The 72,089-nt window shown below is 40.2% G+C and overlaps 1 protein-coding gene across 1 annotated transcript; it reads left to right on the forward strand.

Annotated features, from left to right (window-relative positions):
- Nucleotides 1-19,390: 19,390 nt before the first annotated feature.
- On the forward strand, nt 19,391-40,486 carry LOC122015350 (oligopeptide transporter 7-like). Its single transcript, XM_042572196.1, has 6 exons — nt 19,391-19,646; nt 19,724-20,235; nt 20,321-20,418; nt 38,571-39,140; nt 39,214-39,469; nt 39,550-40,486. Exons 1-6 carry the CDS (start codon nt 19,583-19,585, stop codon nt 40,348-40,350), a joined length of 2,301 nt encoding a protein of 766 aa, XP_042428130.1. The 5' UTR covers nt 19,391-19,582; the 3' UTR covers nt 40,351-40,486.
- The last annotated feature ends 31,603 nt before the right edge of the window (nt 40,487-72,089 follow it).

Genomic DNA, 72,089 nt, shown 5'->3' on the forward strand with positions numbered 1-72,089 from the left:
AACGAGAGCAATCGGAGGTGTACAAGGAGGTAACGAGAATTTTGCATAATTTACTACCTTCTAATATTTTGTTGAGTGTAGGTGAAATCACAAATGCAAGTGATATTTGGAAAAAGATCATTACCTATCATGAAGACCCTACAAAAATCCAAGGAGTGGAAGAACCCAAGGAGAAGGGCTCATTGGTGCAAGAAGAGAAGAACCAATCCGATGTTGACAAGAGGTCAATATTCGAGGAGGAAAAGGAAGAGGAGGAAGAGAAAGAGAAGGAAGAGGTGGAAGAGGAGAGATCTTCCACATCCTCAAGAGATGAAGAAGTGGAAGAGTCCACATATTCAAGTGAAGAGAAAGAAGAGAAATCCGAGGAAGAGGAGATCTTGGAAGCTCAATCCTCTACCTCAACTACCAAGAAGAGCACAAAGGACCACATCAAATGTTTTGAGTGTGGTAAGATGGGGCACTATAAGAGTAGGTGTCCTTCGCTCAAGAAGGTAAAGGAGGTAAACCCTAAACTCACTAAAGTTAATTTAGAAACTAATGTGAGTTGTAGGAAGAAGAATAAGGAGAAGAAGCACATTAGGTGCTTTACATGTGGTGAGTGGGGTCACTACCACACAAAGTGTCCCAAATTGACTAAGAAGAAGAGTCAAATGATACTAAAGGCTAAGGAGAAGCCTAAAGTGGTTGGTCCCACGGAACACAAGAGCAAGGAGCATATTGTGTGCTTCTCATGCAATCAAAGAGGACATTATAGAAGTCAATGCCCTAAAGGGAAGAAGCCAACTAAAGTCAAAGGAGGAAGCACAAGTTTAGGGGGAGCTTCCAAGGTAAAAATCAAGGTATCATTCAATGAACATATTCCTTTGACATATGATAAAAAGCATGCTAGAAATAATTCTTATCATTTTAATGCTAATTATCATGAAAGTAGGAAGCATGATGGCACTAAGGGTAAATATATTCCTCCTCATGCTAGATTTATCACACCTAAGGTTAGGAAGGTAGATAACAATTTAGACAATAACTCTAAGGATTATAGATATATGTCTAGATATGGAAATGCTTATAGGGGTCAAGAAAAATCCAAGTCTATGGATTTAATGACGGAAAATCAAGTCTTGAGGTCAAGACTTGATAATTTAGAAAGAACCCTAGCAAGAATGGAAAATATTCTTAGGGGTCAAAATGAGCATAACCTAGGAAAAGCTAGACAAGAGCCATCCAATGGCTATAGAGGTTTGGGATACAAACCTAAAGCCAAGAAGGATGTGACTTTCTTTCATAGGGTTCCATATAGTTATGAGACTAACCCTAGGTTTAGAGGTCAAGTCAAAAATATTAGGGAAGGAATCCCTAAAAGTACTTTTGGCAAGACCAATGTGACTAAGACTTCTAAGAAGTCTAACAAAGTCACAAAGAAGGTCACACGGGAAGTTATTCCTAGAAGTGACCTAGTAGAAGTGACCAATGATTCTAAGAAGCCTAGAAAGGTCCTTAGGAAGGTATCTAGGGAAGTCATCCCTAGTGAGTACCTAGAGCATCCAAGGAGCACCAATAGGTTTTGGGTTCCTAGGAGCATATTCTCTACACCCTAGATAGGTTTAGAGAGTGTCAACTCAAATTGGAAGGGTAGTTAACCCAACCTTGTTAAAGTTGACACTTGAGAACATTTTCAAGATTATTGTTAACCTTTGAAAATGAAAAAGATTATTGTGTTACTCTTTGAAAGAGTAATATATGTGCCAAAATTTGAAGAGTTGAATTAATCCAAGTTGGCATACTTAAGAAAAGTATAAGAAAAATTAAGTTAGAATTTTGATACTTTCTTAAGGAATTAAGAGAACACTCATACTTTAATCAAATGTGATTAAGCCTTGAAGAGCAAAAAAGGTGCCAAGTTTTGAGGATTTGAAATTAGGTTAAATTGGCACACTTGGGAAAGCAAAAGAAATGTCAAGTTAGGACTTAGATAACTTCTTTAAGAGTTAAGAGCAAATCTAAGTCTTAAATCTAAGAAGATTACTCCTTGAGAGAGTAACATGTGCCAAACAAAATTTGAGGATTTAATTTTTAATTTCAATTGACACAAATAGGAAAGGGTAAAAGACATGCCAAGTTGGGTTGTAGCATTTCTTCAATAGGCAATCTAGGATTAGAATTTAAAGGCTTAGTTAAGGGATTAAGGATACTTAGATAGTCTATCTAGGTATATTTTATATATGCTAAAGTGCCATGATTGATTGCTTATCACATGTCATGACATCATGTGTTGCATTCATTTTTAGTATGAAAAACATAAAAATATCATGCCATGTCATACATACATCATGTAGCTATAGCATTTTTTTTAAAAGATTGCTCATTTTGATATATGCCATGTAACATCATGCATTATGTTAATCTCCTTGTAATTAAGGACAAAAGACATTTATTATGAATGGTAAAGAGCCCAATAAGTGAGATTATGCCAAATGACATCCTAGGTGGATGATCATAAGTCTCATAATGCCTAGATAGTTATGCATGATCCCTTAGTTTAGGGCAAAAACAAATATACATCTCACAAAGAATCATAAGGTGACTTGTATGTGTTTTAGTACACATTAGATACAAGTGGTATGTTAGGATGGTGAACAAAACTCAAGATGTTGATTTAGTGCATCTTGTTGAGTTTTAGGTTCATCAAAACACATAGTTATGTGTCTTCCAATCATTGGGAAAGCTAATGTACAAGTCATGTGCATTAAGCCCAAAGAACGTGGTTGGATATTGGTTTTGAAAATGATTTCAAAATTCTTTTGAAAAACCTTGGTGAAGACTATCTTTTGATAGTAATCATCATTGGAAAGTTAGACACAAACTAGGAGAAAACATTGAAGTTTTCAAATTTGTATCAATCTTTGAAAATAGGAAGTATTTTCATAGAAAACTATTTTTCCCTGATAAAGTATACCCTAAATAATGTCTACATGAGTTTTCATGATGAAAACAAGTATGGATTGGTTAAGAAAAACCAAAGTGAAGTTTCGGTTGAGGTTTAGTTTTATTATTGAATTTTGAACCTCAAAACTTCGAGTTTTGGTTTTCCTAATTATTTAAGAACCCCAAGTCATTGTTGGTGCAATGATAGAAGTTTGACCATGTTTTTAGGGGGAGTTACTCTTTGAAAACATAAAAATCTTTTCCAAGACCAAAAGGAGGTCAAGTGTTAAGGTAGCACATGACATTGGTATGGGAGGTGTGACCAAGGACAAGGGAGAGTCATCCAAGGACAATAAGAAGAAATATGTTAGGGTGACATATAATTATGGCAAGGATGAGGTGCCCAAGGTGAAGGACAAGAAGAAACTAACCAAAGACAATGTGTCTAAGGTTAAGAAGGCGAGTTTAGTAGGTCAAGTGTCACCCGAGGTGCACCGAAGTGGCCTAGCCATAGTGGATGAGTCACCAAGGGAGGTGACTAAGGTTAAGATTTCTAAGGATAGGAAGAGCTTTTGGGACCCATGATATATGGGTTATCAAATGTGCCAAGTGATTAGGAGACGGACTTAAGTCTCTAACCTAGTGGGTTGGCACAATTGGGATGTGTTTCATGCATGAAAATATGATATTGGGGGTCATATTGCATAAAAATTAGTTTTTGATGTATAGATGTCATATAAACCCATGCTAGGGAAGTATTGTGGTTTAGTATGGGCTGATACATCAAGAGGAAGCCAAAACTAGGACTTTAGGTCAATGTTCAATTGAACTATTTAGCTAGTTTTAAATTTTTGTATCAATATTGGGATCTATGATAAATATATTTATATATATATTTTTCTCAAGTAGACATGGATAAAATAGACCTCTCCACAAAATTTAGGATTTTTTGGATGTCTGTAGAATTTTTGGCGCATTTATGAAAGTAAGTAAAAAAGGTTGATTTTTGCCCAAAAAGAGTACCAGTCAACTGGTAATAGTATTTTTGAGCACAGAATGTCTCTGTAAGCTCATTTTGATGAGGGCAGTCGACTGGTTCTGATACCAGTCGACTGGTAACAGTATATTTCGAACACAGAAGGTTCTGTGAGTGGAAATCGAAGGGGTCAGTCGACTGGTACCTAGTTCAGTCGACTGATACTAGCCTAAAAGTGTTTTTCAATGTTGTTCTTGATCGTGTCAACTCGTTTAAATGTATGAGATCTATGGGGGATAAATACATGAGTTTAGGGTCAATTTGGATGATAAATTTTTAACAATTGGGATATTGTTGGAGCTCTTTTTGTTGTATGGCAAAGGGGAAGAAGTTTAGGTTTAAGTGGGAAACCTATACACCTTTGCAAGAAATCCTGGCTCAAGGGGGAGCTTAGGTGAAGGGGGAGCGATTATTTAGGCAAAGGGGGAGAAGTTTACCTTTGCGGGAAATCCTAACTCAAGGGGGAGCTTGGTGAAGGGGGAGCCTAGGGATTTAGGTTCCATTATTTATGCATGAGTTGATTTGCATATTTATTTGCATGTGTATTGCATTTATGTTTCCCTAACTTAAACAGGTTGCCAAACATCAAAAAGGGAGAGATTGTTGGAGCAATCTAGGTGCCCTCGGTTTTGATATTTGGGCAAAGGTTTAAGTTAGGTTTATTGTTGTATTTGATATGCATTGTTAGTGTGCAGGATACAGGTACAACAAGGAAAGTCCAAGTGTGATATTGGCAAAGGAGGAAAGTCCAAGGATGAGTCTTGGCAGTGTAAGTCCAAGCATGTAGTCTTGGCAACGTAAGTCCAAGTATGACTTGGCAATGGATGAAGTCCCGGAGGTGAGGAGCCTCTTGGCAAAGGAAGACCCGATAATATGGACAAGGCCGAAGGAAGCTCTAGAAGGCAAGACGTGAAGGATGGGGAGACATCCGAGGGACGCGAGGTTGATGGAGGAGGCTAGAAGGCTAGGTCTAGGTTGGTCGGGCGAGGACGAGTGTTGAGTGATTGTGCTCAGGGCAAAATTCTATGTGTTTTTTAGGATTCACTGTAGCAGTACTATTGTGGCACTATAGCAGTCGACTAGTACACTGTAGCAATCGACTAGTACTCTGTAGCAGTCGACTGGTAGTCGACCGTTGGGTAAAGGTCAACTTCACTTAAAGGACCAGTCAACTGGTGCATACACCAGTCGATTGGTAGCGGGAAAACAGTTTAGTGTTTTCCTCTCGAGCTCTATTTAATAGAGCTCGGGGTGCTTGGGCATGGTTGATGAAATAGACTTTGTTAAAGCCTATTAGAGTCTCCCAAGCCTTCATGTGATCGGTGTGCTTGTATTCAAGTATTTGTGGCGAGGTTTCTCCACCGACAAAGAGCTTGAGATAGCTGGAGGTTTTCCAGAGAGTCATCCACCGACGGATCGGGATCGTCCACCTTACGGACAGCCGTGGAGTAGGAGCTTTATCTCCGAACCACGTTAAATCTGTTGGTGCAACCTTAGGTCAAGGTTGACCTGGTTGACCCAACTCGAGTTGACGTGACTCGAGTTGTATTTTGATGTTTGACTTGGGAAGATTGTCGGTGCAACCTTAGGTCAAGGTTGATCTAGTTGTGTTGCATGTTGATGTTTGACACTCGTGAGAGAGTTCTATTCTTGATGTGGGACAAGAATAGATGTTTGGGAGATTATTGGTGCAACCGTAGGTCAAGGTTGACCTGGTTGACCTGATTCGGGAAAAGTCCAAGTATGGAGACTTGGCACGGAAAAGTCCAAGCAGGGAGCTTGGCACTGGAAAAGTCCAAGTATGGAGACTTGGCACGGAAAAGTCCAAGCAGGGAGCTTGGCACGCGAAAAGTCCAAGTATGGAGACTTGGCACTGGAAAAGTCCAAGTATGGAGACTTGGCACTGGGAAAGTCCTAACTGGGATGTTAGGCAGTTGGAAAGTCCTGGTGAGTGAAGCCAGGCAGTAGAAAGTCCTAACTGGGATGTTAGGCAGTGTGGAAAGTCCTGGTAAGTGAAGGCAGGCAGTGGGAAAGTCCTGGTGAGTGAAGCCAGGCAGTGAGAAAGTCCTAACTGGGATGTTAGGCAGTGTGGAAATCCTGGTGAGTGAAGCCAGGTGAAAGTCCCGTGAGTGAAGCTGCAAGGAAAATCCATATGGATCAGGGATGATCGGACTTGGTGTTGGAAAGTCCAAGTAGGTCAAAGGGATTGACCGGACACTTGGCAGGAGTTCTAGCAGGTCAAGGGAGTGACCAGATGCTAGGGATGAAGTACCAATAGGTCAAGGTTGACCGGATATTGGTTTGAAGTCTTGGGACTTGGTTTGGGCAAAAAGCTCGGATCGGTCACCGACCGATCGGTGATCTGTTGCTCGATCGGTCGGTGACCGATCGAATGAAGCTCTCGATTCTTGATCGACGGTGACCGATCAGATATTCTGATCGATGCGCGGACCGATCGACAACAATCGAGGCGCAGAAGTTCGGGAGAGAAGCGATCGGTCACGAACCGATCGGAGGTTCCCGATCGATGCGTGGACCGATCAGAGCTTCGATCGGTCCATGGACCGATCGACCGAACAGGGAGGGAATGGATCGGTCTGTGGACCGATCCACATGGAGCTTGATCGATCCACAGACCGATCCAGGCACTAGCCGTTGCGACACAACGGCTAGATTTCTTCTGTGTTTTCTTCGCTTTCTTCGCAGGTTATAAAAGGAGGGCTGCTGCTGCGAGCCTCACTTCTTTTTCTTCTTCTTCTTCCTCCTTCCTGTTGCTAAGTGCTGCTGTGCTTGAGCTTTGTTGAGCTCGTCCAAAGCTTCGCGTGAGCTTCCGGCTGGATCACCTGCTGTTGTAGGCGCTTGGAGCTGTTGCTTCATCCAGTCGACAAGAAGGCAAGCTAGGGTTATTACATTCTTGTATTGTACTTAGTTTCTTGCTGTATTCTTGTACTTCTGTTTATCTTGCTGTTGCAAGACATTGTGGCGAGGTTTCTCCACCCAGAAGGAGTTTGATTTAGCCGGTTTTCCGGGGACTCATCCACCGACGGATTGATAGGCTTCGTCCACCTTACGGACACGCCGAGGAGTAGGAGTTTCATCTCCGAACCTCGTTACATCGACGAGTTTGAGGTTTGATCTTTCCGCTTTCGTTTCTTTGTTTTATTTTCCGCTGCGCTAACCCTTATTGTAGAAAGAAACGACGATTTGGGGTCGGCTATTCACACCCCCCTCTCTAGCCGAGTACAAAGGATCCTAACAAGTGGTATCAGAGCGAGGCCGCTCTTCATCGGATCAACACCCGTGGGAGCAAAGCTAGAGATGGATCTCTATGGAGAAGACATCACCATTCCACCCTTCTACGAATGCGGCGACTTCGCGTATTGGAAGGTAAGGATGAAGTACTTTCTTATGACTAACATAATGAATTGGTTTTGTGTACAAGAAGGTTTTACTCCTCCGGTGGATAAGGAAGGAAAACCACTTGAGAAGAAGGAGTGGACAAGAGAACAAATTCACAAATCCGAAATCAACGAAGAGGTAACGAGAATAATTGAATTTTCATTGCCTACTAACATCTTGTGTAAGATAGGTTACAACAATGCCAAGGAATTATGGGATAACTTGGCCAAGTACCATGAGGAGAGCTCCACTTCAAGCCATGAAGAGGAGCCTAGTGAGCCAAGTAGCTCACATCATGGAGGGAGCAAATTAGAAGTTGAGGGTTACTCAACATCTAAGGACGAAGAGGAGGAAAGTTCTTCTTCAAGTTCGGAGCAAGAAGAAGAAGCTTCTACCTCCGAAAGGGATGAAGAAGAGAGCTCGCATCCACCCTCAACCCTAGGTAACTCGAGCAATTTAAGTTCAATTAAATTACACATTATGTGCTTTGAGTGTAGGGAACATGGACATTACAAGAGTAAGTGTCCAAAGAGGGTAAGAAAGACTCCACCGGCGCCAAAGGTCAAGGAAGCCGGAGTCCCGATACGCAAAGGCAAGGAGCACGTGGTGTGCTTCCAATGCAAGCAAAGGGGACACTATAGGAGCCAATGTCCGAGGGGGAGGCAACCTCACAAGGGCAAGAGACCGGGCACATCGATAGGGGGAGCTAAGGCAAACCCTAAGGTAACCTCTAAGGTTCATTATTGCAATTCTAATAAAACTCATGCTAGTAGTTTTGTTGCAATTGTTAATAATGATAAGCATGTTAACTTTAGGAACCAATTCATGTGCTTAGGAGCTAAACATGTTAGCCTAGGTAAGGATAACACTAGAAATACCAACCCTAGGATTAACGCTTCTAAAGTTAAGGAAAACCTAGGTAGAAATCCCAAGAAGACTAGACACATGCCTAGGAATATCTCAAGAGAAAATGACAAATTAAAACTTGAGGTATTGGAGAAGGAAAATCAAGTCTTGAGGTCAAGACTTGATAATTTAGAAAAGGCTCTTAAAAACATGGAGAAGTCATCTCTAGGGTTTAAGAGTCAAAAACTCAAGTCCAAGGACAAGAAAGGTTTGGGTCACAAACCTAAGTCTCAAATGGTCAAGCCCACTTACCACAATGTTCCATTTGATTATGGAACAAAACCTAGGGCTAGGAAGACCATTACCAAGGTTACAAGGGGAGTCACCCCTATAGTTGACCTTGATGAGACCCAAATGACCAAGGCTTCAAAGCCTAAGAGGGTCATTAGGAGGGTTGCTAGGGAAGTTATCCCTAGTGAATATTTAGTGAACCCAATGAGCTCTAATAGGTATTGGGTTCCTAGGAGCATCTTCTCTACCCCATAGATGGGTTAGAGAGTGTCAACTCCAATTAGAAGGGTAGTTAACCCAACTTTGAGGAAATTGACACTCAAGGAGCATTTTCAAGGTTTTGATAACCTTTGAAAATGAAAAAGAATTATTATTTACTCCTTGAAGAGTAAATTGTGTCATATTTGAAAAATATCGATTTTAATCTTATTTGGCACAATTTAAGAAAACCTAGAGAAATACCATAATTGGGATTTTGGTTTCTCTTAGGGATATATGGGCAATCTAGGGTTAGATTTTAAGTTAGCTAAGGCTAAGGATACTTAGATAGGGAATTTAGGTATTTTATTTGAGCTAACTTGCCATGACTGGTTGCCCTCACATGTCATGACATCATGTTTAGTTTTATTATCATTTGAAATGTTATGATAATGCTTAGGCTAGTTTTTATGTCATGTTTATTTAAGTTTCAAACTTTATGCCATGACATCATGACATTGGCACATGTTTTCATTTATGATACCATTTTATGCCATGTCATCATCTCTTGCATTAATAATCAATTGAATTGATTTAAGGATGAAAAACATATTTTGATATTGAGATCAAAGTTGTGTTTAGAAAATGCATGAGACCTTAGTTTAAGATACCTAAACCCATATCTCACATCAAAATTGACATGGATGTGGTTTGATACACCTTAGATGTGTGTGAGATATTAGGATCATGAGTTAGGATCAAGGTGCATAGTTCTTGTACCTAGATGAGCCTAATTCAAGAAATGGAGGATCATAGGAAAGCTTGTGTACAAGTCATGTACATTTAGCCCTAAGATTATGGTCCTAAATTCAAATGGTTTTAAAAGCATTTTAAAATTGATTTGAAAAACCTTGATGAAGCTTTCCTAGTGATAGCATTCATCATTGAACATTGTGATACAAAGTTGAGTTAAACTTGAACTATTTCAAAGTTTTTGAACTTTGTATCAAGATTGAAAAATGGAAACTATTTTCATAGAAAATTATTTTTCCGTGATAGTCTATGGTATGAGGAGTGTATCCTCAAAATTTTACGATTTTTGGAATTTTCTGGAATTTATTAGGAGTTTCTGAATTTCCGGGAAGGGAAATCAGAAATCTCTGATTTCAGAGTGTGGATCGGTCACCGGACCGATCCAGGGAAGTTCTGATCGGTCTGGTGACCGATCAGTGACGATCCAGCGCGATCAGTGAAGGGTGGATCGGTCTGGGGACCGATCCAGGGGGATTCTGATCGGTCTGGGGACCGATCAGTGCATGCCAGTTTCTGATTTTCAGATGTTGGTCTGAAATTTCAGTTGGAAGTTGGGTTTTGTGGATTTCTAAAGGTGTGAAACTCGCCAAGACAACAAGTTGGTGCAATGGTCAAGGGGGAGTTGACCTTTAGGGGAAGTTTTACCTAATTGTCAAGGGGGAGTTGACTTTTAGGGGGAGTTTTTACTCCCAAAGACTTTTAAGGATTAGTGATATGGGATTATCACTAAGTTGATTGTTGAGTTTAGTATCAAGGGGGAAATTAAGAGTTTCAAATGAAAGGTATGGGACTTTCATTAGGAAGAAACTCTTGACCTTGATACCCTCCTTTTTCTTTTTGATGTGTGTCAAAAAGGGGGAGAATTATTGGGGAACCCAAGTTAGGTTATCGGGTTAACCTAAGTTTGGGGGAGAAACGTTCAAGGGAGAATATTGGAGTTTGGAAAGAATGTTCAAGGAAGAACATTGGAAAACCTGAGTTAAGGTTATCGGTTTAACCTAACTTGATTATGGTTTTGTCAAACATCAAAAAGGGGGAGATTGTTGGTGCAACCTTAGGTCAAGGTTGACCTGGTTGACCCAACTCGAGTTGACGTGACTCGAGTTGTATTTTGATGTTTGACTTGGGAAGATTGTCGGTGCAACCTTAGGTCAAGGTTGATCTAGTTGTGTTGCATGTTGATGTTTGACACTCGTGAGAGAGTTCTATTCTTGATGTGGGACAAGAATAGATGTTTGGGAGATTATTGGTGCAACCGTAGGTCAAGGTTGACTGGTTGACCTGATTCGGAAAAGTCCAAGTATGGAGACTTGGCACGGAAAAGTCCAAGCAGGGAGCTTGGGAAAAGTCCAAGTATGGAGACTTGGCACGGAAAAGTCAAGCAGGAGCTTGGCACGAAAAGTCCAAGTATGGAGACTTGGCGAAAAGTCCAAGTATGGAGACTTGGCAGGAAAGTCCTAACTGGGATGTTAGGCGGTTGGAAAGTCCCGTGAGTGAAGCCGGAGAAAGTCCTAACTGGGATGTTAGGCGGTGTGGAAAGTCCTGGTAAGGAAGGCAGATGGGAAAGTCACAGTGAGTGAAGCAGGCGGTGAGAAAGTCCTAACTCGGGATGTTAGGCGGTGTGGAAATCTGGTGAGTGAAGTCGGTGAAAGTCCCGGTGAGTGAAGCCCAAGGGAAAATCCAGATGGATCGGGGATGATCGGACTTACGGTGTTGGAAAGTCCAAGTAGGTCAAAGGATTGACCGGACACTTGGCGAGGAGTTCTAGCAGGTCGAGGAGTGACCGGATGCTAGGGATGAAGTACCAATAGGTCAAGGTTGACCGGATATTGGTTTGAAGTCTTGGGACTTGGTTTGGGCAAAAACCAAGCTCTGGATCACGTCATCGAGATCTTTCGTGTTTTGTCGAGCTCTACTCAATCGGTCGATCTCTTTGTTCGATTCTTCGATCTCGGTTTGCATCCTCAAAAGTTTCTTCCCTCTATCGGGCATCCATTGACAAGGCCTTGAATTCGAAAGCCAAACACTCCATTGCCTTGTTAGCCTTTTCCCCATCATCGTTGCAAGCTCGAGCTCGGCGGTGAGCTTATCGTTCTCCTCCGCGAGGCTCTCGATCCTCAATGAAGCGACTCGATCCAGGCACTAGCCGTTGCGACACAACGGCTAGATTTCTTCTGTGTTTTCTTCGCTTTCTTCGCAGGTTATAAAAGGAGGGCTGCTGCTGCGAGCCTCACTCTTCTTCTTATTCTTCCTCCTTCCTGTTGCTAAGTGCTGCTGTGCTTGAGCTTTGTTGAGCTCGTCCAAAGCTTCGCGTGAGCTTCCGGCTGGATCACCTGCTGTTGTAGGCGCTTGGAGCTGTTGCTTCATCCAGTCGACAAGAAGGCAAGCTAGGGTTATTACATTCTTGTATTGTACTTAGTTTCTTGCTGTATTCTTGTACTTCTGTTTATCTTGCTGTTGCAAGACATTGTGGCGAGGTTTCTCCACCCAGAAGGAGTTTGATTTAGCCGGTTTTCCGGGGACTCATCCACCGACGGATTGATAGGCTTCGTCCACCTTACGGACACGCCGAGGAGTAGGAGTTTCATCTCCGAACCTCGTTACATCGACGAGTTTGAGGTTTGATCTTTCCGCTTTCGTTTCTTTGTTTTATTTTCCGCTGCGCTAACCCTTATTGTAGAAAGAAACGACGATTTGGGGTCGGCTATTCACACCCCCCTCTCTAGCCGAGTACAAAGGATCCTAACAAAATCAACGTGCTAGGTTTGCTTTCTCTTGTTAGTATTTGTTTTTGTATTTCCGCTGTAAACTAACATTATAAGAAGCAATCGATTTGGGTGAGACGTTATTCACCCCCCTTTAGCGAACGTCAAGGTCCCAACAATAATAACAATAATTCTTTTTGAGGTGTGTTGATTTTCAACTTAGTTTTTTTTATTTATCACTCATAAAATATGCAAAATGGTTTTGTTGATTTTGATATTATATGTAGCTCTAATTATATTACATCTTGTTAGGAAACAATGCGGATAAAAGTATTAGGACACTTTGAGAGCAAGTGGGAGGTGACTAGCTTATAACACTTCTTCTTGTTGATATTGCAACGAAAAACTCGAAGCAATGCTAACAACTTCACCTTACTTGGTATTTACCTCCTTGAGGTGACTAATCCAGGGGTCTACTCTCCTCACTCACAGATACACTATGAATATCTTCTTCTTGAAGGCTGAGAAATCTTGTATAAGCACAAATATGAGAATACACCAAAAAGAGAAGAAGCAAATACAAATGAAAATAAAAAAAATGATTTTACAATAGTTGAATCTTATTTAGCTTGCTTTCTTCTTGCTTGGAAAATGTCTTTTGAAGTTTGGAAAGTGTAGCAACAATTGTCTCCTAGAGCTCGAGAACTGGCAGCTAAGAACTATGCTTCAATCCTTTGTAAATACCCTATTCTAAGATTCATTCGACGCCTCCAATCAATTCAACTTTTTCTCAACCGATTATCAAATTAGCCGACAATTTGAACACTTGTAAAACGACTCTTTTAAAACCCTTAATCGATTGGTGAGTCATTCTAATCAATTCAGAAGTGTTTAATCAATTCCCTAAGCTTTTGTTCTCTACAAAAAACTTCCCAATCGATTGGGCACCTTCCCAGTCGATTCAGCATGCTATTGTGTTTCACAAAAATCACACTCTAATCGATTACCCTAATCAATTGGAGAAGGCTGAATTGATTGCCCCAATCAATTCGGCTCTTCTTCTCTCTCACGAAAAAACACCTTGAATTGATTCCTTCAATAAATTAACATCACCCAATCGATTAGAAAGGGCTGAATCGATTGGGCCAATCGATTCAACACCTTTATGTTCTCACGTGAAAACAACTTCATGAAGCCTCCCAATCGATTAGGAATTCATTTTAATCGATTGAAGCATGTCCCAATCGATTGTTCAACATCTAGTCAACTTTGAATTGTTAGGACTTCCTCACCAAGTGTCCAGTCAACCTTTAACCCACTTAGACTTTTCATCTCGTGCCAACTTTCCGTTAGACTTTCAATCACCAAGTACAATCCTCATTAAACTCAGTTAGGACTAGTTACTTGGTAGACTTTCACCCTACCTAACCTCAGTTAGGACTTTCCTTTCTTAACCGTAGTTAGGACTTTCTTTTACCAATGTGCTGTTGGATCGAGACGCGCTAAGAGGCGGGGGGTGAATAGCGCTCGTGGCTTTTACTTATCGTTTTCGAAAACGTTCGAGTAAAGCAGTGGAAAATAAAACACGCACAAGAAGACCAAAGTATTTTTACTTGGTTCGGAGCCTTGGGCGACTCCTACTCCAAGGCCCACGATCATTGATCACTTTCGGTGGGCAATCACTATCAATCCGTAAATCTTTAAAGTACAAGTACTGAATAAAGAATTATACCGACAATACAAACAGATAAAGAAAGTCGTCGTCAGTTGTCAGAGTAGTAGTAGTTGGAGCGTTCAGAGCAGTGTACAAGAGCACAGGTTGTTCAGTTTTCATTCATATCGAAGCTGCTCCCCGAGACTCCTTTTATAGTCTCTGTAGGATTGATCCAGATCCTCAAAGCTCGGGATCAGGCTTGACCCGAAGCGGATCGGTCGACCGATCCCTACATTTGGCCAACCGATCAGATGATCTCCTCCTCATCCAACCCGCTCGCTCCGCTTCGATCTGGTCAAGTCCTATCCTTGGTTCGATCGACCGATCAGATGACCTCCTCATCCGATCTGATCCCCCCTGCTTCGATCTGGTTAACTCCCATCCTTGGTTCGATCGACCGATCCCCAGGTTCGGTCGATCGATCTCTCGACTGAACCCGGTCTGCAATCTGGAAATCTGGTCCTTTTGTGCTGCGGTTCGGTCAACTAATCAGGTCGTTCGATCGACCGATCATGGCTAAGTCTGACCCTGCAAAAATGTTAATTTTCTGCAAAAAAGAGTTAGACAAATAGCAAATAAAACAAATAAGTTGACAGTTTTCGGGCTGTCTGGTTCTGACTTCAGATTTCCTACCGGAAACCCTAGGTCGAATCGACGCCTATTGTTCCCTTCGCGGGGAACACGTCCTCACCTACTCCACTCAGGAGAGCATACCTGTTGCCAGTCCGATCCTTCAGATCGACTGGACTTTCTGCCTAGCGTTACCGCCCCCTAGGACCTTGGGTTACCACCCCTAGGATTTTTCACCACCTAGGGTTACCTCCCCCTAAGACCTAAGGTTACCCCCCTTAGGATTTCCACCACCTAGGGTTACCACTCCTTAGGATTTTCCACTACCTAAGGTTACCACCCCCTAGGATTTTCCACCTGCCTAACGCTCAAGTTAGGTATGTCGTTGATAGTGTAATGAACCGATATAATAAAAGAGGAAAAGACGGATACTTAATAAGGGGAAGAGACAATAAAAGAGAATACTCTATCTATCATTGAATGCGGAGAAGTCAAGACAAAGATGACTTCTGTCTGCAATTAATATCATTAAACAGAGACATATGAAGGGTCACTAAAATAGGTATAAAAGAATATGCTAGGTATGAAGAAAGGCAAGGATTCATCTCTATCCCTATTATTTTTTATTCCTTTTCTTCTGTTTCTAATTTGAGCGTCGGAGGGTCAATACCAGAGACCCCTTCCCTAGTTTGGTTTATTTTATAGATTGAAGTGAGATCTTCATCTAGTCAATGGAACTAACTGTTGGTGCAGCGGGGCCAGCAAGAGGGGGGGTGAATTGCCTGCACAGTAAAAATACCCTCATCGTTTCTTTCAACTCAAAAAATGTAATAATAATAAAGAAATAAACTAACAGAAATAAAGAGGAGACATAGAATTTAACTTGGTTACAACCCAGGGGGTTGTTAATCCAAGGCGATGAAAAAGCTCAGAAAGATCTCCTTCTCTGAAGGCGGAGAAGCCTTTTACACACTGAAAGCTCTAAACTATTGCTAGAAATTGAATACTGAGTTGATTGATTAATTTTCTAGCTCCAGGGGCCTTTATATAGCTCTTGAAAATCTTATCCCGAGTGTTGAAGGCGCCTCCAAGAGGGTTGAGGGCGCCTCCAAGCAGTTTGACTGGATAAATCTCTATCCGGTTGCAAACGGTCACGAAGACTGGGTCTAAGGTGCCTCCAATGCCCTTGAAGGTGCCACGGACTAGTCTGAGGCACCTTCAATGTTGAGGGTGCCCTCAATGATGTTGAGGGTGCCTTCAACCTGCATGGTATAAATACTGCGTTGAACCTGCATGGTATAAATAGCTTCCAGCTTCTCTTTTTCCTCTTCTTCCGAAGCTCCGATCACTTGGGTGATTTCGGCCAACCGAAATAGGGCTCACCCGAACTCAATTTCCGGCCTTCTCCTCTAGCAGGCTTCCGACCCGACTTCTCGTCCCTCGAATGCCGCACACGTTCTTCTCATCCACCGGTGTACTCTTCCGTAGTTCTTTCGTTTTCGGATGTACCAAGCCCGTCAGCTCCCTTCCCGGGTTGTCGTTCTCGCTAGCTGCGTCTTCCGCTCGACTTCCCGCGCTCCTAAGTTCCTGCACACTTAGACATAGGGATCAAATAACAAGCAGGATCTAACCTAACTTGGTTGATCAGATCAAAACACCCATGGGGTCCAACAATCTCCCCCTTTTTGATATGCATCAACCCAAGTTCTAGTTAGGGAAATAAAAAAGACAAACAGTAATTTATAGAAATTACTAAACTAACAGTTCAAGCATAAGGATTGCAATAGAATTTGTAACACAAGTTAAAATTAAATTTTAAGTAAAAAATATTAAAAATTCCCCCTAAACTTGTACCTATCTTTCTCCCCCTTTGATCACAGCAAAAAGAATGGGGTAATAATTATCAAGTAAAAAAAATTCAAGTAAAAAAATGATTTTTAAAATCCAAGTGAAGAATTTTCAAAATGATTTCTAAGAAAAAATTCTTTTTTAAAAAATTCTCTAAGTAAAACTTAGGTAAGACAATTTTTTGAGAAAAAGATAAATACACATTTATAACTTCAGAAGAAATTTTAACTTAAAAAATATTATTTGAGATTTTTTTTTAGTAACAAATATTTTTCTTAAGAGAAAAAAATATTTTTGAAGAATTTTAAAAAAGATGTTTGAAAATTTTTTAAAGCATTATTTAATTCTAATTTTAATGCTTTTACTAGAAAGTTAATTAAATATTTTATTTCGATATTTTGGCTTCCAGGTCATGGCGAGGCACTAGGCCTTCTTGGTTATTGGAGCAACAACCACTTCCTTAGACAAAACCTCATAAAGAAATTTTAACGTTTAATTTTCTCACTGTAAGCTCTAACTTAAAAAAAATAAAGTAGCAAAGATTTTGAAACCCAGTATAGGTTCCTTCCTACTGGATTTTTTAAGAACTTAACTTTGGGAAACTTTTCTATGTTGACCCTGGTGTTTTCTAATATACCAATTTAATTTTCTATAAATTTTAATTTTTTATTTTGAAATTTTATTTAGGCATGCATGATCATTTTTCAATTTTTCAATTTCAATTTTCAATTTTTCATATTCTAATTTCAATTTAGGATATGCTTTTGCTAAGTTTAATTTTAATTCAACATTTTCTTTTTAATTTTGCTAGATCTTTCGTAAATACTTTGATAAATTGAAAGGACTGAGTAGGGGTTAAAGCACGTACCTTACTTACCTCAATTGGTGATGCTCCCCCTTCATCGTAGCTTTCTTCTTCTGATGATCCTCCCCCTACATCTATGCTCATCTCCGAGCTAGTTTTTTCAAAAAGATGGTTGACCATCAGTGCTAATCCCGAGAAGGCTTCGACTTTAGATTCCGAGGATGAAGATTCATCCCATGTAGCCTTGAATCTCTTGCGTTTGGAGGACGTCGGTCTTCGAGACTTCTCCTTGCCCCTTTTCTTTAATTTGGGGTAGTCATCCTTGATGTGCCCTTTTTCGTTGCAGTTGTAGCATCGAACTGTCCTTTTGTTGCGTTGATACTTCTTCGACTGCGATCTAAATTTATTAATTTTAACAAATTTATTCAACTTCCTTACCAATAATGTCGCTTCAGTTTTGTCGATTGACACTTCAGAGTCGGGATCGTCCATCTCATCTTGTAGGGCAACATTGAGACTTGACTGCTCTTTAGGTTCTGCAATTCTTGATTCGTGAAGTTCAAATGTAGAGAATAAACTTTCTAAAGTACTTACCTTAAAGTCCTTAGAGATGTAGTAAACATCTACTAAGGAAGCCCACTCTGGAGTTCTTGGGAAGACGTTGAGTACATACCGGATAGAATCTCGGTTCGTTACCGGTTCTCCGAGATTGGTCAGTTGAGTTATCAACTCCTTAATTCTCGCCTGGAGTTGCGCTACCTTCTCGTCGTTGTTCATTCGGAGATTCGTCAGCTGAGTCCGGAGGATGTCGCGCCTTGCTAACTTTGCTTTTGAGGTGCCTTCGTGGAGCTCCAAGAATTTTTCCCAGAGGTCTTTAGAGGAATCGTAGCTTCCGATCCTACTTACCTCCTGGGGCGATAAGACGCTGAGCAGGTGGAACTCCGCATTTCCGTTGGCCACGAAATCGGCTTGCTCCTTCTTCATCAAGTTGTATTCTTCCTTATCTTTGGGGGTTACAAAACCATATTTCATAATAAGAAAAATATCAAACTCAGTCTTAAAAAATACCTCCATTTTTCGCTTCCATATAGCGAAGTTTCCGTTAAATTTCGGAGGATGAATGCTTGTTCCGGCCATTGTCTTGATCTTCGTTCTTTAGTCGGCGGTTAGTCCTTCTGAGATTGTCGGGCTCTGATACCACTTGTTGGTGCAACGGGGTCGGCAAGAGGGGAGTGAATTGCCTGCACACTAAAAATACCCTCCTCGTTTCTTTCAACTCAAAAAATGCAATAATAATAAAGAAATAAACTAACAGAAATAAAGAGGAGACAGAGAATTTAACTTGGTTACAACCTAGAGGGTTGTTAATCCAAGGCGATGAAAAAGCTCAGAAAGATCTCCTTCTCTAAAGGCGGAGAAGCCTTTTACACATTGAAAGATCTAAATTATTGCTAGGAATTGAATACTGAGTTGATTAATTAATTTCCTAGCTCCAAGTGCCTTTATATAGCTTCTGGAAATCGTATCCCGAGTGTTGAATGCGCCTCCAAGAGGGTTGAGGGCGCCTCCAAGCAGTTTGATCGGATAAAGCTCTATCCAGTTACAAACGGTCACGAAGACTGGGTCTGAGGCGCCTCCAATGCCCTTGAAGGCGCCTCGGACTGGTCTGAGGCGCCTTCAATGTTGAGGGTGCCCTCAATGATGTTGAGGGCGCCTTCAACCTGCATGATATAAATACTGCCTTGAACCTGCATGGTATAAATAACTTCCAGCTTCTCTTTTTCCTCTTCTTCCGAAGTTTCGATCACTTGGGTGATTTCGGCCAACCGAAATAGAACTCACCCGAACCTAATTTTCGGCCTTCTCCTCGAGCAGGCTTTCAACCCGGCTTCTCGTCCCTCGAACGCCGCGCACGTTCTTCTCGTCTACCGGTGTACTCTTCCGTAGCTCTTTCGTCCTTTGGACGCACCGAGCTCGTCGGCTCCCTTCCCGTGCCATCCTTCTCGCTAGCTGCATCTTCCGCTCAACTTTCTGCGCTCCTAAATTCCTACACACTTAGACACAGGGATCAAATAACAAGTAAAACCTAACCTAATTTTATTGATCATATTAAAATACCTATGGAGTCCAACACTATAACACATTTATGATTTTCCAACTTCACTCTGTTTGTCGGTAAGTATTCCCGACGATTAGGCCCACGCCCAATTAAAAGACGGATGACCTTATGATATCTCAATCAACACATAGGAAACTTCTTGGGCGAACCTATCTCTATGACATTAATGGGCGAAAGCAATGTCACCTAATAAAAAAATGCCAACAACTGCTTTCCAATCAATCTTCTCCTCCGATTGGATTCGCATCTAAATCGACAGAAATCGAGCGAAAAATTAGAGGAGAAAGAGGAGAAAGAGAAAGATCGAGCAACAATAATGGACAATCGACGAAGAGAAGAAGAAGAAGCAGAGCAGCATCAAATGATCACAACTCCGCTGCGTAAGCTTCTGATCTCCTTCTCTGCTTGTTTTATGCTCCACGGCCATCTCACGCCCACCGACGTCGACGCCATGCAGTTCACGAGGAAGCAGCCGCGCCGTCGGCAGCGGCGGCGGCGGTGGCGGCAGCGGAGGAAGAAGAAACAAGGGAGGAGGTGCTGGAGAACTCGCCGGTAGAGCAGGTGGCGCTGACGGTGCCTGTGGAGGACGACCCGTCGACGCCGGCTCTGACGTTCCGGATGTGGGTGCTGGGGACGGCCTCTTGCGTGCTGCTCTCCTTCCTCAACCAGTTCTTCTGGTACCGGAAAGAACCGCTGTCCATCACCGCCATCTCCGCCCAGATCGCGGTGGTGCCGCTCGGTCACCTCATGGCCGCCATGATTACCGACCGCGTCTTCTTCCGGGGAAGCCGGTGGGAGTTCACGCTCAACCCCGGGCCGTTCAACATCAAGGAGCACGTGCTCATCACCATCTTCGCCAACTCTGGCGCTGGCAGCGTCTACGCCATGCACATCGTCACCGCCGTCAAGATTTTCTACCGAAAGCACCTCAACTTCTTCGTCTCCCTCGTCGTCGTCATCACCACGCAGGCACAATTATTTTTGTTAATTAATTTGGGAAAATAATTTGTGACGAGAATTTAAGTTTCTAAAACTTGGCTGAAAAATGAAGCAGGTGCTGGGATTTGGATGGGCGGGAATATTCCGGCAGTATCTCGTTGAGCCGGCGGCGATGTGGTGGCCATACAATTTAGTGCAGGTCTCGTTGTTCAGGTGAGGGATGAAATTATTCTTATTTTTTATATAGCCTTTTTATTTCAAATCATCAAGGAGACACCAAATTTATTATATTCCTCTTTTAAAGTTCTCATTCATGATAATGTTTAATTAATTTTAGTAAAATCTAGAATTGTAAATATTAGGAACATAATAAAAAAAATTGTAATAAATTCTAATTCAAAAATCTAAATTTTATTTTATAATTTTCTTGTAGAAAACATAAAAACTTTTCTTTTTTGTCAAAATTATAATGTTCAAGTATTATGAACTTTTTGTAAAAAAAAAAAAAATCTATATAATCTACACCAATTCAATTTCCTGTGAAACCCCAAACTTAATAATATAAAATACAAATTGATCATAAAAAATATTATAGAATTTAAAATTCATAAGTCAAATAAATGAAAGTTGGGACTTCTTTTTCTATTATTTTAATTGAAATGAAAAGATCTGCTTCATTTCTATTTATTTTTTCATAATTATCCAACAAATAGACAACCATTATTATCATTAACACACTCCCATCTGTTTTCGCTGTAATGTATTTTTTTTCCATACTTAAACATACCAAATTAAATTAAATTCAGAAAATTAATCAAATATAATCATTTACTGTATGTAATAGTATTTGATTGCAATTATAAGAATTTACAATTTGACTTTATTTTTTAAAAAAACAAAATTTAGATTCGCAGTTGATCCTGTCAGAAAATTGAGAAGACGGTTGACTAAGAACGTAGCTCCGATGTTAACTGGAAGAAGACTCCGCGCTATCCTGCAAATTGTCGGGCCAAGAAGGGGAGTCCCCGACGTTGATCCTCCGACGCTCAAGTCGATATTCAATTCGGGAGAAGAGAATAGTAGCAATGAACAGTAGCAGAGAGCGTGTAGAATAGTGAAGTATCGCATACCTCCGTCTATAGATGGAGACCTCCTTTTATAGTGTGACTATAGTGCCTATGCACGTATTCCAAAGTATATGCACATTTTCCAAAGTCTTTCTAAGAAAAGACAAGTCGAAAAGTGTCTCTGACACCTTTCCTTAAGCGAGCACTCAAATCCCTATAATGTGATAAACTAGAAGCTTCTATAGTATGATTTAGCCGCTGGACATTCTCTGTTGTTAGCGGCATAAACTTCCAAAAGAATATGATATTGTGGGCTCATGGGGCTCACGTCGAACTGACCTGCCACTAGTCACCGATGGATCGCCCGCTTGACCTCACGAAATGCAGTCAACTGTTTGTTCTTCGCTCGACCCTTCATTTTACCGAGAAGTCATATGTCCGATCGACCCTTAGATCCAATCGAATAAGCGGCGGGCCAGGTAAAAACCTTGTCTGCTCATTGGGAGGATGGTCGGTCGAGGCGATCGGCCATATTACTTAATACATGAGTACTTTTATACCTGAGTCGAGATAGGAGGTCCGTCCGCGCCGGCACTCACGTCGGACCATCCATATGGCTAGCTTGGACGCACCCCTAATATGGTTGATATCTTTGACTTCTTCTTGACTTTGATCGCCACCTAAGTTAGTCTTCCCCATTTTGATTTGTTCTTGGGGCCCACCTTTATCGCCGTATTACAAGTCTCCCCCTCAAGTCTAGTTAAAGGAGGTTACAAGTCCGACTGACTAGACGTTTAGTATTCTCCGCAACTCTTCTTCCGAACCGAGTATTTTGCTATCTGAGCTGTCGCTCGACTTGAACAATTATTGCCCTCACAACTTCTAAGAAAACTTATTACTTCCCGATCGGGGGACTTCGAGGTTGACACAAATCAAATGTGGATGACACTTAGTTGTTTGTTATCTATTTTCTGATTTATTTCCCGAGTGGCCTCTCATGCTCATAGTGTCTTTTAATTGTGAGTAATGTCATCCTGATTTCTAGAAAATTTCTTCCTTTGCCGATAATGCAAAACATACTGCGCATGCTTTTTCATTATGCGTCTGCTGATTATTTTCATTCCTCATTAATGTCGCCTATGAGTGAATGCCATGTGTCGTGATCCTCTATAGCCAACTATTTGATGTAACAGGTGACTATTGGGATTCGATGTGACAACCGCCTTTTCAAATTTTGACAATTCTGATTTAATCTCGTTTTCCCAAGTCCTTGATCAGACGACTCGGAGTAGTCGTTACCAGGGTTTATAAAGCTCTTATTTCTTCTTCACTGTATCATCTTCGTCTTCATGCTCATCTACTTCCTTGCTCATTGCTCTCTATTCATCATCGATAGTTCTCTTCCAATGAGTTTTCTTTTCTTTCTTCTTTCAATCTTCGATCTTTGTCTTTCTTCCTATGGTGCACTCTCCTTCTCCTTCTCCCGCTGTCCTGGGACTATTGTATACCTCCACCTCGTCCGACTTCAATGGCGACGAGGTGGAGCAAATGAAAATGACTTATCACATTCCTTCTGATTACCAAATCGACATCCCTTCTGCGTATGATTGCCCTCACATGCATCTTGATGGTTTCCTCCCTTTCTTTAAGGACCAGTTTATATGCTGACCTTCGCTTTCTAATATCTCATTTCTTCTCCGAAGTCTGTAGATATTTTCACATTCTTTTGCAATAGTTAGTGCCAAATTTGTTTAGGTTACTGTGCGGGGTTGTGGTGCTTGACTGTACAAGATCCCTCTTCATTCCCGCATGTTCCATTACTTTTATTATCCCAAACAATCTGACATGGACGTCTTTCTCTTCCAGGTCCGAGTGGACCCTGTTTATTTTGATAAGATCCCCTCATCTAATAAGGGTTGGAAGTCTCACTACTTTTATGTTCAACTCCCTGACCGACCATTTTCTAGACCGACTAGCAAATGGAGCTATCAAACCCTCTTGAACTAGGTAAATATCGATGGGAGTTAGCCTACCTCCAAGCCGTCGTGAAGCTAACCGGCCTGAAATTCCACATTCATAAGCTGCTTCCGGAGGTTGTCTTGTACATGTTTGACCTAAGTCTCGTCCGTGTTTGACTGCCTTACAGTTTTGTGAGCCGCTTTTCCTTCTTTCTTTTTTTGGAGTCTAACTGATTTTTTCTTCTTTTTTTGCAGCACAAGTGATGTTAAGAGATTTACTCAGCGACTCCACTAAGTTAGTTGATGTAGAGCTAAAAGCTTATGGAGTCGTTAAGCTGGAAAGCCATGGGTTGTTGCTGGTCGGGACCTCGGAAATGCAGACGATGAGGGAGAAGCTATTAGAGTAGCAAAGAGTGATGTCGCTGCCAACACTGGCGAGTTACCTCCCGAGCGACCCTCCTTGGTACCCGTGGCAGTGCCTTTAGAGTCGACGACTTCCACGGAGCCCCTGATTCAGCGCCAATGCCAAAAGAGGCTCCTATTAGAAACAACCACCCGATCGATGACTTCTATCCCCCAAACCTCGGTCACCACTTCAACACATCCACCACCTTCAGAACGGGGCAAAAGTTCCACTTCTGCTGCCCCCGAGAGAGCAACCCATGGGTCAATTTCACCTTCCTCCGATCGGACACCCTCCCTCTACAAGCTATCATCCTACGCCATCTTTATGCCACCTCTATCTTATCTACCGTCGACCGACCCCGCAGCTCCTTTGTCCACCATCCACTCTGCCTCAACTTCAAAATCCAAGGGCAAGGCTAGCTCAAAGTTGATCGGCTCTAGTTTGCAGAGGCATGTAAAGCCATCCTTAGACTGCCAACTAACGAATGGAGGTATCTTGATCCCACGCGCCTGAGCACAAAATTAGGATTCAAGGCCCTTTAGCCTAGACCTAGGTAGAAGCTAGAGCCCGGGTGGTGACCATCCCTCAAGATCAGTTGGCTAATCGATTCAACCAAAATTCCACTAGGTTAAGTTCATATAGTATTTTTTAAATTTATACTCTCTGCTTAGCAATACAAAGCTAATTTCTTTATGTACCAATTTTGGGTTGATGACCTGTCACTCTGCCAAAGGCTGGCTCAGTTGGACCATGAGCTCAAGCAGGCACAAACAATGGGTGGAGATATGGGCGCTTCCCAAGTCTTGATCGAGCACCAAACTACGGAGGCAACGCAATTGAAGGAAGACTTGGAGAAGTAATCTGAGCAGCTCCTCGGATTTGAGCAGGCCTTGACCATGGAGAAGGACAAAAATCATGATCAAGTCGTCGAGCTAGAAAGCTAAGGAAACAATCCCACAATTTTGAGATGAAGATCAGCTCAGCCAATGCTTGGAAGCTTAGGGCCATTGAAGACCTCGACATTAAGAACAAGGAGGTTTGGGCCTTGACAAAAAAGATGGAGGAGGCAGAGGCAACCTTAGTCACAGAACAAGTTAGTCGCAAGGCCGAGTAGATGAGCCACGAACTCTGGCTCAGCGATCTCAAAAGAATAATCAACGAGAAAGATGTCGAACTATGATCATTAAAGGCCGAACTTGCTAAGTATAAGGAGGAGGAGCCCAGCAGGTTAGAAACCTATAGAGTGGAGTATATCTGCTCGAAAGATTTCAACCAAATGTTGAATGACCGAACCATCAAGCTCTTCAGCCATGGCATTGATGGGACCATTCAGCAATTAAGGGAAGACGGCTACCTCTCCGCGGTGGTTCCTCCCTCCTTCATAAAAAAGCAAAAAATCTTGGAGGGGCTCCTCGACGATGTTATCGCTAACCTAGCATAGTTTCCTTTTAAATTTGTCTGACCATTCCCTATAACAGCTAAGTAACCTTGTAAAAATTTTCTAAGTTTGGTTCAATGTATGCGTTCTGTATTTTAGAGTTCTCGTTTTATGGATGTGCTAACTTATGGCATACTTTCCTTCTTTGAGATTTAGCTTCTCCGCTCTACTTGAACAATGCTATAAAGAACTCCTATCGTAGTAGTTTCCTGGGCCCTCGTCCCTCAGGAGAGTCTCCACACTTAACGGTGAGAGCAAGTTTGCTCGTAGCTTAGTCGCTCATCCAGACTCTTTATAACTTGGTCAGGAACAAGCACCGTCACCGGACGACCGATCGACTTGCTTAAATGAGAGAGCTAAGGTCACTTATAATTCAATCGAACAACGCGAGAGTATGGGATGCTTAGCATGAGAGTTTAGCTTGCTTATAACTCAGCTGAATAACCCGAGAGTCTGGGATATTTAGCGTGAGAGCTTAGCTCGCTTATAACTCGGTCAAATAAGGTGAGAGTTTGGGACGCTTGGTGCGAGAGCTTTGTGTTACAAACTGCAAGTGCACGGTTACGTCATCAGTAATACAAAAGATTATCGATTCAACGGGGACGGTTGATTAAGCACTAGTTAACTTTGCACAGCGAATTATCTAGACAATCTAAAATGATTCACAAACGCTAGAGAGAAAGAAAAGAGAGAGTAGAAAGTGTAAGTGAATGAAGGGGAATAGATACTAGGATTTAGGTTTCGTTGCGAGTTAATGTCCCTATGCATTGTTCATCTCCCTAACTCTATGCTTACACTCGTGTAGGAGTTCTAACTAGAGCTCGATACAATCCCGCGAAGATTGCACCGAAGAGTCTACCCAAGTTCTAATGTCATTAAGTAGAAGAGGTAATTTAGGAAGTCCGATTATAGGGCTATCCTTCTGTCACAAGAGCCCTCGGTCCATGTTCCTATATTACACAAGTCACTTTCTAATGATAGATTAATGCAATTAAATAGAAGAGGTGATTTAGGAAGTCCGATTATAGGGCTATCCTTCTGTCACCAGGGCCCTCGGTCCACATTCCTAAATTACACATATCACTTCCTAATATTAATTTGGAAGAACCCTCTAAACTCTAATTAATCTTCCTAACAAGGATCAGTCCCTATGTTAAGATCTTTTAACTCTAGAAATTGGGTAAGTATTGATGTCCTCTGTCATGAAGGGCATAATATGCCCGGTTGAATGAGTATCCTTCTGTCACAAGGATCCCCCCGTTATCCAATCTAGTAGCAACCTTAATATAAAGATAAATCCCTTATATCTACATTGTTGGTGCAACCTTAGGTCAATGTTGACCTGGGTGACCCGACTCGAGTTGACCTGACTTGAGGTATATTTTGATGTTTGACAAGGATAGAGAAGTTGTATTTTGATGTTTGACAAGAATAGGAACTTGGGGGATTGTGGGTGCAACCTTTGGTCAAGGTTGACCTGGTTGACCCGACTTGAGTTGACCTGATTCGGGAAAAGTCCAAGTATGGAGACTTGGCACGGAAAAGTCCAAGCAGGGAGCTTGGCACGGGGAAAAGTCCAAGTATGGAGACTTGGCACAGAAAAGTCCAAGCAGGGAGCTTGGCACGAGAAAAGTCCAAGTATGGAGACTTGGCACGGAGAAGTCCAAGCAGTGAGCTTGGCACAGGGAAAAGTCCAAGTATGGAAGCTTGGCATGGGAAGTCGGAGAGGGCTCGGCAGAAGTCGGAGAGGGCTCGGGAGCTCGTTCTCTGGACCAGATGAAGTCGGAGAGGGCTCGGCAGCTCGTTCTCCGGACTAGGTCAGAGAGGGCTCGGGAGCTCGTTCTCTGGACCGGACGAAGTCGGAGAGGGCTCGGTAGCTCGTTCTCCGGACTAGGTCAGAGAGAGCTCGGGAGCTCGTTCTCTGGACCAGACAGAGTCGGAGAGGGCTTGGCAGCTCGTTCTCCGGACTAGGTCAGAGAGGGCTCGGGAGCTCGTTCTCTGGACCGGATGAGGAAGTCGGAGAGGGCTCGGTAGCTCGTTCTCCGGACTAGGTCAGAGAGGTCTCGGTAGCTCGTTCTTTAGACCGGGAAGGCTTTAGGGTTTAGGGCTGGGAAGCTCTAAAACCTACATAGGCATTGGATCGGTCTATTGACCGATCCAGTGATACTTTGGTTTATTTGATCGGTCTGGTGACCGATCAGTAACCGAACAGAAGCTTACTGTGGGTTATCTGATCGGTCTGTAGACCGATCAGGAAGCGATGGACGATAGGAGGGGATCGGTCTGTGGACCGATCCACCTATAGTCTGATCGGTCCACAGACCGATCAGGCTTGTGGAACCACCTCTCCGTGAGAGTTGGAGATCGGTCTGGGACCGATCAGCATAGGGCCTGATCGGTCCACAGACCGATCAGATGTCTTGTGGACCGATCAGGGTGAAGCCTGATCGGTCCAGGTCTAGCCGTTGAGTCACAACGGCTAGATTTCTGTGTCTTCTGTTTCTTCTTCGTAGGTGCAGTTTATAAGCCTCTACAGTGAAGGTGGAAAGAAGAACTTCTTCCCCCTCAAGACTGCGACCTGAGCTTTGCTGAGCTCTTCATTTCTGAAGCTTCGTGTGAGCTTCCGTCGGCTGGTTTTCTAGCTGCTATTGTTGGATCCGTGAAGTTGCTGCTTCATCAACGGACTCCAGTCGACAACGAGAAGGCAAGCAAACTTGGTAGGGTGTCTTTACATTCATATTGTCCATTGTTTCTTGCTCTATTCTTTGTACTCCATTGTTGCTGTTGCAAAAGGAATTGTGGTGAGGTTTCTCCACCCAGAAGGAGTTCTTATTAGCCGGTTTTTCGGGGTCTCATCCACCGACGGATTGATAGGATTCGTCCACCTTACGGACAAGCCGAGGAGTAGGAGTATCATCTCCGAACCTCGTTATATCGTCGTGTTTGAGGTTTGATCTTCTCCATTTTCGTTTCTACTTTTTATTTCTGCTGCGCTAACTCAAATTGTAGGAAGAAACGTGAATTTGGGGTCGGCTATTCACACCCCCCTCTCTAGCCGCGTCCGAAGGTCCTAACATACATGAATTGTCCTCACACATATTTCATCAAACACATACAAGGCACAATACACAATAGAATATTATATAAACACTTCATAGCATAGGAAAATGTCCAAATACATAGTTCCTACATCACAACTACTTTCTACATCCTAGATCTGGAGATTTACTCCATTATAAAGGAATTACAACCAAAGACAATAAGTAAAGCAATCTACAACTCAATACATGGAGATAGAGAGAAGAGAATGCTTATCTTTAAGGTGTAGCATCCTTGGAAGCGCTTCCTTCCTCCGGAGGAGGACGGATCGACGAAGATGGAAGATATAGGGCCTCCCCAAAGGAAAGAACCCTTCCCCAAGCAATGGGGAAGAGCCCCAAGCCAAAGATGGATGAAAAGGAGAGAAACACCCCTTTTATAGGCTTAGACACGGGCATCACACAGCTCGTGCCACGACCGAGTGGCCTTCACATGGCCTCACCCATTCTGCTCTTGGCCAGGGTCGCATAGTCGTGTGGCCTTCACACGGCCATGTCCTTCTTTATCTCTAGATGGCTTACACGGTCGTGTGACTCAAATGGTCTTGCCAATCTTGGCCTCTGGAAATCTTACACGGTCGTGTGGCACACACGACCTGGACTTGCTTTCTATCTAGAAGTGTTGCACGTGTTGGGTTTTTCGGGCCGTGAAAATCGCTTTTTCGCGTCGCGGAAACCCTGAAACTCCCTAGCCAACAGATCCGTGCGAAGAGTATAGAACAAAATTTTACATGTACGAGTTTACTAACTAGATCTACACTTAGATCTACATGTTTAGAAGGTTACCCTTGTTGCGTGCCTTTTTTGCGAATCCTGCTCGTCCAAGGTGCGCCGGATCTCAAGTGTGTTCAAACGTACACACCTCTAGTAGTATCCACACGAACAAGAAGTGTTCTCTAACACTCAAGGATGGAGAAGAGAACACCACAAGTGTGCTAGCACTTCTTGATGCTCTCGGATAGGATTGGAAGATGAAGAAAGGAAAAGAAGAGAACACACTCCTCTAAAAATTCTATGTGACTTTCACTAACCTTTCTTCTTGGATTAGATTCACTCACATTTCTTCTTCCTTGCTTGAAACCCACGGCAACAGTAGCAAAGGAGGAGGAAGAAGCCAAGGAAGAAGATGCAACAATAAACACACATCAATACCACAAAACAAAACCTCTCCACAAGCATTAGTGTGGTCGGCCACATCTTGTAACCCCCTCATTTAATGTGGCTGGCCACATTAAGTGAATGAGATATATAACCTCCATGAGGTGGCACACCATAATAAGGTGGAGATGATGTGGCAAGATTAGTCATGCCATATAGGATGAGTCAACCTTCATGATGTGGCAATACATCAAGTCAAACTTGATGTTTCAACTTCCATTTGGTCAAGTCAAAATTGACCAATTTTCTTCCTTGTTGAGTTAAATCCAACCTTTGATTCAAGTCAATTTTTAATTTAATGAATCTCAATTCATTAATATAAATTGACTCAATGAATCAAATTTAAATTAGACTCATTCAACAATTGAATCTAATTGAGTCTAACTCAATAAGTCTAATTTGAATTAATCTGAATCCAATCTTTGGTGCATCATATGAACCTAATCCAATTGGTTCATCATATGAACCTAATCTCCATCCACTTGTTCTTTGGGTGTGACCCAATAGGTTCTTGTAACGTTGGTAATGTTTCTAAACTCCTTTAGAAACATAAGCAATGAGCGACATCTAGCAATACATCATTGCTACCCAAGGTACAAGAATGTTGAGATCCAACATCACCTTGTGACTACTAATTGTGACTCCTCACAATATATGACAAGTGTCCTTCTATCCTAGACATCTAGATTGATCAATGTGAGGTATAGACCGTGTCATCCTCTGATCAATCTAAATCTTGAACTTCAAGTAGACTCACTAAAACAAATGAGCTTAATATCTCATATTGACTCATTTGGACATGGCTATGCACTTCGCGGTCTCACTCTATCAAGAATATCGATGTCTCTCCCGTCATATAGGAGTGATAGATCTCATCTACATCACTCACATTCCTCTGCATAATTCGTTACATACCCAGTAATCGCCTTTATAGTCCACCCAGTTACGGGTGACGTTTGACGAAACCAAAGTACATAACTCCTTATGTAGGGATCCATGGTGACTTCAGGTCCAAAGACTAGTAGTTACTAATAGCCATATGAGAAAGTATATGATACTCATATAACGATCCATGATACTTTCTCATGGCGGGTCATTCAGTATACATTCTCTAATGTATACCCACGTGTCAACTTGATATCTCTATATCCATGACTTGTGAGATCAAGTCATCGAGTTGACCTACATGCTAGTCTTATTGCATTAATATTATCCCTGAATGTTAATACTCGACTAAGAATGATTAAGAGTAGTGTTCCCTATATCATCTCACTGTCGGTTCAGCTAACCGATTGATATAGGTAAGAACCTTCTACTCAAGGACGTTATTATACTTAGTTTATTTGGCACCAATACAAGTAAGTATAATAACCAAAAACCAAATGTCTTTATTTATATAAAATATGATACAACAAGTCCATAATATAATCATCAAATGATTGACTCTAGGGCTCTAGCTAACAGCACGATCGTGTATATCTACACGATCATGTTCTGGATACGCTGATGGGGTGACACGACTGTGTGGATCCACATAACCATGTCATGATCCTCTTCTGGTGAAGCAACACGGGATGTTTACACCACACGACCAAAGTCATTTTCCTCCTTGCTTCTTTGGCATGGTCGTGTGGCTCACATGGCCAGTGTTGTCTTCCTTCGCTTGTTGATTGGATCGACCATGAACATCATTTGCTCTCCAAATTCGACTACTGTAAACAAAAAATACACAAAAGCAAATCTCCGAACAAAGAAGAATAATTATGCAAAAAGTAAGACAAAGAGTATGAAAGTGCATATACAAAGCATGTGTAAAAATGTGAATGTGCATCAAAACATGCTAAGTAAGTGCATATAATCTACGCACATCACTTTGCTTACTTATAACTCGGTCAAATGACACGAAAGTCTGGGACACTTAGTGTGAGAACTTTGCTCACTTATAACTCGACCGAACGACATGAGAGTTTGGGATAATTGGAGAGAGAGCTTTGCTCACTTATAATTCAACTGAACAGTGCGAGAGTCTGGGACACTTGGCGCGAGAACATTGCTTGCTTATAACTCGGTCGAACGACGCGAAAATTTGGGACATTTGGCACAAGAGCTTTGCTCGCTTATAACTCAACTGAATTGTGCGAGAGTCTGGAACACTTGGCACGAGAGCTTTTCTTACTTATAACTCTACAGAATTACGTGAGAGTCTGAGACACTTGGCGCAAGAGTTTTGATCGCTTATAACTTGGTCGAACGACGTGAGAATCTAAGACACTTGGTGTAAGAGCTTTTCTTGCTTATAACTCGACTGAACGGTGTTAAAGAGTCTGGGGCACTTGGCGCTAGAGCTTTGCTCACTTATAACTTGACCGAATAAAGTGAGAGTCTGGGACCATGAGAGCAAGCTCACTTATAATTTGGCTGAGCATCGCAAGAGTCTGGAACACTCAATCATATTTCACTTAAACATTTCTGCATTTGTAGAACAATAATTTTTATAATTTACATAAATCCAATGCGAACTTACTACCCGGTGCGATAGGGCTATAGATGGTTTGCGCTCCACGGTCAGTCCAGGTTTATTTTTTTTTTTCTTATAGATAATAAGATCCTGAGCTGAGCTTCTGTATCACTTTATATGGTCTATACCATGGGGCCTCTATCTTGCTGACGTTGCCGACTGATTTGATTCTTTTCCAGGCTAAATCATCAACCTAGAAAGATCGTGGAATAACCCTCCTATTGTAATTTTGCTTCATTCTCTATCGATATGCCATCAGTCAAGTAGCTGCTTTATCTCTGATTTCTTTTATTAAGTCGAGCTCTATAAGGCGTCGTTCGGAGTTTTATTTGTCATATAGCTGTCTCCAATTAGACTTCACGCCTATTTCAATCAGCACTACTACTTCTCCTTCATACATCAAGTGGAACGGAGTTATGCCGGTGGCCTCTCGGGAGGTGGTGCGGTACACCCACAGTACACTTGGAAGCTCATCGAACCAGCTTCCTCCAAGGTGGTCGAGCTGGGTTCTGAGTCCTCTAATGATTTCTCTATTGGTGTCCTCCGCCTGACCATTGCTCTAGGGATAAGCTACTAAAGTGAAGGCCTGTAGAATACTATAGCTGGCACACCATTCTTTAAACATTTGTCCATAAAATTATCTTTCATTATTAGAGACAAGCTTGTGAGGGATGTCAAACCGACATATAATATTTTTCCATAAGAATTTGACAACTATCTGCTCGGTTATTTTAGTGAGTGGCTTAACTTCCACCCACTTAGAGAAATAGTCCACGACTACAAGAAGGAATTTTCTCTGACCAGTCGCAATGGGAAAAGGTCTAATAATATTCAAGAGACAATTGATGTCTTCAGCTCTTCCGTGGGTTGGTGCGGTATATTCTAGTGTCTTTGTCACAATAAATAGGTGGCCACCGTCTGAGCCGCATCCTCTTGCAAGGTAGGCCAAAAATATCCAACCAATAAGATTTTCTGAGCTAGCAAATGATTGCTCGGATGACTACCACAAGAGCCTTGGTGCACTTCTCGCAAGATATATTGAACGTCCTCCAACCTGACACACTTAAGCAATCGCCTGGAAAAGGCTCTCTAATATCAATGATCCCTTATAAGCGTGAACCAACTGACTCTCTTCTTTATCAATCTAGCTTACTCCCTATCTGCTGGTGTATTTCTCGATTAGAGGAACACTATCAAGGGTGTCCTCCAATCATTCTGCACTTTTATTTCTGTCGATCTCTCGATATAAGCTACCAACATTACCTGCTCGATATGCCTGTCCAGCACCACTAGGCTTAAAGAACTTGTTAGCTTGGCCAGCTCATCTGCATATTGGTTGTCCTCTTGGGGGATCTTTTGCATGGTTACCTCTTATAATCCTTCCTTTAACTTTTTGAAAGTCTCGCCATATAATTTCATATGACATTATTTATTTCAAAGGTACCTGAAAGTTGTTGGACTGCCAGTTGAAAATCCGAGTAAATAAGAACCCGTGTGGCTACCACATACCTAGCTTCTTGCACATTGGAGATCAGAGCCTCATATTCTACCTCATTATTTATGGTCTGATAGTCCAGTTGAACGGACAATTGTATTCTATCTTCACGTAGTGATATACCCACTCCACTGCCCTGCCAGTGGACGATCCATCTACATAGATTCTCCATGTTTTCTCTAGCTCAAGATTTTGTATCTCTATCACAAAATCAGTTAAGGCTTGTGCTTTGATGGTTGATCTGGGTTGATATTGTATATCAAACTTAATTCCGTTGTCCATTTAATTAGTCATCCGACGTCTCGGGGTTGAGGATGACTCAACTTAAGGTACTATTAGTTAATACGATTATGGAATGAGAGAGAAAATATGATCGTAACCTCCGAGCAGCCAAAACCAATGCGTACACCAACTTCTCGAGACAGGTGTAGCGACATTTAACATCTTTTAATAAATGGCTCAAGAAATACATCGGTTGCTATTCATGGCCATCTTGTCGCACCAATGCCAACCCAACGTCCCGCTCTATAGAAGATAAGCAGATCTAGAGCGGCTCACCATCGGTGAGCTTTGCAAGTATAGGCAAAGAAGATAAATAAATTTTGAGCTCTTCCAATGACTTATCACATTCGACATCCCATTAGAATTTGGTGGCTTGATGTAGAATCTTGAAGAACGGTAAGCTCTAATTAGATGATTTGGTGATGAATCTTGACAAGGTTGTTATTCGTCTAGTTAGACGCTGAACTTCATTCAAATTGTGTGGAGGAGGCATGTCTTAGAGTGCCTTCACCTTGCTGGGGTTTGCTTCAATTCCTCGCTCGGTTACGATATAACCAAGGAAGCATCCTCTCTTGGCCCCGACTAAGCATTTATTGGGATTCAGGTTAAATCCATATTTTCTTAAGGTTTGGCACATTTCCTTGATATTTTACAAAGATTAGCTGTCCGAAGGGATTTTATGAATATGTCATCAACATATACCTTCATATTCTGGTTGATTTGTCGTTAGAATACCTTGTTCATGAGTCTCTGATATGTCGTCCTTGCATTCTTCAGTCTGAACAGTATGACATTGTAGCAGTAAGTCTCATTGGTTGTGATGAAGCTGACATTCTCTTGCTCCTCCTTGGCGAGTGAAACATGATGGTATCCCTGATATACGTCCAGCATATATATCAGCTCGCAGCCAGCAGTAGAGTCCACCACCTGATCGATGCACACCAAAGAGTAGTAGTCTTTCAAACACGCCTTGTTTAGGTCTCTAAAATCGATCCAAACCCACCACTTATTCCCTGTCTTAGATACCAATACAACATTAGCAAGCTAGCTCGGTAATTACAGTTCCCTGATATGTCGGGCTTCGAGCATCTTTTCCACCTCCACTCGAATAATTTGGTTCTGCTCTACCCCCAAAGTCCCTTTTCTTTTACTTGATCGGCAGAGCGTCTGGTTGGATATGCAACTCATGCTGCATTATTGTTGGGGAGATGCCCGAGAGCTCGTGGGTCATCCATGCGAAGACATCATGATTTTTCTTTAGGCAGGAAAAAACTCGAACTTCTTCTCAAGTCTCAGGTCAGTCGCGATGAACGTGGTGGCCTCCGGTCAACTGGAATGAATTTGTACTTCTTCTTTTTCTTCATAAACCAGAATTTGAGGAGTCTCTCGATTTGTGTTAACCTCCAGTGGTTGATCTTTTCGAGCAGCTCACGATTCAGCTCTTACAACCTCTACATAGCACTTGCAAACTACCAGCTGATCACATTTAACCTCACCGATCGAATTGTACACATAAAATTTGATCTTTTAGCAAAACATAGAGATGACGGCTCAAAATTCATTCAGCGTTGGCCAACCGAGAATTACGTTGTATGCGGAAGGTGTATCTACTACGATGAAGTTTGTATGGCGAGTCCTCATGAGTGACTCCTTCCCAAATGAGATGGCCAATCGTGCCTGATCAATCAGCAACACCTCCTTGCCTGTAAAGTTGTATAATGGAATCATCATGGGCTGGAGTTTACTTTGGTCTATCTGAAGTTGTTCAAATACTTTCTTGAATATAATGTTAATCGAGCTTCCCGTGTTGATAAAGGTCTGATGGATGTTATAATTGGCGATCACAGCTTTGATAATTAAGGTGTCATCATAAGAGATTTCTACTCCCTCTAAGTCTCGAGGACCAAAGTTGATCTCTGGTCCTTGCGCCTTTTCCTTATTGCACCTAACTATGTGAATCTCCAACTGCTGGCATGTGACTTCCGAGCCTGATTGGAGTCACCATCAGTCGGACCTCTCGCAATCATGCCAATGTCACCCCTGGTGGCATTGCCACGATTTCCTTCCTTCTGGGCTGATAGGCACAGTTGCTTGGCAGATGCCCGAGCCGACCTTTGATTATCCCCTTGCGGGGGTTGTGGTTGGTGCTGCTTGGTAGGTGCATTGCCTTGATCATGTTGTCTACCCAATCGGCGGTGATGGTGGTGCTCGGGAGATGGAGATCGACGGTGGAATCTTTAGGAGGCTAGTTGGCGTGGCCTTGGTTTGAAATAGTAATAGTCCTTCATGTTGTGAGTTGTCGAGCGATGATAAGAGTACCATAGCGGGGTCCACTATCGAGTCTCTGGGAATCTTGTCTGCTCGACCACCACATGCTAGACCGCATGGGCTCGATGCTCCTGATGTTGCTGTTGAGGACCCGATCGGGGCCCTTTTGAAGACACATTACTGTTGGCCAATCAGTGCTCGTGAACAACAATTGACTCGAAGATTACTTCCTTCTTCCGAGCTAACTGAGCATCCTCCACGTTGATATATTTCATGACTTGTCCGAGCATATGATCAAAGTCTCTTGGAGGCTTCCTGATAAGTGAGCGAAAAAATCATTATCTATAAGCCCTTGTGAAAAGACACTTATCAAAATTTCCTAGGTGATTGATAGGACATGCATGGTCACTTGATTGAATCTCTTAATGCAGACCCAAAACGCTTCCTTGGGCCTTTGTTTAAGCGTGAACAGGTTCACATTCATCTTTTGATAACGGCGATTACTAGGAAAATACTGAAGAAAAGTCATTCGAAAATCCTTAAAACTATAGATGGGGTTGATCGACATGGGTTTGAACCACCTCTGCGTTGAACCAGATAGCATGGTAAGGAACACACGGCACTTGACTATGTTGGTGTACTAGTGGAGTGTGGCTATGTTATCAAATATAAGTAGGTGGTCATCGGGATCAGTCGACGCGGTATACTCTCCGATCGCCAGAGGTCTAAAGTGAGGTGGCAGTTAAGCGTTAAGAATTTCTTGGGAGAACTACCTATTTATTCGCTTAGGAGGGTTGTCTAGTCGGGGTGCTTTGCCTTTCTGCACATCCGGACGGGCGTGTTCTCGGAAGAAGATCCTTATGTCCTTTCAGCTTGACCATGTTCTTCCGAAGGCGTGCAAAATGACGCCTTGTGGTATGGGATCGGCGCTTTTGGTGCTGGTAGAATGGGTGCTTGTTGGAAGGTGCCTGTGGGCTGGTGATTCGACTTGCGGCCGGCAAGGTCTTCTGCTTGGGTTCTTTATTCAACAAGTTGACCTATCGCCGATACAGCTGGGTCATTCAGCGTTCGACAGTCAGCCACTACTTGCTGTTGTTGTTGCAACATTCTCGTAGCTCGAGCATTTACCAACATGTCTAGATCTTATTTCGTTAACGTCACTGTAGTGAGTCATTCAACATTCTCCATCTTCACGTCTTAGATGCAGGTGATGTTTCCACAGACGACGCCAAATATGATCCTGTCTGAAAATTGAAAAGAAAGTTGGCTAGGAACATAGTTCTGCTGTTGACTGGAAGAAGACTCTGTGCTGTCTTGCAACACAAGAAGCGTTGCCGAGCCAGGGAGGGAGTCCCTGGCGTTGGCCCTCCGACGTTCAAGTCAGTATTTGGTTCATGAGGAGATAATAGTAGCAGTGAACAATAGTAGAGAGTGTGTAGAATAGTGAAGTATCGCATACCTTTGTTTATAGATGGAGATCCCTTTTATAGCGTGACTGTAGCACCTATGCATGCATCCCAAAACTTATGCACGTTTTCGAAACTCGTCCTAAGAAAATATAAGTTGAAAAGTATCTCTAACACCTTTTTTTAAATAAACACGTAAATCCTTGTGATGTGATAGGCTAGAAGGTTCTAAAATACTATTTATCTGCTAGACATTTTCTGTTGTCGGCGGCACAAACTTTTAAAAGAGTACGACATTATGAGCTCATGGGGCCCACGTCGAACTGACCGGCCACCAGTCGACTGGTGGATTGCCCGCTCAGCTTCACAGAATGCAGTCAACTATTCGTTCTTCTCTCGACCCTTCATTTTACCGAGAAGTCATATGTCCGATCGGCCTTAGATCTGATCGGATAGGCGGTAGGTCGGGTAAAAACCTTGTTTGCTTATTGGGAAGGATGGCTGGTCGACCACCTTTCCTTCTTGCCCTAGGCGGTCGGTCATGTTACTTGATACATGAGTACTTTTATACCTAAGTCGAGATAGGAGGTCTGTTCAGGTGGGAGGCCTTGTTAGGCACTCATGCCCGACTGGCCATATGGTTAGCTTAGACACACCCCTAATATGGTTGATATATTTGATTTATTCTTATCTTTGACCGTTACCCATCTGAACTCTCTCATTTTGACCCATTCTTGGAGCCACCTTTATGGCCGTATCAATAGTGAAATTCAGAAGTCTAAGATAAATTTATTGTGATGTAGGGCTTTGCATGATAAGGAAGAAGCACCAAAAGGATCACCCGCTCGACCTTACGGAATGCAGTCAACTATTCGTTCTTCGCTCGACCCTTCATTTTATCGAGAAGTTATATGCCCGATCGACCCTTAGATTTGATCGGAAAGGCGGCTGGCTGGGTAAAAACTTTGTCTGCTCATTGGGATGGATGGTTGGTCGACCACTTTTCCCACTCGCCCCGAGGTAGTCAGTCATGTTATTTGATACATTAGTACTTATATACTTGAGTTGAGATAGGAGGTCTGTCCGGGCGAGAGGCCCGAGTAGGCACTCAAGCCGGTCCGACCGTATGACCAACTTGGACGCACCCCTAATATAATTAATATTTTTGACTTCTTAACTTTGATGGCTATCTCAGCTGGTCTTCCCCATTTTAACCCGTTCTCAACACTAAAATTAAAATTATAAGATTCAAACAATTTGGTGTGATGTAGGGCTTTGCATGAGAAGGAAGAAGCACCAAAAGGAGGCTTGACAAGGAATCAGTTTTTCACAGTGGCCTTCCTCTGCAGCTTCGCCTACTACATCCTCCCCGGCTACCTCTTCTCTATGCTCACCTCCCTCTCCTGGGTCTGTTGGGTCTTCCCTCGCTCCATCTTGGCGCAGCAGCTCGGCTCCGGCCTCTACGGCCTCGGCCTGGGGGCCGTCGGCCTCGACTGGTCAACCGTCTCCTCCTACCTCGGCAGCCCGCTGGCCAGCCCCTGGTTCGCCACCGCCAACGTCGCCGTCGGCTTCATGCTCATCATGAATGTCATCACGCCGATCGGCTATTGGCTCGACTTCTACAAGGCCAGGAGCTTCCCCATCTTCTCCGACGGCCTCTTCGCCTCCACCGGGCAGAACTACAACATCTCCGGAATCATAGACCCCAACTTCCACCTCGACATCGACGCCTACGAAAAGAACGGCCCCCTGTACCTCAGCACCTTCTTCGCGGTCACTTACGGCGTCAGCTTCGCGTCGCTCACCGCCATCATCTCGCACGTCCTCCTCTTCCACGGAAGGTTAAGACCGCCGCCCCTGCTTTTCCAAGCTCACGGAGTCCAAAACTCTTACCTAATTTGCCGTCGAATTTAGAGAAATATGGCAGATGAGCAAGTCAGCATTCAAAGATCAGAACATGGACATCCACACGAGATTGATGAGCAGGTATAAGCAGGTCCCTCAGTGGTGGTTCATCGCGATCCTCGTCGCCAACATGGCGCTCACAATCTTCGCCTGCGAGTACTACATCGACCAGCTCCAGCTGCCGTGGTGGGGTGTGTTGCTTGCCTGCTCCATCGCATTTTTCTTCACACTCCCCCTCGGAATCATCACAGCAACCACCAATAAGGTCTAATTAACTCGACTCTTTCTCCGTCGGACGGTGAGTTGACTAATAAACTGATATCTCGATCCTGCTTGATGAACCAGACGCCTGGATTGAACGTAATCACAGAGTACATTATAGGGTATCTGTACCCCGGTCGGCCGGTGGCGAACATGTGCTTCAAGGTTTACGGGTACATCAGTATGAAGCAGGCGTTGCTGTTCCTCCAAGATTTCAAGTTGGGGCACTACATGAAGATTCCGCCGAGGATGATGTTCATGGCTCAGGTGGTAGGGACGTTGATCGCAGCCTTTGTGTACTTGAGCACCGCGTGGTGGCTCATGGAGACGATTCCGGACATCTGCAACAAGAGCTTGTTGTCTCCCGAGAGCCCGTGGACCTGCCCGAGCGACCACGTCTTCTACGACGCGTCGGTGATATGGGGCCTGATCGGCCCTCGCCGCATCTTCGGGGATCTCGGCAGGTACGCCGCCATCAACTGGTTCTTCCTCGTCGGCGCGGTAGGGCCGCTGCTTGTCTGGCTCGCGCACAGGGCATTCCCTGACAAGGAGTGGATCAGGCTCATCAACATGCCGATCCTGATCGGCGCCACCGGGAACATGCCTCCGGCGACGGCGGTGAACTACACCACATGGATTCTGGTCGGATTCCTGTCGGGCTTTGTGGTTTACAGGTATAGAAGGGACTGGTGGAAGCGGCACAATTACGTGCTTTCCGGTGCATTGGACGCAGGATTGGCGTTCATGGCCGTTCTGATCTATCTCTGCTTGGAGCTGGAAAATGTTAGTCTGCGTTGGTGGGGCAACGAGTTAGACGGCTGCCCCTTGGCCTCCTGCCCGACAGCTCCTGGCGTCGTCGTTCAAGGCTGCTCGGTGTTCGACTAACTGTTGGTTGGTGGATCACCGCGGCTGAGGGTAGAGACACGTTATTGTACTGATTGAATCGGCAAGGGGCATTCTTGCAATGCAGATTTCATCTGTTCAATTACGATAGAATAATCAAGTCTGATTGCGAAGAGAAGGTAGAAGAGGATTTATTAATAGTAGAATTCATAGTGATACGGCGATGAATATGGCCCCCAAATGTGGATCAAAATGAGAAGAATCAACGTCCTCAGCTGACATGATGGTTAAAGTTAATAGGAGGTTAAAGGGACATGATGGTTAAAGTTAATAGGAGATTAAAGGGAGTCATTTGTGATTCAGAGGATGGTCTCTTAATATGGATTAATAAAATGAATGGTCCCCATTCATAAAATAGGTGGTCCCCTTAGCATCTCAACTTGGGACTAACATGCCATTCTCATTGCTAAGTAGTGAATACGTCGATCTATGGCTTAAACCGATCGGACTTTAAGGCCGACTGGGATCAATGTTCCTTCACTCGATTCAAGGGATAGGTCAAGTGAGTGTCGAGTCGAATGCGACATCCCATAAGGCCGAATGGGAGTTCGCTTGGCCGATGGGCGACCGACTGGCCCACAGAAGAACTCGTACACTTGTCATACCGTACTTTTATGTAAGTCTATGCTGAAAAGGACAGAGAACATCCCGCAAGTAAAGCGTGCTTTAGAAGCTTTCAGCTAGGGATGTAAATGAACCAAACGGTTCGTGAGTTATTCGGAGCTCGGTTCAATAAAAAGCTCGTTCGAGTTCGTTCGTTTATCTTATTGAGCCGAGCTCTACAGTTTCATCGAGCCGAGCTCGAGCTTAAGGATATTTGGCTCGTGAGCTCGCGAACATGTTCGTTTGTAGGCTCACGAGCCAAAAAACGAGCCTTAAATCGAGCCAAAAAATAAGCTAAGAATGAATTCTAAAACGAACCTTAAAACAAGCTTTAAAACGAGCCAAAAAAATGAGTCCGAAAATGAGCTCGAGCTCGCTTAACGAATTAAGCTCGTTAACTATGATAATCGAGCTAATAACGAGTCGAGCTCGAACTGTTCGCGACATTGATAATTCCAAATCGAGCCAAGCTCGAGCCTTGTAATAAAAGTTCGATTCGAGCTCGAACCCGAATATAACTTAAATGAGCCGAGCTCGAGCCTAATACTGTTCGGCTCGGTTCGGCTCGTTTATATCCCTACTTTTAACCCATCAAATCACAGAGATTTGCATGCTCGCTTAAGGAAAGGTATCAGAAACATTTTATGACTTGTCTTATCCTAGGAATGCTTTGGGACAACGTATCAGTACTTTGAGAAATGTGTATCTATAGTGACACTATAAAAGGGATCCCCATCTACAAGTGGAGGTATGCGATACTTTATATTTTATCACACTTATTGCTACAGTTGTTTCTACTGTTCTTATTCTCTTACATCAATCCGATCACTGACATAAGTGTCGGAGGGCCAACGCCGGGAACCCCTTCCCTAACCCGACACTAATGCTCCTGGTGTTGCAGGACAGCATGAAGTCTTAGTCGAGTCAATATTGGAGCCACGTTTACAGCTCACTGCCTTTACCACTTTCAAGCATGATCATATTTGGCATTGTCTGTGAGAATTTCAACTGCATCCGACTTTGAGATGTTAATAAATGTCTGAGCTACAAAGATGGAGTAACAACGGCAAGTGCGGGCGAGTGCTGAGCGTTGAATGACCCAACCATCTTTGATATAGGACAGCACGGAGTCTGTCGACTCTTTCTCGTGCTATCATTCTCGTTAATTATATTTTTTGCTCGACTTCTTGTGCTCCTAAGTTCCTACACACTTAGATATAAAAATTAAACGCAACAGGATGGATTTAACTTAAGTTAGTTGATCACACCAAAACTACCACAGGGTATTTACAGCGATCCCTTAATTCCTAGGTTCACCTTTCTACCCAGATTGTAGTTTGAGTCGGGATAGACGACCGCAAGCTGTCCGGAGATCGCCGATGGTGGGTGGGTGGCTAGGCTGACAATCGTCGAGCGGGGATCAATTTTCAGCCATCCATCCTAACTCAAATTATAATCTGGGTGGAAATATAAACTCAAAAAAGAATCGATACTAATTATGATTTAATCATAGTCACAATCCAACCATAATTATATTATGGATCATCTGTTAATTAAAAAAATGGATAAGAGGATCCCATCTATTTTGTTATTATTATTATTCTCATTTACATTCATACTGATTATTTTATTTTTTTTACACTCTCGTAAAATAATTAAAATGAAAAGAAAAATAATGGCTGAATGGGCACATGTTGACGTTGGCCCAACTGTCCATGTGCATGGGTTTTCTGACAATACATCTCTCAAATTATTCATTTCTCATGTTTTATTAGTAATACTCAATAATTATTTTTATAAATAAATAATAAAAAAATTTAGACAATTGCAGAACACACTCGTTATTTTGGTTTTTTTTTTTGTTTTTTGGATGGCCGTCTCAACTCAAGAAGAAGGCCTTGGCAGAAAAAAAAAATAAGACATTAATATTTTTTTAAAATAAATGTGATTAGATATGTTTAATTTTATTAGTTATAGTAAAAGGTAGAAGTTATCATCCTAGCAGTTCAACACGGTCAATCATCTATGAGGATATAAATCAGAAAATTATAGTTGACTAATGTGGGAAGGGTATTTTTCTCGATTTTACCAAGATTCAACCTCTTGTCCATTGTACATTAGCCAACTCAACCATGTCCCCTCGGATGGGTCTAGTGGCTAGCGCATGAGGTGTTGTCACAATGAGGTCTGGAGTTCGAATCTCGGTAAAGCTGAGGTAAATACCTCCATTATGTGCTAGTCACTATTTCAAAGGTTAGTAGTCGTCCGTGATTTACCTCCTTCATGTTGGCCTTAGGACGGGTTGGCGGGGGCGTTGGGGCGAGCGTATTCGCCTTTTTGTCACAATTAGCCAACTCAACCATGTCCCGAGGGTGACATTTAATTTTATCAGTAAAATTTAAAAGAATAATTTCATATATTGTCAATAATAATTTATACAATTAGAAGTAGTGACAAATTATGTCATGTATTAATAATTTTATATTACGTCAAACTTCATTTTTTTTATTAATAAAATTTAAAAAATAAAAAATATTTATGTTAACTAATTTGGAAATGAGTAATAAATTATTATAATATTATTAATGTATATTTTAATTACTATTTAAAAAAATATGAATCAATTTTAATTTTGAGGAAAGAAAGTCTTGACACAATAATAAAATTATAGTATGTAACTAGAGAAATTGCATAAAATAGACTCTTTCTTAAAACTTTATATTTGAGGGAGCTTCATAAACCAAATTATTTTTATCAATTTTAACTTTGATAAATTATTAAGAAAATTTATTTAACAAAAAATAGTTAACTAATAAACATCAACCGTGAATTAAAAAATTGAAAGAAAAATAAATTTTTTAAAAAATATATAACAAAGGAGTAGATAGAAAAAAATAAAATTTTAAAAAAAATAATAGTGTAATATTAAATTTTTATAAAAAATATCAATTAAATATAACTCATAAATATTTTAAATTTATTAACAAAATTTAATTTTGATTAGTAAATTAAAATTTTAACAGTAAATAGTTAAAAATTACTAATTAAATTTTAATAAAAAATAAATAAATTATTAACTAAATCTAATTTTAATGATAAGAAATTAAAATTACCAATTAAATTTAACAAGAGTAAAAAAATAAAAACGATCTAGACTTTAATCTATTAAAAATAAAAAATTATTGATTAAATTTATAAAATTTAAAATTACTGGCTTAATATAATATGATTAGTAAAAAATTAAAATTACTAATGAAAATAAATCTCGATTAAATTTATTTTAATCATAATTTTAAATATTTAATATACAACTTGATATGAATATATATATATAATCTGGTGGCTCCAATATAATAGGAGCTCTAGACATAGACTTTAATGACCTATACCTTGAGTCGGCCTATTCCCTGACTTTCAAATTTTTAAACCACCCTCGATAAATCTCTTAATTGCAATTTCTTTTGGCTTACTTGGCTAAGTTTTTGCACGTCAATTTGATTCGTTGTAATTGAAACCATGCTTAATAAGGGACCTCCATGACTGAATAAGATGATGGCAAAAGGCGAATATGTTCACCCTCAATGTTTCCGTCAATCCGTCCTAGGGTCAACACGGAAGAGGTAAATTACGGGTAGTTACTAGTCTTTGGAATAGTGACTATCACATAAGGGAGACATTTATCTTGATTTGTTGAGATTCGAACTCCAGACCTCATGATGACAACACCCCATGCGCTAGCTGCTAGACCCATCCGAGGGGACTCCATGACTGAATATTCAGTCGAACTACATGAAGATAGTCTTCACCCCATTACATCACATCACATCATATCACATCATCTCATATGAACACGTAAAAAAGAGTTATATATGAATATCAAAATCTTATCATTTATTAATTAATTTATTTGACGCATAACAAAGGATGATATGTTCATCATAAGTACAGATATCCACATAGTTTGTTCTTAGATTATATTAAAAGAAAAAAAAATTATGAATTCCGTTTATATTCGACCGTCAAATTTTTTGACACAACATTGATTTATAATGAAAAGGATGGAAGAAGGTAAGGAAATAATCGAGGACTAGAGTTATTGTTGAAATTGCTAAATTATACGGAGAAATTGACAATGGAGGTTTTCATTGATTTATCGAATTGTCAAAGTTTTAAGTAAATTGAGTGAAGATTACGGATAGATTGATAAAAAAAAAACAAAAGAAAAAGTCGTGCAAGGCACTTAAAAATGACAACGTAGATAGTAGGAAGTTATTGCGTGTACATTAAATGCTTATCAGATTCTAAATTCTTATATTATTATTATTATTATTAAGAAATGTTTTCCTTCCAACGACTCTTCGTTGGACACGCGAAACGCATGTTATTTATAATAATTTGTTGAATTAATAAATCGAACAGTGCCGGATAAAACACGATCGATCCTTAATTAACTCTTTTTTAAATAAAAAATGGAGGGAAAATTAAAATTATTAAAAGTTTTTAAATTTAGATGGCTCACATGCCCTGTGATCCACTGATCCCCGTCCCCATACGTTGCATGGTTAATATTTTGTGCCACATTGAAATTAAAGGGGAAAAAAACCAGTAGTTGTTTTAATTTCGTGGTTGAGTATTTGAAAATAATAATATTTTTTTATTGTTATTTATTCAAGTTTGGTAACTACATTTGGGTTTCAAAACTACTCTGGGATTATTCAATATTTTAGGCATGTGATGTCACGTGGTGTGAATAAAAAATTGGTTAAATTAAATTAATGAATCGATAGAATTTGAAAGTGAAAATTATTTTTTAAAAAGTTATTTTTTATTTATTTTATTTAATTTTGATTTTATATTATATAAATTAATTAAACCAATTAAATTAAAATATATCAATGGGTTATTTATTGTAAACAATTGACTGATAACTTAAAATTGAACTATATAACTTTGTAACTCGACTGATAAGCCATATTGATTTGATTATCTAATATAAACTGATCCATGATTTCTTATGGATCAATTTATAAGTTAATTTGGTAACGATTAAATTAACAAATTTATATTAGTCTAGTATATTCAATTTTGTTGGCAAAATTTAATTGGTTTAATTTGTAAAAAAAATAATTTATTTGAATTTTATTTGTTCAATTGGATCGATTTACAAGATGTATTATTTGTTAGAGTCGATTTGTAGTTAGGGGGAGGGTGAATAGCTCGTCGCGCTTCGTTGCTTGTTCCTTGATGATGATATGCAGCGGAATGTAACTGAAGCAATGCTAACATTAAGATTTACTTGGTACCCATCTCAAGATGAGGTGACTAATCCAAGGATCCACATACACGAACACTCTCCACTAAGAAAACACTCTTTCTCGGTAACTACCGGAGGTGGAGAAACCTCGTACAAGACTCGCACAATAAGATACACTCAAACAAGAAGAAATATACAAGTGTATAAATAAAAACCTTTTCTTGCTTGATCTTGTTGATGTAAATCGCCTCTGGACCTTTTGGAAAGTGCAACAACACTTCTCTTCCAAGCTCGAAGTCTGGCGGTAAGTGTCGGAGAGAATCGTAGTAAGATCGGGGAAGAAGCGTTGTGGAGAAGAAGTTCGCCAATGGCTATATACTTTGTGCTTCTAGGGCTCTCAATCGATTGGGCATACTCCCAATCGATTGCCACGTTAGATCCGCACCTTCCCAGCCGTCCATCGCCCGCTACCTGCGCAACGGTCACATCCCAATCGATCGGCTGATCGATTGGGGAGGTTGAATCGATCGGCAGATCAATTCAACCTTCTTCTATGCTCTCATGTCTGCGTGAGAAAACTTACCCCAATCGATCGACCGATCAATTGGGGAGTATTCTTTGCTCGCGATTTCACTTCCCAATCGATCGGTCGGTCGATTGGGCCAGCCTTCTTCGCAGCACACGTTCAATCGATCGACTAATCGATTGAACCACAGTTCAATCGATCGGTTGATCGATTGATTTCCCTTTGACTTGCTTAACTCAAGTCTAGGGTCCTTAATTCTAACATCCAGTCAATTGTGACTTGTTGGAACTCCTCATGCCTAGCATTCGGTCAACCTTGACCTGCCGGGACTTCTTCGCCAAGTGTCCGGTTAACCCTTTGCCCCACTTGGACTTTTCTCCTCATGCCAAGTGTCCGATCAACCTTGACCCACTTGGACTTACCGTCTCATGCCAAGTGTCCGGTCCTCCATGACCCACTTGGACTTCCACCAGATGTCCGGTCAACCTTGAACCATCTGGATTTCCTTGTACCAAGTATCTAGTCAATCTTTTGACCTACTTGGGCTTCCCAGCACCAGGTGTCTGATCAACCTTGACCCACCTGGATCTCTGTGTGCCTGGCTTCACTCATCAGGTCTTTTCTTCTGGAGCTTCACTCACTAGGGCTTTTCATCTGTCTGGCTTCACTCACCAGGACTTTCACCTAACTTCACTCACTAGGTCTTTCCTTCTGCCTATCTTCACTCACTAGGGCTTTCCATCTGCCTAACTTCACTCACCAGGACTTTCACCTAGATTCACTCACTAAGGTTTTCACCTGGCTTCACTCACCAGGATTTTTCTCATTGCCCCACTTCACTCACCGAGACTTTCCCACTACCCGGCTTCACTCACCGGGACTTTCACTTGCCTAGCTTCACTCACTAGGTCTTTCACCTGGCTTCACTCACCAGGATTTTCCAACCGCCTAGCTTCACTCACTAGGTCTTTCACCTGGCTTCACTCATCAAGATTTTTTCTTGCCTAACCTCTAGTTAGAACTTTCCCAATCAAGTATCTGGTCAACCCTTTGATCCACTTGACTCTTCTTCACATCTAACTAGTCAGTCCTTGACCAGAGGAGAATTGTATCAACAATCTTCCCAATCGGAAGATTGCATCTATAATCTTCATGTATTGTCAAACATCGAAACCCAAATATCAAGACTCAAGCTTGAGCCAACTCAAACTTAGTCAACCAGGTTAGTATTGACTTAGGGATATTGTACCAACAATCTATCCCTTTTTGATATTTGATAATACCTTTAAGTTAGGCTAATCCCATAGCCTCAATTTATTCTTCATGCCAATGCCCTTTGGATAATGAAGGTAAAATTTAGACCCTACATTCTCCCCCAAACTTTCCTTGAGGGACAAAGGCCTAACTTAAATCCTACATTTCTCCTCCTATTGGCACACATCAAAAACTCTCCCCTTGAAGAGTTACTCAACGTTGTTCACAACCTTACATGTTGTTCACAACACCACAATGAAAGTCTCATACCCTTCATTATATTCAATGCTCATCCTTGAGCATACTCCTTTTCTACAATGAAGATATCCAATCTTCCATTGTTCCCCAATGCTCAACCTTGAGCATTTTCCAAACGAAGGATTTACCACCTTTAATGGTTTCGGAAAAATATTTCCATGTTTTTAAAGAGTAGCTCCCCCTAAAAATATACTTCAAACTTCTGTCATTGCACCAATAATGACTTGGAGTTCCTAAATCTTTAGGAAACCAAAAAATTTGAAGTTTTAAAGTTTAAGAGATTTGATGTTGAAACTAATATCATCCTAAACTTCAACTTAGTGTTCCTTAACCATTTCCCCTTGTTTTCATCATCAAAACTACCCCTAAATGTATACAAATGTATTTCAAGGGTTTATGAGTGGTTAAAGAGGCTAAATATGGCTCAAAGTGCTGAAATAAGGGTCGTCGTCGGAGCTTTAGGGCGTCGTGGATGTTAGAGTGTATACCAAAAGTTTAGCTTTTTATATAAACATATAAGAATCACACTGGTCAAATGTCTACATTTATATGTTAAATGTAGTTGTTCAATTAATTTATATTGTAGATAACATGGTGTGTGGTGTCACACATAGAATATCATGTTATTAATTCCTTATAAATTATAAACAATAGCTCACGACTAAAATGGAAAGGAACAAACCATTGGAGTAGTCGTAGTGTAATTTAATATTAGTTTATCTTAACTATAAAATTACACTAGTACACTCTGAGTGTATTGAGCTGGATCATTTAAGGTAAGTTCTTTTTATACTGACTGAATAAAAGAATAAGACCTTTGCTATTATGGAAGTGTGTGCTCTTAATCATGATATAATAACAAACATATATATCTAGTATTTATTTCTTTGACTTATCAATGAGTGAGATTTAGTTTGATAAATCAAGAGGCCCGATAAGTTGGGAAATGATATTATTTATAGTGTGTGTTGATTATAGATGGAAACTGTGTCCTAGTAATCTAGGTTGATGATGTCCCTAAGAGCTCATAAGGATTGTCATGTAAACCCTGCAGGTGGACTTAGTCTGACATGATAATGAAGTTGAGTGATACTACTCTTGGAGCTAGATATTAATTAAGTGAGTTGTCAATAACTCATTTAATTAGTGAACATTTTATATCTTAAACACAGGGAGACTAATACACTCATAATAAGAAGGAGCCCAAAATGTAATTTGGGATTGGTGCGGTAGTTCAATAATAAATCTTTAGTGGTATGAATTATTATTGATGAAATTAAGTTGGGCGTTCAGGACGAACATGGGAAGCTTAATTTCATCGGGAGACAAAACCAATTCCTCCTCTTGGTCCCTATCGTAATCTCTTATTTATAAAGTATTATACCCACTAATACCCACCTTCTTACCCATCTTTATGTGGTCGGCCTAGCCAAGCTTGGAGCCCAAGCAAGGGCCGGCCAAGACATGGCTTGGATGGGATGAAGTGTGGTCGACCCTAGCCTGAGTCCAAGTTTAGGTGGCTGGCCACAATAAAATTAAAAGAATTTTTTTTAAAAAAAAAATCTTATATAAATTCCATGGTTTAAAAGAGAGTTTAAAATTTAAATATTTCCTTTTATAGATTTCTACAAAAGATTAAGTGAAAGGTTTGATATCTTTCCTTATTTGTAGTTGAAAGGAAGATTTTAATTTTTGATAAAATTTTCCTTTTTTAACTATCCTCATGATTTAAAAGAGAGTTTTAAAATTAAATCTTTCCTTTTATAGTTTTTACAAAAGATTAAGAAAAGATTTGATATCTTTCCTTATTTTTAGATTGAGAGGAATATTTTAATTTTAAAGATAACTTTCCTTTTTGGAAATCATCCACATGTTTTAATAGAGAGATTTTAATTTATAAAATTTCCTTTTATAACCAATCATGAAAGGGAAATTAATAGAGAAATATTTTATTTTAAAAATTTCTGGAAACAAATTAGGAAGTTTTAATTTTGTGTTTAAAACTTTCCTTTCTTGGATGATTGAGAGGTGGCCGGCCACATCAAGTTTGAAAGGGAAATTTTTTTATTAAACTTTCCTTTCATTGGCTAAGAGAATAAGGAAGTTTTTTTTATAAAACTTTCCTTATTTGCCAAGACCAAGAAATATAAAAGAGAGGGTAGAGGTGCCTCACCTCATAACTTATGTTCTAGTTTTCCTCTCTTCTATTTCTTTGGTTGGTGGCCGGCCCTTCTCATCCTCTTCCTCTCCTCCTTTTCTTCTTCATTGGTGGCCGGTGGCATCAACTCTCAAGGAGCTTGTTGGTGGGCAGATTTTGCTTGGAGAAGGAGAGAAAGGAGGTTTTGTTTCTAGCATACCTTGGAGCTTGGTGGTGTGGCCGAACCTAATCTATTCTTGGAATTATTATGGTGGCCGAAGCTCACAAGAAGAAGAAGGAAGCTTAGGTGGTTCTCGTCTTGGTAGATCGTTGCCCACACGACGTCCGAGATAAGAAGAGGAATACGGTAGAATATCAAGAGGTTGTTGTTTACAAAGAAAGGTATAACTAGTAATTATTTTCCGCATCATACTAGTTTTCTTTGTATAGTTTTTGAAATATCAAACACAAGAGGCATATGATTCTAGTTTTCGAATTTGTGATTCAAGTTTGTGTTTTTTTTTTTTGAATTTGTGATTCGATTGTTTCTTTTGGTTAAACCTAGGGTTATATAAGGAAATTAAATATTAGATTTCATTGAAAGGCTTTGTCTAGGAAGTGGTGGATGCTCCCATACCCAAGAAGGTCTAGTGCCTGGCCATGTTTAACCTGGAAGCCGATTTCTGAAATTAATATTTAATTGAATTTGTAACATGGGTGGATTTGGATCAATAATGTTAAGCATCATTTACGATCCAAGTCTAAACCACTAAGAACAGATAAGTTACATTTGGAATTAATAATGTTAAGTTCCGTTTGTGATTTCTAATTTAATTTCTAAAGAACACAATAGGTTGTTAGTAAAGGTTCAGGACTTGTACAAAATTTTTGTATAGGGGAACCGGTATGATATTTCGCATAGCAACCAGCAATTGGTATCAGAGATAGAGTTTGCCTCTGTGTGTTTAGTTTTCAGTTTAATTATGCACATGTCATACATAATTTAGGCAGGATAATAGTAGGATGTACCAACTCTGTGGTTGCAGACTCCAACTATTATGGCTTATAGATATTGTGTGTGATTGGACCCTTGGACATGTCAAGGGCATTTTTGTGTGTGCATGATTGTATGTATTAAATATAGCAGGAGCTGTATTAGTTTTTAGGATTTTACATTTTTTTTTTTGATCTAGATTACATGTACATTCCTTTATGGAATATAGGATCGATAAATGTAAAATTCTATTTTTATCGCGGATCGCATCCTTGCGAGGCATAGTACTTTTTGAGGACTAGAGACGCAGCGGAAAAGGAAACAAGATAGATACGGCGACTATACCCGATGGCGGTGGCTAAAGATGGCAACAGCTAGGGTTGGCAACACACGGAGGACAGTGATGGAAGAAGTCATAATAGTTTGAAAATTAATTTCTATATTTATTGCTTTTATTTACTTTGATGTGTGTGCATGTGATGTATGCTTGCATAGGTTAAAATTTCTCACCTTAAATAACTAAGTGGGAGAGGGATTAGTAGATAAATTCCACGGTCTCCATTATTGATTTGTAAGTGATGCAACAAACTTGCGTGTTGGCTCTGAGTGCCTCCCTCTCCATCGGATGAGTTTGTTTGTAGATCACTAGATCAAACTTCCATTTTGGATGATTATAGGAAATTAATTAGGAGCGTGTAATCTTCCCCATCGGAAGGGCATAATCTTATTTAATGGACTAAGTATCAAGTAATGGTATACACTTAGGCACATTTAATAGTATCCTCCCCATCGGAGTCACTGCTATTAGTTGTGTGACCAAAGGAAAACCAACTATTAATTTGTCATAAAGATAGGTTGACAAGATAATAAAATTAAAACCCCCTATTACAAATGTTTGAATTTGTATACGCCCACACTATCATGACATACAAAATTCACGGTCTTTGAGGTAATTTTATTTGTCAGGTTAATAAGATAATAAAATTAATGGGTAAAACCCTTCTTACAAATATTTGGATTTGTATACGCCCACATTATCGTGGTATACAAAATTCATGGTGTTTGAGGTAATTTTATTTGTCATAAAGATAGGTTGGCAAGGTTATTAATGGGTAAAACCCTCCTCTTACAAATGTTTGAATTTGTATACGTCCACACTATCGTGGCATACAAAATTCACGATATTTGAGGTGTTGGTGAATTTAAATGATATTATTTTGAGGAATTAATATTATTTTAAATTCAAATTTTTGACCAAATATTTGATCAAAGATAGACCAACTATTAATTTTATTTGTCATAAAGTTAGGTTGATGAGATAATAAAATTAATAGATAAAATCTCCTCTTAAAAATTGAATTTGTATACGTCCACACTAACGTGACATACAAAATTCACGAGGATTTTGAGGTGTTGGTCTTGACCAAATATTTTTGTGATTCTTAGGATTTCAAATGTTAGTTAATCCCCTAACTGTTATACTATAGACTTAGTAGTCCCAATTATGATTGGAAACAAAACTTGGACTCTAAAGTGGATTGTCCTCTTAGAAATGAGAACAATAAAAGTATATTTTATTCATTAGTTGTTGAAACATGTTAGTGATGTTATCTATCGGTACCTGGTGTGTAGATACGAGAGCAACTGATCATGTCTGCAATTCATTGTAGAAGTTCCAGGAAACCTGACAACTATATGAAGGGAAAATCACCATCTACATGGGCACTACTGCAAAAGTAGCAGCTGTTGCACTGGGGGATGTTTATCCTCTGATAGGAATAAAATATGGATTTTGAGAAATTATCTTTACGTACCAAGTTTAGAAAGAACTTGATTTCAGTTTCTAAACTATCAAAGAACTTGATATTCTGTCTCTTTTGATAACAAAGTTATTATCAAGAATAATAGGTAAGTTATCTGTTCTGGTACATTGGTTGACAATTTATAATCCAAAAACTCCCACGATACAACAAATGGAAATTAATAACACATCTTCTAACTCTGATAAGAGAAAGAACCTTCGGAAATGAACCAATCATATCTTTGGCATCTAAGGCTAGGTCATATTGACTTGAGTAGGATTCAAAGGATAATAGCCAATGAACTTTTGGGTTCATTGGTGGTGGAAAACTTTCCAACCTGCGAGTCTTACTTGGAAGGAAAAATAACCAAGAGGCTTTTTAAGTCTAAGGGGTATAGAGCCAAATAAGTGTTGGAATTGGTTCATTCTAATTTGTGTGAACCTATGACTATCCAGGCAAGAGGTGGTTTCGAATATTTCATCTCTTTTATAGACGACTATTCGAGATACGGGTATATTTACTTGATGCGCCGCAAGTCTAAGTGCTTTGATAAGTTCAAAGAGTACATGACTGATGTGGAGAAACGTCAAGGTAAAAGTATCAAGACACTACGGTGAGATTGTAGTGGAGAGTACCTCTTAGGAGAATTTAGGAGTCACTTATCAGAAGTCGGGATTCAATCCCAACTGACTGCACCTGGTACACTCTAACAGAATGGTGTAGTAGAACGAAGGAATAAGACTCTTATGGAAATAGTTAGATTAATGATGAGTTATTCAGAATTACCAAATTCGTTTTGAGAATATACTCTGGAAACGGAAGTGAACATAGTACCTTCTAAAGTCAGAACCATCTACTCCCATAGAATTGTAGAATGGGCGTTAGCCTAGTCTGAAGCATATTCGGATTTGGGGTAGTCCAGCACATGTGCTGAAGGGAGACACTGATAAGTTGGACAAGAGTTCACTTGTTTGTGGGTTATCCTAGAGAAATGAAAGGAGGTTTATAGTCCTTAAAAATCAGAAGGTCATTGTAAGCATCAATGCCCGATTTTTAGAAGAGGACTATGTAATGAACCACAAGCCCATAAGTAAATTTGTTCTTAAGGAAATAATAAAGGACACGTCTAATCTAGTACCAACTGTACAAGATGAAATATCACAAGAAACTGCAACATGTATCACAAATGATACACAATTGCACAAAGTGCCTCATCGTAGTGGGAGGGTTATTAGGTAACCTGAAAGATTCATGTTTTGGAGAGTCTTTAGACTAGATCCCTGGTGAACATGAACCTGATCCTCAGACATATGATGAAGCACTCCAAGATAAAGATGCAACATCTTGGCAAAGAGCAATGAATACAAAAATAGAATCTATTTATTCTAATAAAGTCTGGGAGCTTGTAAAACCACCAAATGGTGTAAAAGCCATTGAGTTTAAATAGGTCTACAATAGAAAAATAAGGATAGACAGGAAGGTGGAAACTTTCAAAGCAAGGCTTGTTGAAAAGGGTAAGGAACCTATTCACCGGTAGCTATTGACCTCCGCAAGTGTACAGAAATATCGCAAGTAATATAAAAGATTATCGTATCCACAGGGATTGTTGATTAAGCACTAGTTAACTTCGCACGAGGAATTATCTAGACAATCGAAAAGTGGTTTAAAAATGTTAGGATAAGAAATAGAAGAGAAAAGAAAGAGAGTAAAGAGGGAGAGAATTAGGATTTCGATTTCTTTGTGATGTTATTCAATGTAAATGATCTATCAAATCTTATTTCTCAATTGTCCACTATTTGTAGAAGGTTACCGGTTCTCTCTTGCAATAGACAACTAACTTAGGATTGAAATCTATACCTAAATGCGATCAATTAGATATGAGCCTATGTTGTCCTTACATGGGCATGTTCCTGTCACGAAGATCCCTTGGAAAATCAACATAGAAATCATTACCTCTCAACTCATAAGATATAAAGATTAATGCATAAATCTATCCTACCCTCTTGAATTATCCTATTTACCCCCTAAAGCTCATCCCTCAAATGTCCTTACACGGGCTTGCACCTTACGCGTGCTTCCCTCGAAAAATCGAGTGAGAGATAATCTCTACAAGATCCACAAGACATTCAAACAATCAATCAAGAATGTGAATTAGGTCCAAATCACAACAATACATCCAAGATTTAATTGATACAAATAGGGAAAAATCATAGAAATAGGAAATTGGCAAATCCACAAGAGTTTGCATACAATCACATTACATCAAACAAGAACAATGCATCAACAAGTCATTGAATAGAATCATGGCAAAAATCTACATAGTTTTACATCATTCATCACATCACAAATACTCCCTACATCCTAGATCTAGAGATCTACTCCACTGCAAAGGAAGAACAACCCCAAAACATAAAGAAAAGCATACTTACAATCCAAGATTTGAGAAGAAGGGGAAGAAGAGATGCTTGCCGATGATTCCGATATCTTGGAGATGCTTCCTCGCTCCGGAGATGGATGGACCGCCAAGGGATGGAGGAGAATGAAGCTCTAGGGTTTCCCCCTAAGAGGAGAACCCTTCCCCCAAGGAGAGGGACGAAGTCCCAGATCCAAAATCTCCCAAGATGAGTCAAAGAATGAGGATCTTGACCCTTTTATACCTCCTCCAAACTGCCCAGGAAAACTAGGAAAACAGGGGTCCGGTAAACCGAGTTTTTTACCCACTAAACTAGGTTTTCTCATGATTCACCCTGAACAAAAGTTGTATCTCTTGAAATTATCTTCAATCTGATACTTGGATCGAGCCCTGGCTCCAACCGAGCCGAAAGTTATGGCGGTTCAAAGTTTGGTCTGCAGTCTGGGCGGAGGTCCAGTTGAACCCACGGTTGGGAGGCACGGCCGTGCCATTTATCATGGGCAGACAAGTCTCCCTCTATGTTGGACCTGAAGAAAAGTTGTAGATCTTGAAGTCATCTATGTTTTGGTATAAAGAACAACCCGAAACTCCAACGGAGCACAAAGTTATGGTTGTTTTACGAACGGTTTGCAATATGCCAGAATTCAGCACAGCTCTATTTTTGTCATGGCACGACCCGTGTTCTTCATCACACGGCCATGTGGGATCCACACAGCCTCACACGGCTTCTTCTCTAGTTGAGTCACACGGCCGTGTGGCTCACACGGTCATGGCTCTTTTCTTCTCTGCCGATGTCACACGGTCGTGTGAAATCACACGGCCGTGACCTTCCTCCCCTCTGGATAGTTGGCACGGCCGTGTGTTGCTTGGCCATGGGATGTTGGCACGGCCGTGTGGCATACACAGCCGTGGCTTGATTTGCTGCTGTGGTGGAGCACGGCCGTGCCATTTGGCATGGCCAAAACAAGCTAATGGCCACACGGTCGTGCGACCTGCACGACCCATTGCTCCTATGTGCGTTTTAGCTCCATTTTCGCTCCAAATAGCGTCCTGTCAATCAAAACAAGAAAAGAGCAAATCTCTGAACAAAATATAATGGAAGTATGATATTACAATGAAATAGGGTGCAATAAATATAGATTATGCTAATGAAATACAAGTAGATGTACGTCAAGACATGCATAAAAGTGTATATAACCTACGCACATCTGTAGCCATGTTTAAGTCTATCTGAATTCTTTATCTTTTGCTACTCATATGGATTATAAGATTTGGCAAGTGGATGTCAAGACAGCTTTCCTTAATGGAAGTCTTGAAGAAAACATCCATATAAAGCAACCAGAGGGGTTTATTGCAAAGGGCAAAGAGCATCTAATATGTAAGCTCAATCGGTCTATTTATGAACTAAAGCAAAGCTTCAAGGTCTTGGAACATCCGGTAGTAATCCAGTCTTATGGATTTATTCAATGTATGGATAAATCTTGTGTATACAAGAAGAGTGATGGAAATGTGGTGGTATTTCTTGTACTATACATAAATGATATTTTTGATAGTTGGAAACAATATCAAAGTGTTGTCAGAAGTAAGAGTATGATTGTCCAAGCAATTAGATATGAAGGACTTAGGAGAATGCACACATATTATTGGGATCAAAGTAATAAGGGATCGCAAGAAAAGGATACTGTGCTTGCTCGTTTTAGCATGCAAGACTCCAAGAAAGGTTTTCTACTTTTTAGGCATGGAGTAGCTTTATCTAAAGAGATGTCTCCAAAGACATCAAAGGAGATAGAGGACATGGAGGCAGTTCCTTATGCTTCGGCTGTCGAAAGCCTAATGTATGCTATGTTATGTACGAGACCGGATACCTGTTTTGCCATAGGCATGGTTAGCAGATATCAAAGTAATCCAGGACAGAGACATTGCTCTGTCGTAAAGCATATATTAGAGTACCTGAGAAGGACTAGAGATTATATGCTGGTTTACCAAGCAGATGATTTGCTCCCTGTGGGTTACACGGATTCAGGATTCCAATCTGATAGGGATAATAGTAAGTCAATCTCGGGGGTTTGTGTTTACTTTAAGAAGTAAAGTCATAACTATGGAGGAATATTAAGCATTGGTACTTTTTCAGATTCCACTATGGAAGCTAAGAATATGACAGCCTCTGAGGTAGCCATAAAAGCTGAATGGGTCAGAAACTTCAAGATGGACTTAGACATGATTTCTGGTTTGCCCAAAATTATTATAATTTATTGTAATAATAGTGGTACAGTAGCAAACTCGAAGAAACCATAAGTCCATAAGGCAAGCAAACACAATAGAGTGTAAGTACCACCCAATACGAGACATCGTATAACGAGGAGCAGTTGTTGCCGCTTAGATTGCATCAGATGATAACCTGATAGATCCTTTCACTAAGGCCCTTAAGGCAAGAGCTTTTGATGGGTATGTTGAAGGGTTACGAATCAAATGTATAGCAGGGTATATGACAACATTGTCTTTTAGTATAAGTGGGAGATTGTTAGACTGTATACTAAAAGTCTAGCTTTTTGTATAAACATATAAGAATCACACTGGTCAAATGTCTACATTTATATGTTAAGTGTAGTTGTTCAATTAATTTATATTGTAAATAATATGGTGTGTGGTGTCACACACAGAAGATCATGTTATCAATTCCTTATAAATTATAAACAGTAGCTCACGACTAAAATGGAAAGGAACAAACCATTGGAATAGTCGTAGTGTAATTTAATATTAGTTTATCTTAACTATAAAATTACACTAGTATACTCTGAGTGTATTGAGCTAGATCATTTAAGTAAGTTCTTTTTATCCTGACTGAATAAAAGAACAAGACCTTTGTTATTATGGAAGTGTGTGCTCTTAATCCTGATATAATAACAAACACATATATCTAGTATTTATTTCTTTGACTTATCAATGGGTGAGATTTAGTTCGATAAATCAAGAGGTCCGATAAGTTGGGAAATGATATTATTTATAGTGTGTGTTGTTGATTATAGAAGGAAACTGTGTCCTAGTAATCTAGGTTGATGATGTCCCCAAGAGGAGCTCATAAGAATTGTCATGTAAACCCTGCAGGTGGACTTAGTCTGACATGATAATGAAGTTGAGTGGTACTACCCTTGGAGCTAGATATTAATTAAGTGAGTTGTCAGTAACTCATTTAATTAGTGGACATTTTATATTTTAAACACAGGGAGACTAATACACTTATAATAAGAAGGAGCTCAAAGTGTAATTTGGGATTGGTGCGGTAATTCAATAATAATTCTTTAGTGGTATGAATTATTATTGATGAAATTAAGTTGGGTGTTCGGGACGAACATGGGAAGCTTAATTTCATCGGGAGACAAAACCAATTCCTCCTCTCGGTCCCTATCGTAGCCTCTTATTTATAAAGTATTATACCCACCCATACCCATCTTCTTATCCATCCTTATATGGCCGGCCAAGCCAAGCTTGGAGCCCAAGCAAGGGCCGACTAAGACATGGCTTGGATGAGATGAAGTGAGGCCGGCCCTAGCTTGAGTCCAAGCTTAGGTGGCCGACCACAATAAAATTAAAAGGATTTTATTTTAAAAAAATTTTCTTATGTGAATTCCATGGTTTTAAAAGAGAGTTTAAAATTTAAATCTTTCCTTTTATAGATTTCTACAAAAGATTAAGTGAAAGGTTTGATATCTTTCCTTATTTGTAGTTGAAAGGAAGATTTTAATTTTTGATAAAACTTTTCTTTTTTTAACCATCCTCATGATTTAAAAGAGAGTTTTAAAATTAAATCTTTCCTTTTATAGTTTCTACAAAAGATTAAGAAAAGATTTGATATCTTTCCTTATTTGTAGATTGAGAGGAAGATTTTAATTTTAAAGATAACTTTCCTTTTTAGAAATCTTCCACATGTTTTAATAGAGATATTTTAATTTATAAAATTTCCTTTTATAACCAATCATGAAAGGAAAATTAATAGAGAAATTTTTATTTTAAAAATTTTCGGAAACAAATTAGGAAGTTTTAATTTTGTGTTTAAAACTTTCCTTGCTTGGATGATTGAGAGGTGGCTGGCCACATCAAGTTTGAAAGGGAAATTTTTTTATTAAACTTTCCTTTCATTGGCTAAGAGAATAAGGAATTTTTTTTATAAAACTTTCCTTATTTGCCGAGACCAAGGAATATAAAAGAGAGGGTAGAGGTGCCTCACCTCATAACTTATGTTCTAGTTTTCCTCTCTTCTATTTCTTTGGTTGGTGGCCGACCCTTCTCATCCTCTTCCTCTCCTCCTTTTCTTCTTCATTGGTGGATGGTGACATCAACTCTCAAGGAGCTTGTTGGTGGCCTGATTTTGCTTGGAGAAGGAGAGAAAGGAGGTTTTGTTTCTAGCATCCTTTGGAGCTTGGTGGTGTGGCTGAACCTCATCTATTCTTGGAATTATTGTGGTGGCCGAAACTGATAAGAAGAAGAAGGAAGTTTGGGTGGTTCTCATCTCGGTAGATCGTCGCCCACACGACGTCCGAGATAAGAACAACCTAGAGTCCTCGACTTGAGGATTTTTCTCGAAGCTCTCGACCCATCAAGACTTTCTGCCTAGGGTTACCACCCCCTAGGACCTAAGGTTATCGCCCCCTAGGATTTTTCACCTGCCTAGAATTCACTAGGACATGCCTAAGAACACTTAGGACTTTTCCTGCAATCTCATTCAAACTTGTTAGATAACAAGACAACTTGACTTTGGACCCTTTGACATAATCAAAACTCAGGTTCGATCGTCGAGTGCTTCCCGCACCAACAATGACATGTTATTTTTATATTTTTCATAGTAAGCATGAATGCAAAATATAATGTCATGATATATGATGAGAAATCAATCATGCCAAGTTTTAACATAAATAAAATATATCTAGATATTCTATCTAAATATCCTAAATTAGCTAAACCTAAAATTGATCCTAGATTGCCCAATCTTCTTCAAGAAAAATGTCAAAACTCAACTTGACATTTCTTTTGCCCTTGACTAATTGTGCCAATGAAAATCAAATCCATTTCCTCAAATTTTGACACATTTTACTCTTTCAAAGAGTAAACAATAATCCATTTTATTTTCAAAGGTTAACAAAAACTTTGAAAATGCCTCTAAGTGCCAACTTTATCAAGGTTGGGTTAACCACCCTACCCATTTAGAGTTGACACTCTCTAACCCTCTAGGGTGTAGAGAATATACTCCTCGGAATCCAAAATTTATTTGTGCTCCTTGGATGCTCTAGGTACTCACTAGAGATAACTTCCCTAGATACCATCCTAATGACCTTTCTATGCTTCTTAGAAGCCTTGGTCACTCCCTCTAGGTCAACTCTAAGGATAGCTTCCCTTGTGACCTTTTTGGTGACTTTCTTGGACTTCTTAGAAGTCTTAGTCACATTTGTTGTTGCAAAGATACTCTAGGGTCACTTCCTCTAGGTCAACTCTAGGGTCACGTTTAGCTTTGAAAATAATTGTTTGGATAAACACTTAGTTTAATTTAGTAATACTTTGAAAATATTTAGTTTTTTTTTTAATAAAGACTTAGCTAAACTTTTAAAATAATTATTTTGTCAAATACTTAGCTTTCAAAAGAAGTTGATTAAAAACTTAGCTTTAAAAAGACTGATAAATTTAATACTTAGCTTTAAAAATAAAAGGTTTGAAAAAAAAATTAGTTAAAAGTACTCAACTTAAAAAAGATTTTGATAAAAGTTTTATCTTTAAAAATATTTTTGATAAAACCTTAGATTTAAAAATATTTTCTTGTAAAAATACTTTAGCAATTACTTAGTTTCTATCTTTTCAAAGAAATTTATTCTTCTTTTTTTTTTAAAAAAAAATGAACTTTCTCTTTCAGAAATATTTTGAACTTTTGAAAAGTTTAACTTTGAAAAATAATGCTTTAACAAGATAAAAATAAAAATTAATGTCTTAAATTTCTTTGCACTCCCCCTTAATTAATGCCAAAAATTTTTAGGGCCGTAGAGTCTAAGCATGTAAATCAAAAACATAAAAATAATTATTTACTTTCTTAATTTTCCATCTCACCCATTATATGTTATCAAGCATGTAAAACTTATACGTTTGTGTGAGACAGAGTTAAGTTTATTTTAATTTTATCAATATTTAAAAATATTGGAATTGAGATTTAAAATATAAGTTTGAATTTTCAATGAAATTCTTGAAATTATAATTTTGTAAATAATGATTTTGAAATAATTATAATTTTGGAATTAATTATGATTTTGAAATTAATTATAATTTTGAAATGAATTATAATTTAAAAATAATTATAATTTAATTATGATTTGAAAATAATTAACATTTTGAAATTAAGATTAACATTTTGAAATTAATTTTTTTTAAATTAATTAAGTTAACTTAATTGAATTAATTAATTTAGGTTTGGTTAACTACTTTAAACCTAGGTCCATCTCATCCTTTTCTAGATTTTCAATCAGGGAATCTTAATAGTCTTGTGAGATAGTTAATTTAATCTTCAATTTAAATTCTAATCTAAGAATTGATTTACAATTGAGTTAGACTAAGGTTTTACAGTTAGTCAATTAAATATTTATTTCAATGATGGGCTTCCAGGCTGTGGCGATGCACTAGGATTTCTTGGGTATGAGATCATCCACCACTTCTAGACAAAGTCTTTCAAAGAAATTGGATATTTAATTTCCTTTATGAAACTCCTCGAACTAACTAGTCAAGTGTAAATCACGCCTAGGTTCTTATCTATCCTAATCTAAGCATGCATAATGAAAGCAGTAAGGCAAGCATCAAACAAATCTATTTATTGATAAAAATAATTTTTCTATTGGCTCCCCTTGGATCATAGTCTTGATAGTGTCTATCAAGGTAGTGGATTTGACCCTTGGGAACCCAATATTGACCAAGTCCAACTTGGTTACTCAAGTTTGACTTAGGGACCCATGCTTGGACTAATTTTCTATTTGTTCTATTTACAAGCGATAAGTAAGATTTGTATTTTTGTTTAGCCTTAAATGCAAGTCCGGATTGGTTGTAGACGACTCTTTGTTTTCCAGGAATCAGATCAAGATTCTTGGAACCCAAGGTGAACCATTCTAACGTGTCCTTAAGTTCTTTAACTTGAGTTTTCAAATTAGAATTTTCTTCCTCAAGTTGTTGAACTTGAGTTGAACTTCCATTTTGAACTAGCTCAGTCAAAGGACTTAGTTTAGTCTCCTCCTTAAGGATTGTTACCTCCTTTTGGAATAACTTGACTCGAAGGTTGGATTTGACTAACTTACGCATCAGATAATTAACCAAATTATGTAATTTATTTAGCTGAGAAGTTCTTACAGTGTGTTTAGGCCCTTTAGAAACGGATACGGATCCGTGGCTTCTCTCAGATTCTGTTTCCAACTTGCTCTCAATTTCTGATTCTTCGACTTGTTCCCGGGTCGTAAGTGCGAGGAAGCTCGTCTATTCGAGTTCTTCATCAGAATCTTCTGAAGAAGACTCATCCCATGTCGCCTGCAGTGCTTTATTCTTCCTTTGCTTCTTTTTTTCCTTTTGATTTGGAGAGTTGGCTTTGATGTGTCCCTTTTTGTTGTAGTCGTAGCAGGCTACCTTGGACTTTAGTTTTGGACTTCCTTGCACCATCTTGGACTGAATTACTTTCTTGATGTCCTTCTTGGTGAATCCTTTCTTCTTCTTGTAGAGTTTTTGTACCAGATTTACCAGCTCAGCTGTGATTTCATCGTCGTCATCTTCTGAGTCCGGTTCATCTTCGGACTCAGGTTCGATCTGATACTTCTTTCTGGTCTCCTTTGTCTTGTTTGTACTTGCAACCAACGCAATACTTTTCTCAGCCAAGTGTGTATTAATCTGTTCGTGTAACTCAAATTCTAAAAATAGTTCATCTAATTTAATTATTGAAAGGTCCTTGGATACTTTGTAAGCATCTACCATGGATGCCTACAAAGTATTCCTCGGAAAGGCATTAAGTGCATACCTGATTATACCGCGATTTTATACCTTCTGACCGATTGCATGAAGACCGTTCAACAAGTCCTGAATCCACGCGTGGAGTTGGCTAGCCGACTCACTTTCCTTCATGTTTATGTTGTATAATTTATTTAAAATCAAATCACGCTTGCTTGCCTTCGTGTAGCTCGATCAACTTTTCCCATAGTTCCTTCGCGCTTGAGAAAGGGTCGACCCTGTTCAATTCTTCTTTTGTCAGCCCGCATTGTAGAGTGCAGGTTGCTTTGGCGTTGGCCTCGATCTTCTTCATCAAGGTTGCACCCTAGTTCTGGCATGATACTGGCTTTCCAGCGCCATAGAGTGGGAGTTCGAGACCAATTTGGATGATTATCCACATTTCGACTTGCGTCTTAAGGTGGTACTCCATTCGGCTCTTCCAGTAGCTGAAATCTTCGCCGGAGAAAAGAGGCAGGGAAGCTCTACTGTAGCCTTCTTGATGGGGCATTGAAATAGAATCTCGCACACAAGAAAAAATTACGAATGTTCCAAGACTTGGTCTTGGATTAGAAGTGCGGGAGAAAAATAAAAATAGCAATTTACTAATTTAAAAAAAATGAAATATTAATAAAAATATTTAAAAAATATTATTACAAATTTTTGAAAGTACGATATTTCGCTAATACCGAGCAATGGTGAAAAGATGAAAATGAATTTTTCAAAAATAGTTTTGGAGGGGAAAAAAAGAAAGGCGTAAAGTTTTATTTTTAACAAAACGGACGAAAAAGCGACGAATAAGAATGCTTGAACGGTAGTTGTACCGATTCAGAGCGACCCTACTCTGATACCAATCGTAGGATCTTAAAGTGCTAGAGGAGAGGTGAATAGTGCTCGTGGCTATTTTGTTCGTTTTAAGTAAATATGCAGCAGAATAATGAAAGAAAAGAAAACACAGTAATGTTAACAAGTCCAAGATTTTACTTGGTTCGGAGCTTGTGGCGACTCCTACTCCAAGGGCAGCACGTAAGAGTACTTTCGATAGGCAATCACTAATCAATCCGAAACAATACAAAATGATTACAGTTGTAGTATAAGTAACTTTTAAATAAAACAATACCGACAACTTCATATGAGGAAATCCCTAGAAGAATCATCGTCGGAGCTTTCGGGCGTCGTGGAAGCGTTTTCTGAGCAGCTTAAAGAAGTGAAAGTCGTTCGTTGTGTTATTCTAAAGCTCTTGGTCGAAGCTGCCTTTATAGGCTGTTCTAGGCGCTCGGAACCCCTCCAGGCACTTGGACCACGTGGCTCGGCCACTCCGCGCGCGCCACATTATCTTGGGGATAACTTTTGAGTTTCGGGTGCCTGGACCGACTCCGGACACCCGAACCAGCTCGGGGCACCCGGACCCCTTCTAGGCGCCCAGACCAACTTTTTCCAGCCCCTTATTTTCTACAAAATAAAGTTAGTCCAGGCATAAAACAATAAATATAAACTGAAGTTTGAAAACCATTGACTATCCGATTCTAACTTTGAGTTTCATCGAAACTCTAGGTCGAACCGACGTCTACTATTCCCTCTTCGGGGAATGAGTCATCACCTACTCCTCTCAAGAGAAGTTACCTGTTGCCAGATTGATCCTCCAGACCAACTAGACTTTTGCTCAGCGTTTGAAGCTTCCGGTCTTCATGCTGGACGTTCACTCAACGACCCACTTAGACTTCCACCCTGTTTGCGACACCAAGATTTCAACTTAGAGTCCCCGACTCTAGGATTTTATTCGAAGCTCTCGACCCGCCAAGACTTTCTGCCTAGGGTTACCACCCCCTAGGACCTAGGGTTACCACCCCCCTAAGATTTTTCACCTATATAGAATCCACTAGGACTTATGCCTAAGAACACTTAGGACTTTTCCTGCAATCTCATTTAAACTTGTCAGATAACAAGACAACTTAACTTTGAACCTTTTGACATAATCAAAACCCAAGTTAGATCGTCGAATGCTTCCCGCATCAACAATGACATGATATTTTTATATTTTTCATAGTATGCATGAATGCATAATATGATGTCATGACATATAATGAACAATCAATTATGGTAAGTTTTAGCATAAATAAAATATACCTAGATATTCTATCTAAGTATCTTAAATCCTTAGCTAAACCTAAAATTGATCCTAGATTGCCCAATCTTCTTCAAGAAAAATGCCAAAACTCAACTTGGCATTTCTTTTGCCCTTGATTAATTGTGCCAATGAAAATCAAATCTATTTCCTCAAATTTTGACACATTTTACTCTTTCAAAGAGTAAACAATAATCCATTTCATTTTCAAAGGTTAACAAAAACTTTAAAAATGTCTCTAAGTGCTAACTTTATCAAGGTTGGGTGAACCACCCTACTCATTTAGAGTTGACACTATCTAACCCTCTAGGGTGTAGAGAATATGCTCCTCGGAACCCAAAACTTATTTGTGCTCCTTGGATGCTCTAGATACTCACTAGGGATAACTTCCCTAGATATCTTCCTAATAACCTTTCTAGGCTTCTTAGAAGCCTTAGTCACTTCCTCTAGGTCAACTCTAGGGATAGCTTCCCTTATGAACTTTTTGATGACTTTCTTGGACTTCTTAGAAGTCTTAGTCACATTTGTTGTTGCAAAGATACTCCTAAGGATAACTTCCCTTGTATCCTTAACTTGACTCCTAGACCTAGGATTGGTTCCATAGGTATATGGTGTTAGGATCTCTTCGTACGGCTAGAGAGGGGGGTGTGAATAGCCGACCCCAATTGCTCGCGTTTCTTTCTACAAACAAGGGTTAGCGCAGCGGAAACTAAATGCAGAAAGAAAACAAGAGAAGAAATTAAACCTCTATGCAAGGATGTAACGAGGTTCGGAGATGAAACTCTTACTCCTCGGCGTGTCCGTAAGGTGGACGAAGCCTATCAATCCGTCGGTGGATGAGTCCCCGGAAAACCGGCTAAATCAAACTCCTTGTGGGTGGAGAAACCTCGCCACAATCACTTGCAACAGCAAGCTAAGAGTACAAGAGAATAGCAAGAACAAAATACAACAGGAATGTAAACACAGTAGCTTGCCTTCTCGTCGACTGGGGTCCCGGATGAAGTAGCAACTTCACGGACAGATGCAACAAGCAACTCAGCAGCAGCTGATCCAGTCGTGGAATGAAGCTCACGCGAAGCTTCGACAAGGAGGAGCTCAACAAAGCTCAAGCACAACAACACTCAACAGGAAGGAAGAAGAAGTAGTATCGCAGCAGCAGCCCTCGACCCCGAAGAAGACACAGCAGAAACTAGGCGTTGCTACGCAACGGCTAGAATCTGGACCGATCAGGCGATGGATCTGATCGGTCGCGGGACCGATCAGGCCTTGTGCCGATCGGTCCCCGACCGATCGAAGGCTTCGCAGAGTTGCCCAACTCTCGTGGAATCTGATCGGTCCCGGACCGATCAGCCCCGATCGGTCCGGGGACCGATCGAGCTCCATGATGATCGGTCCCGACCGATCGGAAGCCCACGAACCATGATCGCCTTTTTGTTATCGATCGGTCACCGCACCGATCGATACACAACGATCATCGATCGGTCTGCAGACCGATCCAGAGCTTGGTTTTTGCCCAAACCAAATCCCAAACCTTCCAAACCAATATCCGGTCAACCTTGACCTATTGGTACTTCATCCCTAGCATCTGGGCACTCCCTTGACCTGCTAGAATTCCTCGCCAAGTGTCCGGTCAATCCCTTTGACCTACTTGGACTTTTCTCAACACCAGATGTCCGATCATCCTTGATCTATCTGGATTTTCCCTTGCCCGACTTCACTCACCAGGACTTTCCACCTGGCTTCACTCACCAGGATTTCCACACTGCCTAACATCCCAGTTAGGACTTTCTCACTGCCTGGCTTCACTCACCAGGACTTTCCAACTGCCTAACATCCTAGTTAGGACTTTCCCACTGCCTGGCTTCACTCACCAGGACTTTTCCACACTGCCTAACATCCCAGTTAGGACTTTCCCACTGCCTGGTCTCACTCACCAGGACTTTCTACCTGCCTAACATCCCAGTTAGGTCTTTCCCTCGTGCCAAGCTCCTTGCTTGGACTTCTCCGTGCCAAGTCTCCATACTTGGACTTTTCCAGTGCCAAGTCTCCATACTTGGACTTTTCCCGTGCCAAGTCTCCACACTTGGACTTCTCGCGTGCCAAGCTCCCTGCTTGGACTTTTCCAGTGCCAAGTCTCCATACTTGGACTTTTCGCGTGCCAAGCTCCCTGCTTGGACTTTTCCCGAATCAGGTCAACCAGGTCAACCTTGACCTAAGGTTTCACCTACAATCTCCCAAACACCTATTCTTGTCAAACATCAAGAATAGAACTCTCTCACGAGTGTCAAACATCAACATGCAACTTAACTAGGTCAACCTTGACCTAAGGTTGCACCGACAATCTTCCCAAGTCAAACATCAAAATATAACTCGAGTCAAGTCACCTCGAGTCGGGTCCACCAGGTCAACCTTGACCTAAGGTTGCACCAACAATCTCCCCCTTTTTGATGTTTGACAAAACCCATAATCAAGTTAGGTTAACTCGGTAACCTAACTTAGGTTTTCCAACCATCTTCCAATGTCCAATGTTCTTTCCTTGAACATTCTCTGGACATTCTCCCCTTAGGTTAACCCGATAACCTAACTTGGGTTCTCCAATAATTCTCCCCCTTTTTGACACACATCAAAAAGAATTCTAATGTTCTTTCCTTGAACATTCTCCGGACATTCTCCCCTTAGGTTAACCCGATAACCTAACTTGGGTTCTCCAATAATTCTCCCCCTTTTTGACACACATCAAAAAGAATTCTAATGTTCTTCCTCAAACATTCCTTGACATTCTTTCCCTAGCTTGGGTTCTCCAATTATTCTCCAATGAACACTCTCCCCTTTTTGACACACATCAAAAAGAAAAAGGAGGGTATCAAGGTCAAGAGTTTCTTCCTAATGAAAGTCCCATACCTTTCATTGAAACTCTTAATTTCCCCCTTGACACTAAACTCAACAATCAACTTAGTGATAGTCCCATATCACTAATCCTCAAAAGTCTTAAGGAGTAAAAACTCCCCCTAAAAGTCAACTCCCCCTTGACTAATAGGTAAAACTCCCCCTAAAGGTTAACTCCCCCTTGACCATTGCACCAACAATGTCTTGGTGAGTTTCAACCCTTTAGAAATCCAAAACACCAACTCCCAGCTGAAATTTCAGACAAAACAGTCGAAAAATCAGCATTTGGCACGCCCTGATCGGTCACCAGACCGATCAGGGATTCCCTGGATCGGTCACAGTGACCGATCCTGTTGGTTGCTACTCGGAAAGCCTATAGGTTCCACTGTACAAAAATTTTGTACAAAGATCTGAACCTTTTCCTAGCTACCATGTGTTCTTTTAAATTAAATTTTGGATCTCCTGCGGAACTTAACACGTTTGATCCAAAACTTAATCTATTTGTTCTTTTAGGTTTTGACTTGGATCTCCTGCGGAACTTAACACGTTTGATCCAAAACTTAATCTATTTGTTCTTTTAGGTTTTGACTTGGATCTCCTGCGGAACTTAACACGTTCGACCCAAGTCTCCTTAAGTTATTAATTCCATTAAATATTAATTTCCATAAAAGGTTCCCAGTACTGACGTGGCGAGGCACATGACCTTCTTGGATATGGGAGCAACCACCACCGACTAGACAAAACCTTTAATAGAAAGCTAATATTTAATTTCCTAAAATAACTTTAGGTTAACCAAAGAGAACAATCAAATCACAAGGAAAAGAAAGAAACAAAAGAACACAACTTGAAAAATATATTTGAAATACTAGAACTTAAGCCTCTTGTATTTGGTATTATTTCCATAAATAACTAGCATGATGCGGAAATAGAAATTACTAGTTATACCTTGTAGAAAAACCTCTTGATCTTCTACCGTATTACTCTTCTGACCTCGGACGTTGTGTGGGCAACGATCTTCCAAGATGAGAAACCACCAACCACCTTCTTCTCCTCCAAGCAAGGTTCGGCCACAAAAGAAAAGCTTCACCAAGAAGAAAACCAAAATACTAACCAAGCTCCAAGAGATGCTAGCTTTCTCCTTCTTCTTCTTCTTCTCCGAGTAGTATCCGCCACCACAAGAACTCCAAGGAGAGGGAGGTTCGGCCACCACAAGAGGAAGAGAAGGAGATGATGGCTGGCCACACCAAGGAACAAAAGAGGGAGAGAATAATAGATGTTGTGTCTTGTGAAGACACCTCACCCCTTCTTTTATATTCCTTGGCCTAGGTAAATTAGGAAATTTAATTACAATAAATTTTCCTTAATTTCCTTGACATGATTTAATTGAGAAAATAAAATAATATTTCCCCAATTAAACAATGATGGCCGGCCAAATCAATAGGAAGCAAATTGGACAAGTTTCAATCAACAATTAAAACTTTCCTTATTTGTTTCCGGAAATTTTAAAAAATAAAATTTCTCTTTAAAATCTCTTCATGGTTAATAAAAGGAAATATCTATAATTTTAATTTTATTAACATGTGAATAATTTTAAAGAGAAAATAAAACATCTCTCCAATCTACAAATAAGGAAAGAGATCTAATCTCTTTCTTTAATCTTTTGTAAATCTTTTACAAGAGAGATATTTTAATTTTAATTCTCTTTTAAATTAAATCTTCCACATAATAATAAACATTAAAATTAAATTTTCTTTTTAATTAATTATGGCCGGCCCTACTAGCTTGGGTTCAAGCTAGGGCCGGCCACCTTAAACCCAAGCTTAGGCCGACCCTAGCTTGGTTCCTAAGCTAGCTTAGCCGGCCCCCTTTAGGTGGGTATAGAAGGTGGGTATATGTGAGTATAGTACTCTATAAATAAGAGGCTATGATAGGGACCGAGAGGAGGAATTGGTTTTGGTCTCCCGATAAAATTAAGCATCCCATGTTCGCCCCGAACACACAACTTAATTTTATCAATGATAATTCATTCCACTAGAGAACTATCATTGAACTACCGCACCAATCCCAAATTACATTTTTGGGATCCTTCTTATTATGAGTGTGTTAGTCTCCCTGTGTTTAAGATATCGAATGTCCACTAATTAAGTGAGTTACTGACAACTCATTTAATTAATATCTAAGTCCAAGAGTAGTACCACTCAACCTTATTATCATGTCGGACTAAGTCCACCTGCAGGGTTTAACATGACAATCTTTATGAGCTCCTCTTGAGGACATTATCAACCTAGTATCACTAGGACACAGTTTCCTTCTATAATCAACAACACACACTATGAGTGATACCATTTCCCAATTTATCGGGTTTATTGATTCATCGAACTAAATCTCACCCATTGATAAATTAAAGAAATAAATATCAAACATATGTGCTTGTTATTATATTAGGATTAAGAGCACACACTTCCATAATAACTGAGGTCTTTGTTTCTTTATAAAGTCAGTATAAAAGGAACGACCTCAAATGATCCTACTCAATACACTCTGAGTGTACTAGTGTAATTATATAGTCAAGATAAACTAATACCTAATTACACTACGACCTTCTAATGGTTTGTTCCTTTCCATTCTGGTCGTGAGCTACTGTTTATAATTTATAAGGTACTGATAACATCATCTTCTGTATGTGACACCACATACTATGTTATCTACAATATAAATTAAATGAACAACTACAAACAAATGTAGATAATTAGACCAAATGTGATTCTTTATTCATAATGAATGTTTACAAAGCTTAGGCTTTCAGTATACACTCCAACAGATCCAACATCCCCTGGACCGATCAGGCCACCTCCTGATCGGTCCACAAGTCTGATATCAGATTTCTGATTTCTTCTCCCAAAATTCAGAAACCTCTAGAAAATCACAGAAAATTTCAAAAATTGCAAAATTTTGAGGATACATTCCTCATAACATACATTATCATGGAAAAATAATTTTCGATGAAAATAACTTCCATTTTCAAACCTTGATACAAAGTTCAAAAACTTTGAAATAGTTCAAGTTTAACTCAACTTTGTATCACAATGTTCAATGATGAATACTATCACTAGGAAAGCTTCATCAAGGTTTTTCAAATCAATTTTAAAATGCTTTTAAAACCATTTGAATTTAGGACCATAATCTTAGGGCTAGATGTACATGACTTGTACACAAGCTTTCCCTATGATCCTTAATTTCTTGAATTAGGGTCATCTAGGTACAAGGACTATGCACCTTGATCCTAACTCATGATCCTAATATCTCACACACATCTAAGGTGTATAAAACCACATTCAAGTCAATTTGATGTGAGATATGGATTAAGATCAACTTAGGCTAAGTTCTCATGCATTTTCTAAACACCAATTTGATCTCAATATCAAATTATATGTTTGTCCTTAAATCAATTTCATTGATTATAATGCAAGAGATGAT

The sequence above is a fragment of the Zingiber officinale genome, chromosome 8B (assembly GCF_018446385.1).
Source record: "Zingiber officinale cultivar Zhangliang chromosome 8B, Zo_v1.1, whole genome shotgun sequence".
In the NCBI taxonomy this organism is placed as follows: domain Eukaryota; kingdom Viridiplantae; phylum Streptophyta; class Magnoliopsida; order Zingiberales; family Zingiberaceae; genus Zingiber; species Zingiber officinale.

What these genes read in the sequence shown, in the direction of transcription:
- LOC122015350 (XM_042572196.1), top strand. Translation starts at nt 19,583, where the DNA reads ATGGACAATCGACGAAGAGAAGAAGAAGAAGCAGAGCAGCATCAAATG. An exon ending in TCGTCGTCATCACCACGCAG is followed by an intron (nt 20,236 to 20,320) that starts GCACAATTATTT and finishes AAAATGAAGCAG; the next exon opens with GTGCTGGGATTTGGATGGGC. An exon ending in TCACAGCAACCACCAATAAG is followed by an intron (nt 39,470 to 39,549) that starts GTCTAATTAACT and finishes TTGATGAACCAG; the next exon opens with ACGCCTGGATTGAACGTAAT.